General features: G+C 39.8%; 2 protein-coding genes across 2 annotated transcripts; both read left to right on the top strand.

Moving 5' to 3' along the window:
• Positions 1 to 2,252: 2,252 nt before the first annotated feature.
• On the top strand, positions 2,253 to 8,098 carry CUNH2orf66 (chromosome unknown C2orf66 homolog). Its single transcript, XM_069995844.1, has 3 exons — positions 2,253 to 2,496; positions 3,612 to 3,810; positions 7,308 to 8,098. The coding sequence occupies exons 1-2, from the start codon at positions 2,374 to 2,376 to the stop codon at positions 3,789 to 3,791; spliced, it is 303 nt and encodes a 100-aa protein (XP_069851945.1). The 5' UTR covers positions 2,253 to 2,373; the 3' UTR covers positions 3,792 to 3,810; positions 7,308 to 8,098.
• Positions 8,099 to 11,478: 3,380 nt separating this feature from the next.
• Gtf3c3 (general transcription factor IIIC subunit 3) lies at positions 11,479 to 50,747 on the top strand. The gene is made up of 18 exons (XM_069995710.1): positions 11,479 to 11,665; positions 14,050 to 14,152; positions 15,967 to 16,154; positions 17,063 to 17,186; positions 19,694 to 19,885; positions 20,332 to 20,497; positions 22,196 to 22,343; positions 23,986 to 24,058; positions 27,394 to 27,497; positions 28,658 to 28,829; positions 31,442 to 31,644; positions 32,151 to 32,252; positions 32,868 to 33,003; positions 34,343 to 34,580; positions 35,118 to 35,308; positions 37,978 to 38,102; positions 38,491 to 38,643; positions 49,337 to 50,747. Exons 1-18 carry the CDS (start codon positions 11,564 to 11,566, stop codon positions 49,457 to 49,459), a joined length of 2,643 nt encoding a protein of 880 aa, XP_069851811.1. The 5' UTR covers positions 11,479 to 11,563; the 3' UTR covers positions 49,460 to 50,747.
• Positions 50,748 to 60,948: the final 10,201 nt, after the last annotated feature.

The raw sequence follows: 60,948 nt of genomic DNA, 5'->3' as shown, positions 1-60,948 counted from the left end.
CTGGTCCATTTCTACATCAACAATTCTCTTTCCTATTTCTATTTCCTTCTCAGACCTCTCCTGGGAGCTTCAGCTCTGCTTATCCAGTTGCACAGTCCCTGTCGCTGCTAGGAGATCTCACGAACTGCAGCTAGAGGATTTTTTTTTAAATGCCAGTCCAATCAGCCCATCTAGATCCTTTCAGATATTTTAATCATGTAGCATTGCTTGCGTAGAAGGATCATCATCTGACCACCTCTGCAACCCAACTCTCCTCAGGCTCCTTGGTCTCATCATCTCCTGAACACAAACTGATTTGCAGTTGCTTTAGTGTGTCAGGCTCCATTTCTGAATCACATAACTCATTCTCCACTTTCTCTTAGTACAAAAGATCATTTGTATCTGTGCAATGTATGTTAAGTGATTCAATTAAAATTTGTGTGCCATTACTCTTTGATCAGTGAGGGAAAAGGCTCATTTATCATCTTTCTAATTTGTCCTCAAAGCTTAGTTCAACACCTGGCACCTAATAAGCAGTTGGTCAAAGATTTCTTGTAAAAAAGTTCATTTCAGTAAAACACACACACACACACACACACACACACACACACACACACACACACACACACACACACACACACACACACACACACACACACACACACACACACACACACACACACACACACACACACACACACACACCTATAAATCCAGTATTCCAGTATGTGGGAGGCTAAGGCAGGAGATCATCAATTTGAAACCAGCCTCAGCTACTTAAGCCTCAGTTGAAAAAGAAAAGAAAAAATTATTGGAATACAGTGTAAATATACATGGAGAAAAGAAAAGATAGGGGAGAGGAGAGGCAAGGAGATTGTGTCTGTAAAATCAAAGGAAATGAAGTAATGAAGGTTGGAATCACTTGTCCAAGGTCAAGACAGCAAGTCTGATACCATAAGCAGACATTCTATTTCTAGCCCCCATTACCAGCCTTCTCTTCAAGGAGCTTGTCCTGAATTTTGTTCTGAATCATTGGAACCAAAGCAACTATACAACTAATCAAGTCCAATTTCTGGACCCTACCATTTTCTGCAGATGGCATTTATTCAGCACAGGGATACTGTAGGCATAGCAATTCTTTTTTTCCATGAAGCCCATGATATCTTATTGCTCCTTTCTGAATGGGACATTGTGGTAAACTGTGTCACTGTTTCAAACTTAGAACGCTTCTAGAGATTCTCAGAAGAAATATAACATGGAAGTTTTTTTGAAAAGCAATTTTTTTATCTCTTGCAATAGAATTACCTGTTCAAAAAATAATGCTGTCATTTTGAAAACTCATATCTCCAGAAGAACATTCTATTAGGTGGGCTAATCATCATCATAGTCCCAGCTGCTCTGTACAAAACTTTTCTTACATGTGAAAAAGGAAAAAGCCACTTTGCTATGTGGAAATGTCTTGTGGGTTTTATTTAAAGACATGTACACACACACACACACAATGCCCAATGGTTCAGAAGTGGCTGCTGCACTTACAAGATACCTAGTTTACCCCTGTAGAAGCCTCAGCACCTGACACAAGGGTCTTTGTGCCATGGAAGGAAATGGAATCATTATTTCTGAACTCCCTCTGCTCACATCAGTGACTCCCACCTGCAGCCCATCCCCTGGTATAAGTACCTGTAAATCTTCCTGCAGACCGTAGGCAGGCTGACCTACAAGGGCCAGCCAAAACCCAGCTCCTGGTAAGCCTTACTGTGTGTGCTTTGGGTTTCTGTCTGTCTTTTGGCTTAGGGATAGAAGACTGTCCCTATCTGCATTGGGGTGGATGTCTGTTTGTTTGATTGACTGACTCGGTGTGTGTGTGTGTGTGTGTGTGTGTGTGTGTGTGTGTGTGTGTGTGTGTGTGTGTGTGTGTGTGTGTGTGTGTGTGTGTGTGTGTGTGTGTGTGTTTCTCACTTTAGGATATCTGAAGTCTTTTTTTCTCCCACTTTTTATTTTTCTCTTTTAAAAGACTGTAAAGACTGTTAATGGAAGGTTTTGATTTTTCTGGTTTTGTTTTAAAATTTGCACTTTCCTTGGAGATAATAAAGTGTGCATTTTTTCATGGATAAAAAAACATACCCCAAATTTTCTAGGTCATATTCAGAATTTCTTTGCTCCTCACTATCATCTTCTCATCATCATAAAAACAAAATGCCTCAAGCTAACCAGTTGAATTTGGAGAGCCTCAGTGAATCTGGAAAGAAGATGGTTGTAAAATTTGTGACCTGATACATGATTTCTCTTTCTTGTCTGACTTTACACGTGGTTCCTCTTTCTCTTCTCTGACGATGTCTCTTAATGACCATTGTCAGTCCTCTGGTCTCTCCTTTTATTCAGCTTCCTTGAATCATGGCCAATGTATACCTCCTGCTGCTGTGTGCTGCCCTGGTGTTTACTAGCCATGTGCATGGAACCACACTGAGAAATGAAGACAAATGGAAGCCACTCAGCAACCCCAGGAACAGAGAACTGGTAAGAACACTGCTGGGGCATGTAGGTGGGTGCAGGGGGAACTGGAAGTATAGGTTCTGTATTCTAGAGCATGGTGGAGAGGAGAAAATGGGGGTGGAGAAGATTCCCAATAGAACGGGACCAGAGAGAGAGAGAAGAAAGAAGAGAGGGGAGAGAGAGAGAGAGAGAGAGAGAGAGAGAGAGAGAGAGAGAGAGAGAGAGAGAGAGAGAGAGAGAGAGAGAGAGAGAGAGAAATTTATGGTATTTCTAATACTTTACAGAATCAATGGTAATTACTAGGGGATATAACACAGTGGTAAACACTTGCCAAATGTGTGTAAGGCCTTGAGATTGATCTCTAGTATGAGAGACAGGCAGTTGATGGGAGAAAGACACACAGAGAGAGACAGAGAGACAGAGACAGAATGAAACTGAGGAATTTCTATTTGTTCAATGAGATAACCTTGTTTACAAACCACAATTGCAAGAAATTGAAAGTTGATCCTGCATCATTACTGTTTATTTTCAACATGCAGTTTCCTAAAAAATAGAAAATAAATCAGTCCAAATCTTTAGAACATATAACAAATACAATAAGCATACAAATACAAACATAACTGTAAGATTAAAAAACAAACTGAGCTATGCTCTGTGCACAGCTTCTTTGTGTTCATTTCCTAAAATGAATCTGGAAAGCTCTTCTCAGAAAAGAAACCACTACAGCAGGCAGGGACTGGGACAAACCTTTCATCAAAGGAGACCCGATCTGATCACTGTGGCATTTAGCTACTTCTCTGGCTTGAGTATTCAGAGATGCTTTACCCTGAATTCTGTGCCTACAGTGTTGTTGAATAATGGATATCCACTCTTGATTTTCACCAAGAGTGATGGATCATCTGTCTTTTTGAGGGTTTAAATATCAGAAAGAAGAAGGTAAGGACGGAGGTGGGGGAGGAAAAAAGCTAAACCTTGTACTTTTCTCTTTTTTCCTTTTTTTAAAAAATTTCAACTATAAGCTACCTAGACCAGACTTAAATTCAATTCTAGAAGGAAAAGAGAAAGGGAAAACATTCAACTTTGAATATTTTGAGGTTTCATTTTCTACATGATGTTGACCATTTTCTTTCTCTCTTTAGTTTTTCAGAAGCCTTCAGGCATATTTTAAGGGCAGAGGTCTTGATCTAGGGAAGTTTCCAAATATTTTCTCCATGAGTGAGAATCCCAGGCCCCTGTCCTTCCAATCAGAGCGTATTGCTGCTGCATTTGCAGATTATGAAGAGCAGAAAAACTCCTTCCCTAAACATCTTGAAGGCTGAAAGTTTCCTCTGAGATCAGGTAAAAGCTGCTACTTTAACCCCAGGATCTGTGCAAACATACAACTGTTAAGTAGTTGGATATTCCAATAAACACTGGATCTGGAAGTTTTTCTTTGGGAAATGGTTTTATTTCATTATAGAAATGGATGTTTATTTCTCATTATATGCATTATTGTTATATACATGGCTTTGGGTCAGATATTTTATAGTCGTGTGTGTGTGTGTGTGTGTGTGTGTGTGTGTGTGTGTGTGTGTGTGTGTGTGTGTGTGTGTGGTGTGGTGTGTGTGCCAGTCCTGCTTGAACTCAGGGCTGTCTCTGAGCTTTTGTGCTCAAGGCTAGTGCTCTACCACTTGAGCCACAGCCTCACCTCTTGCTTTTTTGGTAGTTTAGTGGAGATAAGAGTCTCACAGACTTTCCTGTCCAAACTGGCTTTGAATCATAATCCTCAGATCAACATCCTGAGAGGCTAGAATTGCAGGTGCCTAACATGTCTATTGTTGTTGTTTTGTTTTTTAAAGAAATTATAATTATGATTTCAGAGAAACAAAAGGTTCATTTTTTTCTCTCATATGTGGAGTTAGATCTAAATTATAACCATGTGTGAATATGCAGGGTCATAAGAATATATACATAAACAAATCAACTAAAGTATGGTATACTCAGGGGAGGATACCAATGTATAAGTCCTCTAAACAAAAGATTAACAGCTTAACAAAATGAATATCAGGAAGCTGAAACACATTTTGGGGGGTTTGAGGAAAAGTCAAGGGGAAGTAGACAAATGGGGAAAGAAAAAGTGGAAGAAAAGTCATTGTATTTGATGTACATATGTGGACATGGAACCAACAAAATGAGTGTGGGTAGGGTTGGGAAAGACAGGGCCGATGGAGGATTGACATTTATCAAGTTATATTGTACTTATATACTCATTTGTTGAATTGAAACCCCTTTGTCCAACTACTTAAAGATAATTTTAGTTTTTCATTGTGCTGGGGCTTAAACTCAGGGCCTGAGTGCTGTTCTTGAGCTTTTTTATTTTTTATTTTTACATTTTATTTTGCTTAAGGCTAGGGCTCTACTGCTTCAGCCACACCTCCAATTTTGGCTTTCTGGTGGCTAATTAAAGATTAGAGTCTCATAGACTTTCCTGCACAGGCTGGCTTTGAACCAAGATCCTCAGATCTCAGCCTCCTAAGTAGCTTTGATTACAGGTATGAGCCATCAGAGCCTGGCCTTAAAGATAACTTTTTAAAAAGAAATGCTACTTATGGTTTTTAAAGCATATTTTCTAGAGGAAGTATATTAAAATGGTAAAATTGTCACTCTCAATACGATTATTAAATTAATGAACTAGTGTATACTCTCACCTATATCCAAAATTTAATATGAATACAACAACTGAAACAATTGGATTAAATAGGGAATAAAAGTTAAAAGAATGTTTCTTTTTTTTCTTTTCACTGATTGCACATGTATTTTAAATACATTTTATTGCTAGATGCTTATGGCTCATGCCTGAGGCTGAGATCTGAGGATCAAGATTCAAAGCCAACCGTGGCTGGAAAGTCCTTGAGATGCTTATATCTACTTAACCATCAAAAAGCTGTAAATGGAACTGTGGAAATAAAGAACAAGAGCTTCAACCAAAAACTTAGGACAGTGTCCAGGCCCTGAGTTCAAGTCCCAGAACTGGCACAAAGCAAAATAAAATAATAGGGCTGAGAATGTGGTTTAGTGGTAGAGTGCTTGCCTTGCACCATGAAGCCCTGAGTTTGATTCTTCAGTACCACATAAACAGAAAAAGCCAGAAGTGGTGCTGTGGCTCAAGTAGTAGAATGCTAGCCTTGAGCAAAAGGAGCTCAGGGACTGTGCCCAAGCCCTGAGTTCAAGCCCCAGGACTGGCAAAAAATAAATAAAATAAATAAATTGTATTTTTCAAAGAAGTTATAGTATGAAAAAACTTGAGAAGAACACAGTATGAAGAAAGTCCATGTATCCTACCCTTTCACCCCTTCAGTTTTCCCATTTATTATTACCATCTTTATTATCTTGGTACAGTTGTTATAAATGATGAGTCCGTATAGATACATGAATATTAACAAAAGTTCATAGTTTACCTCGTTAGGGTTCATGCTTGCCTAACACAAGTAATGCAGTTCTGTGCATTTGTCAAATGCATAATGTATGCACCCATCTGTACAGTATGCATGGAACAATTTCATCGCCCCCCAAGTCCCTTGTGCTGCTCACTTCCACAGAGCCTCTGGGCCACATAAATCTTTTTAGTGACTCTTATTTTCCAAGTGTCACATGGTTGGAATTCTATAGTCTAGTCTTTCATATTTGTTTTTTCTCTCCTTTTCACTCCCTTTTGGCTATAAAGAATACAATATCCACAAAGGAGTGATTCTTTTAGAAAGTACTGTATGTTTATATATATATAAACAAGTTTGAATATATATACATATATATATATATTCAAACTTGAATTTCCTTGTTTAGAGAAAAAGTTAAAATGCATATATATGTTAAAGTGTGAACTTTATGATTATTTTATAATTCTTACCAAATTTATTTGTTTACTTATGACAGTAATAGGGCTTGAACTCAGAACCTCACACTCTCACTTGGCTAAAAAGCATATGTCTGGCACACTACCACTTGAGCCACACTTCTTCTGGTTAATACTGGTTAATAGACTTCTCTCTGGGTTGGCTTCAAACTTAGGTCCTCAGATCTCAGCCACCTGAATAGCACCCAGCTAGTATATACTATTTTTTAAAGTAGGTTTATGGGGGTATTCCAAGCAAACATGTTATGATTCTAGTGCTTCTGCTGTTTGTTTGAGTAACAAAAGGAGATAAATCACAATTGGAATCTTTTATTCTCCCACCATTAGACAGATGAATTGTGATAAAGCATGCGCCGAACATTATTACACTTGTGAGCTAGTTTTCATTAGTAGTTCTCTTAACTACTAATGATTTATAAGTAATTATTATCCTAAAATAAAGATGTGACTTACCAAGTGGAGTATGAAGTTGAATAGTGACTTAACATGAAAAGATAGATGGAATCAACATAATGGTGTTAATGGTTCCCCATGATTATTTTTACTTTCAGGCCCTTGGTTATCCGATGCTAAATAAAGAACTAATCTCACAATCCCTTAGTGTAAAGCAGATAAGTTACTTGTCAGCATCAGTTTGTCCACCTATAAATCATCTCTTCTAATTTCTACTTCCTAGGAGGTGTCAGACAAATACTTTTGTGTAAGCAGAGATGGGCTAATGGTTAAGGGCAGGACACTGAGAAGGTATCTAGTATACAATACTATAATACTTGAGGTATTTGATTTAGAAAGAAGCAAAAGTCTGATTTGGAGTAGGTTTCATAATTACATAATTACGTCCTTAACATCTCTGAGTTTGAAATCAGACTTGGTGGTCTTAGCTTTGATCATAGGTAGACTCTCTTTCCTATTTCATTGTAACAGTTGCTTTCTTTTCTTCCAGGTGTCTGGCCATTTTGAACTGTAGCAGAAGCTTCTCAGTAGAAAAACTCCACCATGGTTAAGGCTAAACTTGTGTGTGTGTGTGTGTGTGTGTGTGTGTGTGTGTGTGTGTGTGTGTGTGTGTGTGTGTGTGTGTCTGTGTCTGTGTGTCTGTGTGTCTGTGTGTGTATTCTGTGTTTGCCAATTTGTAATGATTTAATTCTACATTTATGTATTGATATATAAATTGCCAAAACTTTGAGACATATGTATGCATATATTTTGGAGAGGTTGGCCTGATTTTGAAGAGCCTTTTCATTCTATAACCATACACCAGTATGTATTCCCACTTTTTAGTATATGCTATTGAGAAACTTCATTGTGTTCATTTCATACAAATGAGGGTGGTAAATATCCACAACGGAATTGAAACAAAGCACAGAATAGGATTCTTGGAGCTGTCAAGATCTCTTGGGAGATACTCTCAGTCTATGATGCTCAGAGTTGGACACGGTCTATGCTAAATATCCTAGCCACGCCCCAGACCTCAGTCCTCAACACACTATCCTCAAAAATAAAAAGAAAGTGGAGAATTATCTACTTTTTCCAGCCATTCTCTTCTCCATGCCATTACTCATGATGAATTATTCTGATTCGCATGTTTATTTGACATAGCTACTTTTTCCACATCATGGAAATATTGAAATCGTTTCTGTGATTCAAGCAAAGGGAAGATGGCACTGAACACAACTGCCAGTGTCCTAATGTGACTAGCCTGCATTTCAAAGTAGTTTACTGAGTCTTTTTTGTGGATTATTGATATGGAATCTCAACAATAAAATATTTATGCAAGAACAAATTTTGTGTCTGGTTTAGTACATTCTGTGATAGTGAGTCTGCTTTTCCTGTGTCTGCTTTTCCTGGAGGTTGTGAGATCTTTGTAAGGAAGACCTCATGTAATTCACCTTTACTTCCCCAGCATTGAGAGAAATGTAGCATGCAGCAAGTATTCAGTAAACACTTGGCAACATGAAGTAGATATGTGCTAGTCTGCCATCCTTCACATGATAGGAGAAGCTGCTTTTAGTTGATATATTCTCACACCATTTTAAAGTAATTACTGACAATCATAAAAGCATAGGTTATTCAAATTTATGTCAGAGTCATAAGGAGTGCCTTATCATTGCAGAGTTCCATTCAAGACTAACAACTGGTTTTCCCTGTCTAATCACCACCCCTTTTCTGGTGTCAAGGTTTTCACAAATGGAATGCTCATCAGTTCAGAGAGGCAATGGGATAATGTATGCTTGCAGAATCTTAGGACAGGGCCATGCACCTGCATATTCGCCATGGTTGCTCATTGTGAATGGCATTATAGCAATGCTGCCATTGGAAGTTGAAGGCTTTTATGGTCAACATATGTGACTATGTGATACTCACTTCTTAGACACCGTGTTAGTAATGTCCTGGTCTGCCCCATCATTCTGGCATTCAAATCCTCTCTGCACACATTCCTAAACCCGTGAGGAAGACAAGTATAGCTAAGAAAACAAAAGGATTGTAGCGTTTCTTTGAATAGAAAAAAATCAGCAATCTTGCAGGCTGTCAGGGGGCTTGTGGAACCTTTCTATTCAGGACCTTGGATGCCTTTTAGACTGACTCTGCTCCTCTCCAACGAGGACCCCATTCCCAGATCATAGCCTTTTGTTCTCTGCCCTAGACCCAGTGTTCTCAAGAAGTGTTAAGAGTGTGAGGTTCTAGCCTTCCTTCAAGCTACAAACTAGTTTTCTGCATTCTATTGATCCTGGCAAAGAATGAGACTACTGTCAGAGAGGATTGATTTTTGGCTCAGGTGCAGAAGGCATCATGGGTTGTTTATTTTATGTGGGTTCTCCTTATTCCCTAGGTCTGGAAGAGGCATGTGAGTGTGGGTTCAAGGCTCTGCTGGAAACAAGTGTGTTTGTGCCAAAGTTGAAGAACTGCAAACACAGAGACCCCAGTCTTATAATAGGACTCTTAACAAACATGCCCTGGAAGAAAACATTATTTTTATTATACTGGTCAAAAAACAAATCTGCTCCTGGAAGGAGACAATACCTTCACTTTCAAGGATGTTTGGTCTATAATGATGAAGCCCAGGAGACAGCTGCCACTAACTTTTTCAGTAAAGACAAAAGCCTACAGGAAAGCAAAATACCATAACTTCGCCAGGCCCCCTCCTTTAGGCAAGGAGAAAGAACAGAATAATTTCTTCTCTTTGTGCATGTTCTTTAATACTGTTGTTATGACCTGCGTTCCGTGTTCTGCTTCCTTCAGATTTGCCATTTTTGTTCTCAAAAATCAGTCTGAAAGACCAAAATGTTTCTTCTTGCTATTTTTAAGACTGCTTTAACAATGTGGATACCTCTGACTCATCAAGGGACAAATCACTACCAGGAAGTGAAGAAAAAAGGAAAACAAGAAGATTAAAAATTTTAAGATATTCTGTTACACTTTTTTTTTGTTGGTTGTGGGGCTTGAACTCTGGGTTTGGGCGTTGTCCCTGCGCTCTTCAGCTCAAGGTGAGTGCTCTACCACTTGAACCACAGTCCCACTTCCATTTTTCTCGTGGTTTATTGGAGATAAGAAGAATTTCACAGACTTTCCTGCCCAGGCTGGCTTTGAACCGTGATCCTCAGATCTCAGCCTCTTGAGTAGCTAGGATTACAGGCGTGAACCATCAGTGCCCGGCTTCTGCTACACTTTTAACTACTCAAAAATATTTTCATGTCATGAAGATATTCCTGGTCAGTTCAACTTCTTTTCTACCCCCATTCATTACTCCCATTTTCTTAACATGAATCTGTATCTCCAGACTTGTTATTCTCATATGCCAGATGGTCAACAATAAAACAAATTAAGCCATTTGGGTCTTAGAGATATTTTCTTCTTTCCAGGTAACCACCCTTACTAATTTTGATTCTTTTCTTTTCTTTGTGAGAGTTAGGGCTGCAGAAATCTTGACTTCTTAGATATAGTTTCCCTAATTGCCTAGAAAACCTCAGGAGACAATTCCTATGAGTGTTTTCTATAGAATGCCATAACACATACCAGGTAAGCTTCCGAAGCTCCTTTCTCTTGAGAAAAGGAATGACTCCTAGCTGTGGGATATTTTTTATTTCATCTGGCAGTGCTGCTTTGCAGGTCATAGCTCCTCATTTAGCCATTCTTGGGTTACTTCACCTGGAATATTATAAAGATGGCCAAATGATAACCTCTCTATAATTTGTCTCTAACTTCTGCTGAGTATTAACTCAATTCCCCAGCTCCAGATTCCAAAGGCACCTACATTTCTATATAATATGATTTTAAAATGTGTTTTTAGCTCATTTATTTTTATTGTTATTATAAAAGTTATGTACAGAGGATTCATAGTTATATAAATCAGATAAAGAGTACATTTCTTTTTGGACAGTGTCACCACTTCGTTCACTCTCAACCAGTTTTTCCCTCCTATCTCCACCCACAAGTTCATTTTCAACATAATGAGTAGTGAGTACTACTGCTGCATTTGTTCACCCCACAGATGTGTTTTGAGTACAAATTTCCAAGCTGGCATAGAACAACTAAAGCTGTTCTCAATATGTTTATTGTTAGTGTTTCTAGAATAGGACAAGCAAAAACATGCAACCCAGAAAAGTGTGTAGGACTTAAAAATAGTTCCACTGAGGGAAAAGTGCATCATCATAATTAACACACATGGCTTTGAAGTCAGAGAGGAGATTTCAAATCCTGATTGTTAGAAGTATGGTCGTAGATCAGTGGTAGAGTTGGTGCTTAAACCGAAAATAAAACAAAATAATTTTAGTATTTATCCTACACAGGATTGTAGCGTTCGAAGTAACGTCCACTCCTAAGGATTGTCTTGAGAGAAGTATGCAATATGCCCAAGATGGCCTAGGTGGGTAACAATGTCTGACTCCAACTGCTTGATTCTTTTTAAAACTGGAGGTGTGCTACACCTCCACCCATACGTCTTGACGCACGCTTCCCACCTGCTTAATGAAGGTGGATGGGGAGCCGAGGGAGGCAGGCCCGCCCCGCCCCCGGAAGGCCCAGGCGCAAAAGGCGCCCGGAACCCGAGCGCGGCGACCGCAGAGCCGGCCGGGCGTGTTTCCTAGGCGGACGTCAGGTCTGTCCCTCCGTCCGTCTTCTTAGCGTTCCGGGTGCGCCAGTTCAAGTCGTGGCTGCTGCCCTTTGCTTGTCTGTCTCGGGGCCGCCTGAGCCGAGTCTGCAGCTATGTCGGGGTTCAGTCCAGAACTCATCGACTACCTGGAAGGGAAAATCTCCTTTGAAGAGTTCGAGAGGCGGAGGGAAGAGAGGAAGACCCGGGAGAAGAAAGTGAGACGCTAGGCCCGGCCGGGGCGCCCTCGGGCGTGCGGCCCCACGGGGGGAGGGGGGGGATGGGACGGGAGGCGAGACGGGGGGGGGGGAGGCGGGACGGGCGGGGAGGCGGGACGGCGGGGCCCGCAGCTTCCCCCTCGCGCTCGGAAACCCCCGCCGTGGCTCCCCCGCAGACGTTTTCCCCGCCGAAGTCTCGGGTCTTGGCGCCCGCTCCTCTCCCAGGCTCTTACGCCCGCGCGGCTGCGGCTGCGGCTTTAAGGGAGCGGCGGGGAGAGTGGAGCGCAGGAGTCTTACTAGTTCGAATCCTAGCTTCGATATTAAGTGCTTTGTAACCGTGGGCCGGCTACTCGCCTCTCTTCATCAGGGCTCCGTTTCTCTTCTTTTCCTTGCTTCCTTTTTTTTTTCTTTCTTTCTTTTGTGCCGGTCCTGGGGCTTGAACTGAGGGCCTGAGCGCTGTCTCTGATCTTTTTGCTCATCATTCCCCAAGCAAATTAAGGATTTTCATTAACTGAGTACACCGATGTGAGAACCACGCGATGTAGAAACACGTCAGTTGAATTACATTTTACTCTACACTGATTTATTTGTTTGTTTGCCAGTCCTGGGGCTTGAACTCAGGAGCTCAGTGCTGTCCCTGAACTTTTTGCTCTGAGCTACAGCATCACTTCCGGTTTTCTGGTGGTTAATAAGAGTCTCAACGACTTTCCTGCCCCGGCTGGCTTTGAACCGCTATCCCCAGATCTCAGCCTCCTCAGTAGCTAGGATTACAGGCATGAGCCACCAACCCCTGGTAGGTTCCGCAGTTTTTCCATTTCTAAACGGAAGGGTTGAGCTCCTCCCACTCCCATCCCAGAGCTACCACTGAGAGCTGCATAGCTGCAACCTGAACCCCTAGCTCCTGTAATAGCTGAGGAGCCTTCCATTGATGTGATGGAATCTTCACACACAAAAAATGTGATTGTAGGGGCTGGGAAGGTGGCTCAGTGGTAGAGCGCTTGCCTTGCATTCATGAGGCCCTGGGTTCGATTCCTTAGCACCACATAAGCAAAAAGAAAAAAGCCGGAAGTGGTGCTGTGGCTCAAGTGGTAGAGAGCTAGCCTTGAGCTGAAGAGCTGAGGGACAGCGCCCAGGCCCAGAGTTCAGGCCCCACAACCGGACCCCCCCCCCCCCAAAATGTGAATGTACTTGTCTGATGAGAAGAGTATTTTTAATTATATCTTTTTTCATTATTACTATTATTACTATTATTTTGGCAGTGCTGGAGTTTGGATTCAGGGCTTCCAGACCGTCACCGTTTGAGTCATACTCTCACCCCTTTTGGCTTTGGTTATTATTATTTTGCCAGTCCTGGGGCTTGATCTCAGGGCTGACCTGGCCTGGCCTGAGCTGCTTTTGCTCAAGGCTAACACTTTACCACTTGAGCTGCAGTGTCACTTCCGGCCTTTACTGTTTATGTGGTACTGAGGGATCGAACCCAAGGTTTCATGCATGGTTGGCAAGCACTCCACCACTAAGCCACATTCCCAGCTGGCTTTGGTTATTTTTGAGATGCTAGCTATGCTTCCCTCAATAGCAGGGAAGATAGGCCATGCCATTACACAGTAGCTTTTTCTGTTGAGATGGGGTCTTTTTCTGTTGTGAACTTTTGCCAGAGCTGACCTTGAGCTGCTGTCCTCTGGATCTAAACCTCTGGGAGTAGCTAGGATTAGGGGCATGCACTATCATGACTGTACTTTATGCCTTATTTTTCATGTTTATCAAGAAAAGGGAAAAAATGGACTATCCACACATCTTACTTTTCTGAAGTCCATGGGAAAATAAACATAATCGAACTTCTTGAAGTTAACTGATGATTTCTTATTTTGACTATTAAGTGCCTCTCATGTCTTTTTTTTTTTTGGGGTCCAGTCGTGGGGCCTGAACTCTGGGCCTGGACACTGCCCCTCAGTTCTTCAGCTCAAGGCTAGCGCTCTACCATTTGAGCCACAGCGTCACTTCTGGCTTTTTTCTTTTTGCTTATGTGGTGCTGAGGAATCGAACCCAGGGCCTCATGCATAGAAGGCAAGTGTTCTACCACTGAGCCAACTTCCCACCCCCCCCCCATGTCTTAAAAGTGTTAGATTTAGAAAAGTCATCATGATCCTTTTTTGTTTTTAAACACATGACTTATTTAGACCAAAAGATAAGATCTAAGTACTAGAAAATGTATGGCAATTGCAGAAATATTGCCAGATATTCATTGTGAAATTTAGACTTGACATATTATGTGTGTGGAGACTTGTTTTATTAGTAGAAATTAGGCACAGGTTCTATTCTCAACTGGAAAGAGTCAGTCACTAGTTTTTGGGATCAGTTAACTAATTTTCAATTCAAATCTTCAGGAAAAAGGAAAATTATCAGCTGAAGAGAATCCAGATGATTCTGAAGTTCCGTCATCATCAGGGATCAGCTCTACCAAATCCCAGGACAAAGATGGCAATGAAGGTATGTTAAGATCATTTGCTACCCAAGTTAAATGTTGAGTATCTGAGTAATTTAGTGAAAACATTTTCTTTTTCGTTGCCCTGATACTGTGTTATGGTTTATCAGAAGAATAATGGTTTATCAGAAGAATAGTGTTTGATACATAGTAGCTGCTCAAATATTTTCAGCCATTATATATATAATAATGGTTATTTTGGCAAATTTTATTGGTAGAACAGTATTTCAAATAGATATACTCATCTGGGGACTTTTTTTTTTTTTAAACTGGGGGTAATTTGGTGTTATGATGTTTTAAATTAGCCCTCTCAGTTACAGAATACTTCCAGACTATCCTTTCCCAAATTATACTTCTATACAAACTAACTTACTTTTACCAAGAACTTTTCTTTTTTGAACTGGGGGTAATTTGGTGTTACGATGGTTTAAATTAGCCCTCTCAATTACAGAATACTTCCACACTATCCTCTCCCAAATTTTACTTCTTTACAAACTAACTTCCTTCTACCCTTGTCATAACAGAAGGCTGATCAAATACACATACATACTGTGTAGACATAGGACATGCTGCCTTGGTTTAGGATTTAGTCCTTCCTTCATTTTTCATGTCCAGATACTAGGTTTGGTTAGTGCATTCAGACTAAAGCCTACTTTATCAACCTATATGCAAATTTATTCATTTCCAGTGATTGATAAACTTTTCTAATGATGAGAATGCTGATAGTATCCATAGTATCATGGTATCCATTTGCCCTTGCCAAGTTTTACCTAAGATGCTGAACTGTCAGCTAGGATGTAGATTTGTGTGTAGGGCCTGATCAGAGAGCTGAACTAGGCTAGTTTTGGTTGGTAGTAGTAAGCCTTTATTACAAGATACAGAAGCCTTTGGAAGAAGACAAGCTTTATGCCTACCTGCCTAAACCATGTAGGAAAGAAGGAAAAAAGAGGAAAGAGAATTGAGGCTACAGTTTCTTAGTTTTCCAGACTAGTGTGGTGGGAAAAGGGGCCGAAGTTGTTCTAACAGCCAGTACATCCTTCCTTATCTGTGCAGTTGAGTCCACTTCTCACCATGAGCAGTTAAGTACTTAAGAACTAGCTACCTCTGCCAGAATAATCCTATCACATTTAAAGAGATAAGAGGCTGCATATATCCTTGGAAAGAATTGTCACTTTTTTTTTCCTTAAAAAAATTGTCACATTGTTGCCAGGACTCTTGGTGAGTGTGAGTATGTATATGGAACAGACAAAGGGGTCAGTTTTGAAGGAGCTTTGACAAAACTTAATAGGAATATATGGTCTCCAGGATGTTTCCTTTTTTCTCCTGGACATTGCTTTAATACCACTTCCAAATTCTTGCTCTTGAGCTCCTTTTGTACACATTATGCAGATAGGGTTTTGTGTGTGTGTGTGTGTGTGTGTGTGTGTGTGTGTGTGTGTGTGTGTGTGTGAGAGAGAGAGAGAGAGAGAGAGAGAGAGAGAGAGAGAGAGAGAGAGAGAGAGAGAATGAGTGTGAGTCTTGGAACTTGAACTCAGGGCTTGGATACTGTATTTGAGCTTTTGTACTTCTGTTACCTCAATAGTTTGCCTATATGTCTGAATGAGGCCTAAAGGATGATAGCCATTCTTATAGAGTCATAAAAAATGAGGCTTTTGACAGTTTCTCTTTGTATTTTTGGGGGAGAGTTCATTTACTAAATTTCACTTTAAAGCTGGATGATGTTTGATATTGTCTTTTATATTTGGGAAACTAGAGTACTGTTTTCTTTTGACTGCTGAGTATTCTAAAGATTTTTTTCAACCTCACATGTCTTCCTTAGGAGAAACATCAGATGGCGTGAGTAAGTCTGTTCATAAGGTCTTTGCTTCCATGCTTGGAGAGACTGAAGATGATGAGGAGGAAGAGGAAGAAGAGGAGGAAGAGGAGGAAACACCAGAGCAGCCCACTGCTGGGGATGTCTTTGTACTGGAGATGGTTCTCAATCGTGAGACCAAGAAAATGATGAAAGTAAATTGTTCCTTTTTTGGTGTTTATGAACAGTGTAAGATGACATAGTCATTGAAAAGGAAGCTTTAAGTTGTACTGGGAAAATAGTACAAAGAAAGAAAGGGAACATACTCCTTGATGTTTTTTTTCAGTTTTTACAAGAACCATAGTTATTCATGTGTCAGTATGTATTGTAGTTCTTCTGTTGAAAGGTTAGCCAGGTGCTGTAATCATGCCTGTAAACCTAGCTACTCAGGATGCTAAGATCTAAGGATCACTGGTTTAAACTCAGCCAGGGCATGAAAGTCCATGAGACGCTTTCTTACCTCCAGTTAACTACCAGCAGACTGGGAATGGAGCTGTGGCTCAAAGTGGTAGATAGCTCACCTTTACAGCGCCCAGGTTCTGAGTTCAAGTACCATGACTGACCAAAAAAAGAAAAGTCCATAGTAAGGTATTTTTTTTAACCAAGTTCATTCTGAGTTCGTAAATTTGAAAGAAGTTTCTTTAGTAGAGCATCTCATACAAGATTCCTAGCATGTAAGTCAATTCATTCTCTTAATCAGTCATTTAGCAATTGCTTACCATTGGAATTTTGCTTTGCTTATATATTTTACTGTGTTTTGAACTTTCTCCAAAGGAGTGAGTTTTGTTTTTACCTTCTTAGATGCTCCTTTCTCCTTAGAATATCATATGATCACCTGTTCTTTTCTGCATTGGACTTTTACTTTTTATTCGCCTTACAATTATACTTTAATGTTAAAGAATCAATCACAATTGTCACTTTAGTACTTAGTTCTGGGTTTAGAAGATTTAAGGTTGAGAGGGAAATTTCAGTTACATTATTTCCGATATGAATATAGTTAGAATTGAAGTTTAAGCTTGTACTACTGTATTTTAGCATAACTCCATGTCTTTTTTATACACAGGAGAAAAGACCTCGGAGTAAACTTCCCAGAGCTCTGAGAGGTCTCATGGGAGAAGCCAATATTCGCTTTGCTCGAGGAGAACGTGAAGAGGCAATATTGATGTGCATGGAAATCATAAGACAAGGTGTTTTCTGTGGGGATTCTATTGATAATAGCATTTATTACTCAGTAACTCTATTGAGGGAGCTCTTCATTGCATTATTTGCAAAATATATTCAGAAGTTGGAGGTAATAGCATCTGGTAACAGTTAGCTTCTTTTCACATTCAATAGGAGTTATTACCAAACAAGTGAGAACTACAGGCTATGACTCAGGGAAATACCATCAATATTTATTGCACTTTTACCTGCTCTTAGTTTCTGTTTCTTTTCATTTTAGGGATTTTAGATTTTTGTACTGTTAATTTAATTAATCAGTTTATTTTTTGGCAATGGTGCTGGGGCTTTAACTCCGGGCTTCATGCTCTCACTTGGTTTTTTCACTCAAGGCTGGCTCTTTACAACTTGAGCCACAGTTCTACTTCAGGCTTTTTGCTGATTGATTAGTGATAGAGTCTCATGGACTCTTCTGTCAGTGCTGATTTTGAACCAGCATCCCGACATTTTAACTTCCTGATTAGCTATGTTTACAGGAGTGAGCCACCAGCACCTGGCTTGTTAAATGTTTTTTATTTCTTGTGTGTGTGTGCGTGCGTGTGTGCGTGCGTGCGTGCGTGCGTGCGTGTGTGTGGTTTTTTTGGGGGGGTCCGGTCGTGGGGCCTGAACTCTGGGCCTGGGTGCTGTCTCTCAGCTCTTCAGCTCAAGGCTAGCGCTATACCACTTGAGCCACGGAACCACTTCCGGCTTTTTTTTTTTTTGCTTATGTGGTGCTGAGGAATCAAACCCAAGGCCTAAATTCATGCAAGGCAAGCGCTCTACCACTGAGCCACCTTCCCAGCCCTAAATATATTTTTTATTTATTGTGGTGCAGGGATTTGAGCCTGGGTTACACCCTCAGCCTTGGTCATGTTTGTTAAAATGGAGAGCATGAAGTGGTAGAGTGCTCTCCTTGAGCTGAAGAGCTCAGAGACAGCGCCCAGGCCCAGAGTTCAAGCCCCATGACCAACAAAAATAAAAAATAAAATAAAAAGTAAAACTATATCTGTTTAAAAAAAAATGGAGAGCATGTTATGTTAAAATCACTCGAGGAGTGCTCTTTTAAATTCCTTTCATTTTCCAGATTTGGCAGTGTTAAAATACTGTAATCTATTTTTGGTAAAGATATACTTAAATTTGTCATTTTATCTCTTAATTAAATGACCCATCTTTGACATATTGATGAACATCTCTGAAAATTGTTTTTTGATTAAATCACATTGTTTCCTGATCATTGTCGGTTTGACACTCTAGCGTTAATTATAATACAGAAAACTTTAAATTTACCTTTCTGTGTTTTGGTATTTAGTTAGACTAGAGTACTTTTAGAAGTCTTATTTTAATTCTTGGATTATTCATTAGGGTAATTTGTGACCACTGTTTTTTCTCCTTTCTTCCTCTTTTTAAAAAAAAATTATTTTTCTCATGGTTTTGCTATATGGCCCAGGGTAGCCACTGGTCCCTGAGTGATGGGATTTCAGGTGTGAACCACCACTCGTGTTCTGCTTTTTTTTTTTTTTTTTAAAGTTCTTCTATCAGAATAGGATTAACTGAACTTTTTTCTTCAGGGTATTTTGCTTCCTGTTTCTCATTTCAGTTTATAATCTTTTGAGAACTGATCTTTGACTTTGATTTTTAGTAATCTCTGAATTTTGTTATGTCAGTATTTCAGAAATGCAAATTAAGTACTCAGTTTGCTATCCTGAGTTTAGGTGTTGCTAAGGCATTCTTTTTAACCCATACTTTCAGTTGTGTGAGTTGGATCATGAAAACTCAATCCCATTGATGTGGCTGATGTGTATTGGGGTAAACTTGCCAAGTTAGTAAACCAGGTTAACCTTAGTGAAGAGATTTTTTTAAAAGGAAGATTAGAATTTAGAGGTTTCATGAAATTATATGTTGTTAAAAGAAGCATAATGCTTTAAAAAATGCTACAGGGGCTGGGAAGGTGGCTCAGTGGTAGAGTGCTTGCTTTGCATGCATGAGGCCCTGGGTTCGATTCCTCAGCACCACATAAGCAAAAAAAGAAAAAAAGCTGGAAGTGGCACTGTGGCTCAAGTTGTAGAGTACTAGCCTTGAGCTGAAGAGCTAAGGGACAGCGCCCAAGCCCAGAGTTCAGGCCCCACGACCGGACACCCCCCCCCAAAAAAAAAAAAACAACTACATAATAATGCTAAAAATAACAACTATGTTATCCCAGTTCTTAGGCTGAGCCAGGAGGACTAGAAGTTTGAGCTACATAGCATGTTTGAAGCCAGCCCAAGCATTATAGCAAGACTTTGTCTAAATAACAACCTAAAAGTATAAGAAAATAAGTAGAACACATATAATCTAATATTTATTATAAGTTCTATGAAAATAGTTCGTATAATTCTGATAGAGTGAGTTAAAGAGTTTAAATATTAGAAAACTGATCCACAGTTTGAATCATAGGATTGACATCACTTTAAATCTCTTAGTGGTGGAATTCATTTTTATTTTCTTTCATTTATTTTAGCTCCTCTGGCTTATGAGCCATTCTCTACTCTTGCCATGATCTATGAGGATCAAGGTGACATGGAGAAATCATTGCAGTTTGAGTTGATTGCTGCCCACTTAAATCCCAGTGACACAGAAGAGTGGGTTAGACTGGCAGAAATGTCTCTGGAACAAGACAATATCAAGCAGGCTATTTTTTGCTATACAAAAGGTAATTGAAATATTTTTCTCACTTTGAGTATATGTTTCATAGTATATGCACTTGCTCTTCTGGGTTGTAATGCTAGCTGAAATGTATTTTGGGGTAATAAACTTGGTACTTGGGATATCTGAGGTCCCTGTTTATCAGCAACTTTATAATGTGAGCTAATGCAGCACAAAGGTGGTAGATGAACAATGCTTTAAATTTCCAAGCAAGGTAAAGCTGTTACTTGAGAGTTAACATCAGACTGGAGTGACCAAATCAAGATGATTACTTTGGAGACTCAGGGTCTATTTGGTCTTAAAACTAGTCAAGAGTTATTGTGAAGATAAATTTATTCCAGAATAATTTCCTTCTTTCCCTCGGAGAATTAAAGTTGTATCTGAGATGATGAGTCACCTCTAGTTACCATGCACCTTTGTTTTGATAATGTAATTTTTATTCTTTCATTCTAGCTCTTAAATATGAACCTACTAATGTCCGTTTTCTTTGGGAACGATCAAGCCTTTATGAGCAGATGGGTGATCATAAGATGGCAATGGATGGTTACAGGCGAATTTTAAATCTCTTGTCTCCATCTGATGGAGAACGTTTTATGCAATTGGCTAGAGACATGGCAAAGTAAGTTTGGGGTTATACATACATATATATTTTTTTCAGTCATTGTATTTTGTAAATCAAAGCATGTATTTAAAATAGAGTATATGTTTTATTGAGGTTGGAAGTGTTTTGCCTTCTATTTTGCCTAGGTGATGAGGTGTTTTTCTTCCTCAGTACTTTTCTGTTTTTAAGTCAACTGTGATGCCTTAGACATTTTTACATAAAACGTTACATTTCTGTTGCTCAAAAGCTAACAATTGGAACATGTTCTTTTAAGTTGGCCCTGTGGATTATTATGAGGACTTTGTCTTTTATTTTGAGTATGTTTGGAAGCAACTGGAGTGTTTTGAATAGAAAAGTGACCTAATCTGACTTCAATGTTATCAATTCTGCCTTTTGTTTTGGTTCCAGATTAAAGAGTGTTAGGAGACCAGTGGGAAATAGTATGTCATGGTGAAAATAGTAAATTGGGCTAGAATACCAACAGCAGGAGGCATTGAGAAATAATCAGATTGTGGATGGGTAAAGGCATAGAGTTTTAAGGTGTGAACCCTGAGATAGTACTGCAGTGCTTAGAAGTCAGGGAGAAGAGGAAGAAACAGTAGGGAAATTAAAAGGAAGTGGCCAGTGAAAGAGGAAGAGACTCAGAGAACATGCTGTTACAGAATTTTGTGGAAGAAGGAACTCCAGGAGGTGAGATAACCATCCATGTGCAGTGTAGCAAAGAGGTCACTACATAAACATTGAAAACTGATGATGAGAGTTGTTTTGGCAAGAGGCAAAGATGATTGGATTAGGTTAAAAAGAATGGAGGCGGGGCACTGGAAACTGGGTGAGGGATGGGCAACTCATTGGAGGAACTTTCCAGTGGAATAGAGGAATGAGGTATAGAGGTAAGATTTTTAAGCTGGGAAAAGTTGTATTTATGTTTAGAAGGGAACAATAGAAATTGGGAGACATATTGAAGTTTTATGAGAGAAGGGACAATTTCTTAAGCAATATCCTTGAGAAGATTAGAAGGAATGGGATCCAGAGGCAGTTGGACTTATATATACTGATGGAGAAGACCAGTACACATGTATACTGACGGCCATGCTGGTCAGCATGTAGACATGTTGGGAGTGTGTGGGACATTTGATCAGATTCTCTTGATAATATACAAACGACATGAGAATAAAGAGGTCTGAAGAGAGAAGTTGTGAGATTACTGTCTAGAACCTTACTAGCTCACAAACTGGCAGCATTTACACTACTCAGGAGGTGTCGGAAATGCAAGATCTGAGCCCAACTCTATTGGATCTGAATGTGTCCTTTTACAGATACATAGTTGATTTTACATGCAGGTTCAAATTTGAGAAGTACTCAGATAGATACAGTGAGCCCCCTTGAGGCTAGTGGTTATTAATTAGAGCAAAATCCATTGGCAAGCACTTTAACCACTGGCCATACCCTCAGCACTGATTCTTTACAGTACATGTAGCATGTACTTTCACTTCATATAAAGCCTTCTTAGCAAATGAGTTGACCACTGTCCTCGTGGCCTCCTTTTACCACCTTTGCTAAATGTTTTCTTTTTCGGCCATCATAGTGCTGCCCAGAAAGCCAAAGTGCATATTGTGATTTAAAAGAAATTTTTTTTTCTTTCAGTTTTCAGAAAATGAAAATAGTTAATTGTTAGATGGCCTAAGGAATTAAGTATTCATCCACTTACTCTTTTAGGAGTTATTATGAAGCCAATGACAGTACTTCAGCTATTAACATCATTGAAGAAGCTTTCTCAAAGCACCAGGGCCTAGTCTCCATGGAAGATGTTAACATAGCAGCTGAACTATACATTTCTAATAAGCAGTTTGACAAAGCTTTGGAGGTAGGAATGTTCATGTGTTTTTCTCTTAGATTTTTGAACATATTTTGTGTTCCAGAAATGCTTAAAAATTGGCAATTTCTCTTTTTTTTTGTTGGTCATGGGGCTTGAACTCTGGGACTGGGTGCTGTCCCTCAGCTCTTCAGCTCAAGGCTAGTGCTCTACCACTTGAGCCACAGCACCACTTCCGATTTTCTGAGTGGTTTATTGGAGATCAGAGTCTCATGGAGTTTTCTGCCCGGCCTGGCTTTGGATGGTGATCCTCAGATCTCAGCCTCCTGATTAGTTAGGATTACAGGCGTGAGCCACCAGCACCCGGTGAATTTCTTGTTTTAATTATGCTTTAAATTATATTCTTAAGGATTATACATTCATAATAGATTTCTTGATTCTGTTGTAATTGTGTTTGAAACATGAAATGGAGTTATCAAATGATAGAGAATATTGCCATTACCACGGGTGCCAGTGTGTCTACACTTCATGGTAGCAAGACCCAACAGAGGAGTGATGCCCTTGTCTGAATTCTCATGGTTCCTTTGGGAAAATTAGGTTATTTTTTATCTTTAATATTAATGTGATATAAAATGTTTATCAGTGAGGATTTCTTATTTTAAAAAGACCTACTCTTCTTTTTTTTTTTTTTTTTTTTTTGGTTGGTTGTGGGGCTTGAATTCTGGGCTTGGGCGCTGTCCCTGCACTCTTCAACACAAGGCGAGTGCTCTACTACTTGAGCCACAGCGCCACTTCTGGTTTTCTAGTGGTTTATTGGAGATAAGAGTCTCATGGACTTTCCTGCCTGGGCTGGCTTTGAACCACGATCCTCAGATCTCAGCCTCCTGAGTAGCTAGGATTACAGGTGTGAGCCACCAGCACCCGGCTATACTGTTCTTTTTATACTCCATTTTTTTTTTGTTGGTTGTGGAGCTTGAACTCTGGACCTGGGCGCTGTCCCTGCGCTCTTCAGCTCAAGGCTAGCGCTCTACTGCTTGAGCCACAGAGCCACTTCCAGTTTTCTAGTAGAGGTTTTTTTTTTTTAATTTATTTTTTTTTATTGTGAGAATACCGTACAGAGGAGTTACAATTTCGTACAGAGGAGTTACAATTACATGGACAAGATGACGAGTACATTTCTTATCAAGCATTTTTGCCTTCTCTTTGTTTCTCCTTCCCATCCCTTCCCATTCTCCCCCCTCCCCCAACCCCTCACCAAAGTTGTAAAGTTCGTTTTTCGACATAAGGACTTGTACATCTCATTGTTGCAATGGGTCCACCTGTATCCCTAAACGATTTGTTTTTTTCCCTTCCCCTCCACAAATTATACCAACATCAAATACAGTAAAAGCATGGGTTATACAGTGGGGGAGAGACATACAAAGCAACAAAGAAATCATCTTATAAATATGTTAGAAACAATTGCATGAAAGGATAGTGGAGACTCTTATTGGAGAAAGAGTCTCATGGACTTAACTGCCCAGACTGGCTTTGATCCGCGATCCTCAGATCTCAGCCTCCTGAGTAGGTAGGATTACAGGCGTGAGCCACCGGCACCTGGCTATCCTCCATTTTTATAAGTATTACTTGAATTAATTGTACAAATCTTTGCTTTATGAAAAGATTCCTAAATCTTTCTTTCCTATTTTTTTAGGTTATTACAGATTTTTCTGGAATAGCACTAGAAAAGAAAATGTCAGAAGAAAGCACCTCCGAAGAGAATGAAGGTTATAGTTTCCTTTTTATAGGAAGGCATACAGAGCCTGCTTTTGCTCATAATGGGGTATTTTGAATTGGTAATGTTCCTACAGTAAATAGTTCCAATATCCTTAGAGAGATTTTGGTACTTTTCTTGTGAGTATTGGTTTACTAAGTTTTAAAAAATGTTTTGTGTTTCTTTTCTTAGTATATCTGTTTGAACTTGCTGTTTCTCCTGACCAACAAGTCTTTTTTGTTAATTTGTATAGGAAAAATAATAAGTTATTATCAGCTTATCAAAACTTTCAGATTGTTAGGTGCCAGTGTTTCACTTCTAGCTAACTTAGAAGACTGAGATCAGAGAATTGTGGTTCAAAGCCAGCCAAAATATAAATGCCTTTGAGAATGTTATCTCTAGATAACTGGAGGTGTAGCTCAAGTGGTTGAGCATCAGCCATGAATAAGCAAGCAGAGTGATGGGCTCTGAATTTAAGTCCCTGTACTGGCACCAACAACAGTTATAATAACAATAAAAAATTATTTTATATCTATATCAATTTGCTTTTCAAAAAAGACTTAAAGGGACTTAAAATGCTGTACTATTTTGTGTGTATGTTTGATACTTGATTGGAGACAGGGCTTTGGCTTGCTAAGCAAGTACTCTTTAACACTTGAGCCATTTGCTCATCCTGTTTGCTTTTAGTCTTTCTGATAGAGTCTCATGGTTTTGTGTGAGTTAGCTTTGGAACTCAGTCCTTATAATTCTGCCTCCCTAGTAGCTAGGGTTAAAGGCACATACCATCATGCCTTCCCCAAGATGGTCTACTATTAAAAATTCTACTTAATATTGCACTTTGATAATCCCAGTATTCAGGAAGTAGAGGCCGAAGGATCATGAGTTCCAGCTCAACCTGGTCTATATAGCAAAATCCTGTCTCAAAAAAAATAAAAAAATAAAGGGCTAGGGGTGTAGCTCAGTGCTGGATTGTTTGCCTGGCATGTCTGAGACCTGAGATCATTCTCCAGTACTGAGAAAAGTAAAAAAATACATTTTCTTTTTGTGTTTAAAACTTACAGAATCACATATATAGTTAGCAATCTGGTTAGAAAATTATACCTGAAGTATGGCCAGCAGTGTTTCTTAAAACTCTTCTTTCAAATATCAATATAGAATATCCTATCTGAGCTTGTGAAAAATTGATCATCTTAAGGCAGAGTAGGTATCTGTTCTTGTAAGAGATTTCCTGGAGAGTGCCTTTTACCCTGTTATGTCCTGTGAGGGTTTTGATGGGAGATGATGAAATAACTTTCTTAATAAAGTATGTATGTGTATGTGTGTGTGTGTATATGTATGTGTGCATGTGCTAGTATTAGAACTCAAATTCAGGGCCTGGATGCTGTCTCTTAGCTTTTGCGCTCAAGGCTGGAGTTGAAGCAGCACTTCTTTCTTTTTGGTGGTTAATTGGAGATAAGAGTCTCATGGACTTTACTGCCTGGGCTGGCTTTGTATTGTGATCCTCAGATCTCAGCCTCCTGAGTAGCTAGAATTACAGGTGTGAGCCACTGGCATCCGGCTAAAATAACTAAAGAAAAAGATGTGTGGAAGATTGGAGATTGAAATATTTACAAAGGTTGTTTCCCATATGCATTTTTGAAATGAATGTTTGTTGGTGATTAAGTATTGCTGTTGAGGGTCAAGTTTCTTAATTCTTCTAAATGTGAAACATCTAGTGGGAGTTCAACCAAGACAAGTTTATTAAGATAGCGACTCATGTATCCTAGGCTAACCTTGAACTCTTGATTCTCTTCCTTCAATCTCTGAGTCCTAGAATTAGATGTGCCTGACAGGTTTTCTAAAGGTGAGGTTAAATGTTAGTTCATGATATATAAGCTGTGTGATTATACATACACCTTAACATTGGCAAAGTAATAACATCTAAATACTAGCTCTGAAGCTGTGTACTTAGCTGCCTAGTGATGGGTTTGGATTGGCATGGCTCTTAGATTCCAACTTGAGTAGCAGTGCCCTGTAGTTTATGAAATGCTCTTCTGTATAATTAGAGTAGAGCTGAACTTTCCCTTTTCTGAAAATTGACCTTTATGATTTGATCTAAAAAGCAAGGCTTTTCATTTATACATCTTTAGTGCATTTGGCTACTGAGATGAAATACTTTAGATCTAGTGTTACTAAAAATGGCAGAAATATATTCAGTTCTGGCGACTAGGAAGTCCAAGGTGAAGGCAACAGAGATTTTGGTATCTACCAGGGCCCCTTTCCTCTTACTTGGCTCTATCTTGCTGTGACTTTACCTGGCAGAAAGGGCCACACTGCTTTAGGTCCTCAGGCCCCAGTCACCTCCCAAAGATCCCATCTCCTAATACCATCACATTATACAATTTGGGTAGGGTTCAGTGTAAGAATTTTAAGGGGACACACATGCTAGCATTTAGAAATAGAACCCATATATAATGTAAGTAGATGCTCATTTAAATGACTGCATTGTAGTCCTTGTTCAGAAAGGCAGCCATAACTACTATCTACAGAAGTATACTAGATAGAGCTTGAGTTAAACAGACCTGGTCCTTGTCCTATTGGATCTCATGGCCTAGGGTAAATAAATTTCCATGTTAGGTAATTCTACTTTCACACTTAACAGAATATGTATATAAGCTGAATTTTGGTTATCAGTTATTTTGGTGTTCACTAATAAATCAGTCTTAATTGACTAAGTCCTCCTCTGACTTGGTAACTTTGTGAAGTACTACAATTGGTGACAAGCTCTGTAAAACAGATAAAACTAATTTTTAAGGCATTTTAATATTTCATTCTGCTTTTGCTATGTCACCAGTAGTCCTGTGCTTTAGGATTAGCTGAAATGCAAACATAGGAACATAATTGGAATTGACTGTACAAAATATACTTTAAATGTGTATCAAAGTCTTTTAATCTACTAGGGTTTTAAAACTTGTCTTGCTGCAATGAAGTTTTAGAAAACAACAGTGTTCTTTACCCCTTTTCCTAGTCTCTGTAAAGACTAAAAAGAGCCTTTTGAATTCAAGAAGAAAAAGATTTCATACATAGTAGACATTTTTGTCTTTTAGTTTTCTGTAGTTTTGATTGGAGGCATGGGAGTTTATGTTTTTGGGCAAGTACATGAGACCTTAGGAAAAGAGCAGGAGGTCTAAGTGCAAATGAAGTACAGACTTGAGGCCAAAGGATCTAGTAGTAGAATTGAATGACAGTTATAATTAGAACAGAGTGTTTTGAGTGATGTGTTTGTAGAAGGAAGATAGCTTGCCATATTTGCCCCACAGTTGAAACATGCTTATAGGATGTTTTCCTGTCCGCTTGATGATTCTGCAGCTGTAGAGTGTGTTACCTGCACAATACCTGATGGTGTTCCAATAGATATCACAGTCAAGTTGATGGTCTGCCTTGTACATCTTAACATCCTTGAGCCACTTAATGTAAGTGACATTAAGTTCTACATGTAATGTAAGTAATATTAAGATAATTCAGATCAAATCCACAGTCTGTTTTCTCCAGATGACAAAAAAATGTAAATTGACAGTAAATTTTCACATTCCTAAATAACTGAGGGTTATAATAAGCATCAAATTTCTTTTGAGTGAACACCTAATAAAAGCTAAAACAATTTATATTTTTTACATGAAAACTATCAGGAACTAAGATTGTTCCTGTAGACAACTAATAATAATAGTTACACCTGTTCTCTTTTGCCTCCTTTAAAGCAAATATTTCACTGAACATAAAAAATGTATTGGGCCCCATATAGGGCTGCATGCCTATAATCACAGCACATGGAAGGTGGAGTTAAGAGGATCATAAGTTAGAGGCTAGCCTGGGCTACGTAGTGAGTTTCAGGTCAACGTTGACTATTTAGCATGATCCCACCTCTGGGAAAAAAAAAGAAAAAATAGTACTAGGCATTTACATTGTTGACCTTAGGATTAGGTACAGGGTAATATACACAAACCTCTACTTCATGTATCTTTGTTTTAATGACATCAAATAGTAAAAATTTATACAGCATAGGATATTGTTAAACGATGAGTATTTTGGAGAAAAACAAGAAAGACAGAATATCGGGCAGGAGAAAGCTGGTTTTTAATAGGGAAGTTAGGAAAGAGATTCCCTAAAAAAGTGACATTTGATTAAGAACTGAAAGAAATAAGTAAGTAAACCAACCATGGCACTGTGTGAGGGAAGAGCTTTACTAAATACCAGATCCCCCACAGTCCCTGAAGTTGGGGACATGATGGGCGTGATGGAGAAGGACACTGCAGTGCAGTGGTCGTGGTTCTGCAGTGCCTGTTTTTTCAACAGATGATGAGTGAGTGATGGAAGTGTGAGTTCTTTTAAATTGAGATCTGGAAATAAATAGAAAATTATCTCTTAAGCTATTTTTATTAGGCCTTGCTCCTTTTCAGCTTACCTGATGTGATTGATACATATTATCAAATGAGAGCTGTTAGACTAGGAGTATAGCTTGTTAAATAGCAGAACAAACCTCTGGGTTCAGTTCCCACTATTGAGGAAACATAAAAAGAATTAGATATACACATTTGTAATGAATTCTGACTTTAGTCTTTTATTTGGGGTCTAGCCTCTTTTGACAACACTGGTGGAACAGAATCCTGAAGATATGGGGGATCTTTACCTCGATGTTGCTGAAGCATTTCTGGATGTTGGTGAATATAATTCTGCACTCCCCCTCCTCAGTGCACTAGTTTGCTCTGAAAGATACAACCTAGCAGTAGTCTGGCTTCGGCATGCAGGTAATACTTTTTCTAGGGGGGAGAGAAGGGTGTTTGAGGGAAAAGTTTTAATCACATAAAAAAAGAACTTTCCAAGATGACAATATAAAACATTAGATTCGTTCTGATTTCAGGCAGTTTTTTTTAAAGGTCACTGTTTTAAATTATACTGATAGAGTATTGAGTGATTACACTTGTGCTGTGGGTAATGATAATGTGCTTAATGGTAACACACTACCTGTAAATGCCTGTCTTTTTTTTTGGTGTTGATTTGAGTATTTGAACTCTGAGCCTGGCATCATTCTGAGCTTTTTCACTGAAGGCTAGCTAGCACTCTACTGCTTGAACCATAGCTCCACTTCTGGCTTTTTGCTGGTTACTTAGAGATCAGAGTCTTAGACTTTTCTGGCCTGGCTTTGATCTTCAAATCTCAGCCTCCTGTAGCTAGGATTACAGGTATGAAGCACCACCACCCAGCAATGCCTGTTTCATACCTGGATTTACTGTACATGTTGGTTTCTAGTAATATATTATCAGAGTTGGGACTAAATTTGATTTTTCAAATAGACTTACAGATTTTAGTATGTATTTGGAGAAAAAAATACTTAATGTAATTTTCAGTGCCCTTTGAGCCACACATACTCAAGATTAGATTATTATTAGTCATTTTATTTTACTGTGCCTAAGTTCACAGTAACTGAAAAGCATTCATTTTGAGTGGAATAGTTTAAGATCACTACTAAATCTCCTAGAGAAATAAATACATGAAAACAAAAAAGAAAAACAATAGTTTTGGTTTAAGATATCACATGATGTTAGAAAGTTCTAATAGCCCTTGAATACTACATGAGAGAAAATTCTTTAAACTAGACAACTGATTGATACTTCAGGGCCATAGCTCTCAGAGGAAGAAGGAAAGAGAGCACTTGATTGAAATAATACTTTTCTGTTTAGATGAGTGAACATGAGTTGAAATATCATACTGTCATAAAAAGCTATCTTTGTAGAATTAGAATTTTGAAGGCAGGAACAGAGTGTGAGTTACTGCCTGTGTAAGGTTGATACTGAAACTGCTTCCAACTTACTAATACCAGATGCTTTATGATCTTGTTTAGTTATGGTCACTATTCTGTCATTTATATTTGAACCCAGATGGCTTGAGATGAAGTCAAACCTCAGAACTCATCTAAAAATCAAGAAAGATCTTAAGAGAAATTTGGTGTTTGTAGCTCAACATAAAATAAAATATCTGTAAAACTAAAACATGGAAAAAAAAGAAATCTCATTATTAGATCCATTTATATTAGTATGCTAATTTATTTTCAAGATTTTTACATAAAGATGGTGGTCAGAAGAGGTGTAAAAACAATTGGAGGAAATACTGTTTAGGAGATCATTGAGGTGGTAAAGGGATGAAGAGAGGGCCTAGATTAGTGTATTAGGATTGAAAAAAAGAAAAGGTTACAAGGATTCATTTTGTAGTTCAAATGATGAGATTTAGTGATTGATTGGATATCAAGTTTGAAGAATAGAGTCCAGTAGTCTTATTTTGAAGAACTTGAGGAAATAAAAGGGGGAATTGAAAAGGGTACAGGGAGGTAGTTTATATTGAGGAAGGGAGTCTCAAAACTTGGGAGCCTGGCAGGTAGGAAAAACGAGTAGACTGAGGAAGAGGTGACAGCCAGAGAATCCCGTTGAAAGGTCTGCTGCTCAGCCTGGGCTGTGTGCTGTATGGACATAGGGGGACTTGTCAAAGTCAAGTTTATCAAACATTTTATAGATATTATAATTTTAAGCCTGTCACTTGTTGGCTCATGCCTATAATACTATTTACTCAGGAGGCTAGGGTCTGAGGATTAATAGTTTTGAGAAACTCTTACCTCCAATTAGCTAGCAAAAAGCTAGAAGTAGAGGCATGGCTCAGGTAGTAGAGCCAGCCATGAGTGGAAAAAACAGGCTAAGTTCAAGTTTCATTACCACCCCTCCCCCACACACACACATGCAAAAAAAAATTTTTTTTTCAAGTGTAGCCAAGTAATCTTTTTTTTTTAAACCACTGTGTCCTAAAAAATACTGGATTACATTGATCTGCCAGTTATAAACTTCAGCTTTAAATGTAGAATAACTAGAGTAAAAATTTGGAACCAACTTTTATGTCAGTATAGGTAAATAACCAACTTGATTATTATCTTATTGAAAATGCCAAATACAGTGCTAAGTGAACAAAGCAAAACACTAAATTGTATACTCTAATTATTTGCTTTAAACAGTTTGAATTTGCAGGCCAATTGGATGATCCATCAAGAGAGATCAGAAAAGACAGTTGTTTTGAAGTATTAAGTATATACATTCATTATTTTGAAATATTGTTGCCATTATATATATATATATATATATATATATATATACACACATGTATATGTGCATATATGTATATATAAATGGAAAAATACAGCTAGTTGTGATGACATATGTCTATAATCCCAGCACTTGGGAGGCAGGAAGATCAAGATATTAAGGTCACCTTAACTTTATAGGTTAGGCCATGTTGCAAAAACAAAAGAATAAATATAAAAATTATTTTGGCCAGTTTACAAAGCTGTAATTTAATGCTCACTTTCCCATCACTGTAGAGTGCTTAAAGGCCTTAGGCTATATGGAACGAGCTGCTGAAAGCTACGGCAAAGTGGTTGATCTGGCCCCACTCCATTTGGACGCAAGAATTTCACTTTCTACCCTTCAGCAGCAGCTGGGCCGTCCTGAGAAAGCTCTGGAAGCTCTGGAACCAATGTATGATCCTGATACTCTAGCGCAGGATGCCAATGCTGCTCAGCAGGTGGGCTTGTAACATAAATGTTTCTTCTTGGTTCATTGTAGTTTAGAATGTTCTCAGAGAAGTTACAGGTGTTAACTAAGGTATTATTGTAGTATATTAAATTCATTTTTTATTTTTTTTGGGGGGTCTGGTTGTGAGGCCTGAACTCTGGGCCTGGGCGCTGTCCCTCAGCTCTTCAGCTCCAGGCTAGCACTCTACCACTTGAGACACAGCGCCACTTCTGGCTTTTTCTTTTTTGCTTATGTGGTGCTGAGGAATCGAACCCAGGGCCTCATGTATGCAAGGCAAGCGCTCTACCACTGAGCCACCTTCCCAGCCCTAAACTCAATATTTTTGAAAAATAGTTCTCAGTCTTAAGTGTCAGTCATTTTTAAATAACTTCTAAAATACTGGATCTTAGTTATTGTAAAAAAAAAAAAAAACCATAAAAGAGACACAACTCTCCTATGCAGATAAACAGGTATTGCAAAGGAACTTGTCATACTCATTGTCCTGTGTTTATTTAGGAACTGAAGTTACTGCTTCATCGTTCTACTCTCTTGTTTTCACAAGGCAAAATGTACGGTTACATGGATACCTTGCTGACCATGCTAGCCATGCTTCTAAAAGTGAGTAACGATCTCTCTCTCTGTCAGCCTGGTCCCTTCATTATTTGGCTTTTTTTTTTTTAACAGATTATACTACTCTGTAATTATTTTACTCTATTAAGCTAAAGGAAAGTCAGATAAAGGTGAAAGACTTAGAAATTAGTGATATATAGCTGGAAGGTTGTATATGCTAATATAAACAACTGTAAAGTAAATGACATCAAATATTTCAAAATATTTTACAGATGTAAGAACCACAATATTACTCGTTATTGGCTCTGTAAGTCAGTTCTGTATGCCAAGATTATTCATTTTGTAAAAATGTTTTCCAAATCTGATATCCTTTTGAACTTGGCTTTTTTATAAGGAGGTAACACCCTCAACCCTAAATGTATATATGTAGTATATGTTGTAAGATACTATAAAGTTTATGTGAATTACCTTCATTTTTCTTTGTAAGCTGAATAATGTGACCCAAAATTTCCTTGGTAAGAAAAAAGCAGCTTATTCAATTTTTAATCTTTTTAAAGTATAAGCTGACCTCTTTTATTAGAGGAGTTCTTTTTTGTGGTACTTATAGTTCATTATTTATATTTATTGATTAAAATATCTCTGTAATTATCATTTTTATTTCAGGTAGCTATGAATAGAGCCCAGGTTTGTCTGATTTCCAGCTCCAAATCAGGAGAGAGGCATCTTTACCTTATTAAAGTATCACGAGACAAAATATCAGACAACAATGACCAAGAGACAGCAAATTATGATGCAAAAGGTAAGTTACTTTATTTTATAAAACGTTGCTAAACTGAAAACTTATGAAGTAACATCTGACAGTAATCTAATTGAAAATTTTCAAATAAAATAACTTTCTAACCTAAATCAGTATAATTAACTTATTTGATGATAAAAGGCTAATTTTTTGTTTTGTTTTGTTTTTTTGGTGCTAGTCCTGAGGCTTGAACTTGGGGACTAGTGTTGTCCCTGAGCTTTCGTGCTCAAGGCTATCACTGTACCACTTGAGCCACAGCTCTACTTCTGGCTTTCTTTGGTGGTTAATTGGGGATAAGAACCTCTTGTTCTTTCCTGCTGGCTTCGAATGGGGACCTTTAGACCTTAGCTTCTTGAATACCTAAGATTACAGAAATGAGCCACCAGCAATCAGATAAACCTAAATAGTTTGAAAAATTAAAAGGAAAACATCTGTCTGGATCTTTCATTGAAATCGTACGCTAAGTCTTAATTTTGACCCTTGAAGCAGAAAATGTATTTTAAGAAGTTTTTGATTAGATGATACAGTACAGAGTATTTTGAATCACTTCAATTATATGTATTCCATTTTCTATCAAGTTAACTTTTGAAAAATGGTAGTAATACTCATAGAAACTCTGAAAATAAATTGCTGTGACCCAGTCTTGTAGGACTTTAACAGAGTCTACTTTTAGCTGGAAAAAGTGTCCAATATGTTTGGGTGAGGCTATTCCTTAGAGAAAGCACTTTGGTAATGACTTGGTTATAAACTGGACATATTAATCTAGTAGAAAATGACTTCATTGTCAATTAATTCAATTCAACAAATGTTTATTAAATCACCATTACAGGAGCTGGAGTTTTAGGAAGGACAGAGGACTTGGCTGTTAGCTAGAGTACTGCCATTTCTCCATTCATTCTGGGTTTAATCTCAATAGCTTCTACCTCTGTCACATATATTTTAGGTCATGTTTCCTAAGTATATATTATATATAGAGAGAGATTAGACAAAGATCAAGAATACTGAATTTAAAAAACATATTTGAAGTAATTGTTGAAGCCAGCATTTGAATATTTTATTTATACAGAATCCTCTTTAACTGATCAGAGTAGGGGGAGGCACATTTGTCAGAGAGAATTAACTAGGCTTGAAGATTGTCCAGCAGCCAGAGCAGAAGGGGATCCTATTGAAAGAGTGCAATCAGACCACTGCTCTACTTTTGTTTTCCTCAGGAGAGCTGAGAGCAGGAATTCAAGCCCTTGGGGTCATGTTTATTAAATTTATAATTGGTCATGTGAGTTCTTCTTTCTAATACTGCTATTTCTGGAAATATCCTAACTGGTTTCTGTTGATCTCATTTTAGCAATATTTGCTGTACTCACAAGTGTCTTGCCAAAAGATGACTGGTGGAACCTTCTTTTGAAGGCCATATACACTTTGTGTGACCTGTCTCGGTATGAAGAAGCTGAATTACTTGTAGATTCATCATTGGAGTATTATTCATTTTATGATGACAGACAAAAACGCAAAGAACTAGAATATTTTGGTCTGTCTGCTGCAATTCTGGACAGAAATTTCAGAAAGGCATACAACTATATCAGGTGACTTTCTAATAATGTAATTTGATACTTTTACTAGAGTATGTGTATTTACTTTGGCTTAGCCTCTCAAAAAAAATTTGTAGCTCTCCTGTTATTAACTGGTTCAGTTCATTTATGATTCTTGTGATAGTTTTTGAGAGCATGCTTTGAGAGCTACATCGCCAGGGTTCACACCCCAAACCTGAAACTTACTGATTGGTCGTTCAACTTCTCATGCCTCAGTCTCCCATATATAAAAGGGAGACATATAGTATTATTATGAGGGTTAAGTCTTTAAACAATTTCTAACATGATTCTCATTTTGGGTTTCCGAGTTTGGTTAAAAATCAGAGGAATAATGTAGAAATATTGACTTAGGCAGCATTTTCTGGGAAATGTTATCTTGTGTAAAGGATTTGCAAAAGTAGATCGAAGCAGTGGCTTTTCCTTGTTGAGGAGGTGCATTTCAGTGTGAAAGGACAGCACTGAAGGCATGCTCTTGGAATTCAGGGAGTTCTATTATCTTATTTCCTCCCCACCAACTTTCTTCAATTGTAGGATAATGGTGATGGAAAATGTCAATAAAGCCCAGCTATGGAATATTTTCAATCAAGTTACCATGCACTCCCAAGATGTACGACATCACCGCTTCTGTCTCCGTCTAATGCTGAAATACCCAGACAATCATGCCCTGTGTGTTTTAAATGGGCACAATGCATTTGTATCTGGTAGCTTTAAGCATGCACTTGGTAAGTGCCCTGATACCTATCCTTGCCAAGCATACTGTAATAAGTCTTAACTCAGTAGGCTGCCTCTAGATGGCAAATTATTCTATTTCCTTCTGCTCAGTTCTTTTTTTAATTTTTTTAAATCGGTCATGGGTCTTAAACTCTGGGCTTGGGCACTGTCCCTGAGCTCTTCAGCTCAAGGCTAGTGCTCTACCACTTGAGTCACAGCTCCACTTCCAGTTTTCTGGTGGTTAATTGGAGATAAGAATCTCACAGACTTTCCTGCCCTGGCTGGTTTTGAACCATGATCCTCAGATCTCAGCCTCCTGAGTAGCTAGGATTATAGGCGTGAGCCACTGGCACCTGGCTCTGCTCAGTTCTTTTATTTCTAAGATGAGATAATAATTGGGCCCTTCTTATAGGCCATTGTGAAAAGTAAGTCAGTTAATAAAGGGTTTAAAACAATGATATTCATATAGTAGGTAGTTCTAAGTATTAGCAATAATGTAATGTTAATATTTGTTATTAAAGTTTGATTTTAAAAGTGGAAGTAGAGGGCTGGGAAGGTGGCTTAGTGGTAGAGCTCTTGCCTTGCATACCTGAGGCCCTGGGTTCAATTCCTCAGCACCACATAAACAAACAAACAAACAAAAAAGCCAGAAGTGGCGCTGTGGCTCAAGTGGTAGAGCGTTAGCCTTGAGCTGAAGAGCTGAGGGACAGAGCCCAGGCCCAGAGTTCAGGCCCCACGACCAGACCCCAAAAAAAAAAAAGTGGAAGTAGATTTTATAATTCATTTTAAAGGTCAACAGTTGTCGTGCTTAGCCTTGTTTGTTTGTTTTTCGGGTCCGGTCGTGGGGCCTGAACTTTGGGCCTGGGCGCTGTCCTTCAGCTCTTGAGCTCAAGGCTAGTGCTCTACCACTTGAGCCACAGCGCCACTTCTGGCTTTTTTTTTTTGTTTTTTCTTATGTGGTGCTGAGGAATCGAATCCAGGGCCTCATGCATGCAAGGCAAGCGCTCTACCGCTGAGCCACCTTCCCAGCCTCAGCCTTGTTTGTTTGTAAAATATGTTTTTATTAATTGTGGACATTTTGCCACCAGATTGTTCTTTGTTGTAGTACAAAAGGATTCAGTTTACTGAGAATTGTTTCTTTAGGAGTCAGGCTTTTTTGTTTTTTGTTTTTTGGTTTTTTGGGTTTTTTTTGGGTCCAGTTGTGGTGCCTGAACTCTGGGCCTGGGCACTGTCCCTCAGCTCTTCAGCTCAAGGCTAGCGCTCTACCACTTGAGCCACAGCGCCACTTCCGACTTTTTTCTTTTTGCTTATGTGGTGCTGAGGAATCTAACCCAGGGCCTCATTCATGCAAGGCAAGCGCTCTACCACTGAGCCACCTTCCCAGCCCAGGAGTCAGGTTTTGATATCAAAGTTTACTTATACAATAAGTACAATTCTAATTTAAGGAAGTACATTAATCATTTGCAGTGAGAGAGTTCTGACATAATCAGAACAAGAATACCTAACTAAATGTTTAAACTGAGAATCAGGCCTGTGTCTTCTGCTACCTGAAAGCTAGTTCACTTCCGAATTACCTGTGATTTTGAATTTTAATACTTTTCTGTCTTTGTCTGTGTGGCTGATGTTTTTGCTAGTTTAATATTTTGAAAATATAAAGTCAAGATTTTTTTTTAAAGTTTCTAGATTGAACCTTTTACACAAGGTAAAAATGGAAAAATCTAAATGGCTATCTACCATCTCTGCTTCTAAAGGAACCCTTTCGTACCATTGCTTTTAAAATAGATTTTTTTTAAATCTATGCATAACAGATGACAAATTATTCTTTTACGTGAATAATTTGCTTGTATTCTCCTACCTTATTTGGTGGGGTATGTTCATTTATCTTGGCTTAGCTCTTGTACTCAGGAATTAATGAGCTATTTATTTTTAGCTCTCCTACTTACTGGTTTAATTCATTGATGATTCTCATTTGATTGGCTTTTAATATGAAGTAATTTTCATGGAATATGTAGAATTCATAAAGCCCTAAATTGTTAGGTACATTTAATTTTTCTAAGGGAAAGCAAGTTAGTTACTGTATTTATGAAAACATTACCCACCCTGGTCTAAAACACAAAAACTGCTTTTCCTTTTTTCACGTCATAATTTTAAGATCAGTTAATTTTGCAAAAGTATTCACCAAATCCAGGCATGGTGGCACACATTTGAAATCCTAGCACTCAGGAGGTAGAGGCTGGAAAGTAAGTCATGGGTTTAAGGCAAACTTCAACTACTTAGATCCTGTTTCTAAAAACCAAGGACTGGGGACATAGCTCAGTGGTAGAGTACGTGCCTAACATGTCCTGGGTTTGTTCCTCAGCACTTGAAAAGAAAAAATTGCCAAAAGACACATTCTCATTGCTTGTAAACTATCTTAAGAAAATAGGTTATGATCACATAGATAGGTCTAGTTGTGTGTAAAAGAAAGCTAAAGTTACTTTTAGTTACTGATATTAATCTTTATGATCAAAATATATTTATGAGAACATCTGATAGCGTTTGCTTTCAAGTTAAAATTAAGATGGAATTTAATTTTAATTTGTTAAATTAAAATTAAGATTTTAAAACTAGTAATGTTTGGCCCTAAATGCATAAGGACCTGCTTTTGTCACACCCTCTGACTAGTCTGCTCATTTTCCAGGTCAGTATGTGCAAGCCTTCCGCACCCATCCTAATGAACCTCTCTACAACCTCTGTGTGGGCCTGACCTTCATTCACATGGCATCTCAGAAGTATGTGTTAAAGAGACATGCTCTTATTGTGCAGGTAATTCACTTGGATTTCTCATTGTATTTTTTGTCCTTTAAAAGTGAATATATTTAATGCTTTTAAAATTGGTTTCAAAAGTAATACCTGCTTGGAATATGTGCTGGAATGTGTTCAGCACTCACGGAATTCAGCATAGAGCTTAGCTCATGCTTGACTTACTGCAGCAGGGCAGTAGGGAGAAGGGGAGGCAAGTTCTGTGGGAATTTACGTGTAGGCTCCCTAATGCTCTGTAGCCCTGAAGTCTGTAGCTGTCCTATGTTCTAAAGATCTATGTAATTTAAATTAGGTTTTGAGAAGATGTAATTATGTGTATACATGTTATATATTATATATTATGATTTATATGGTAGTATCAAATATACATATTTCTTTTTCTGTTTGGTAGGGTTTTTCCTTCCTTAATCGATACCTCACTATACGTGGGCCTTGCCAGGAATCCTTCTACAATTTGGGCCGAGCCCTCCACCAGCTAGGGTTGACACATCTTGCCATCCACTATTACCAAAAGGCCCTGGAGCTCCCTCCACTTGTGCTTGAGGTATTGTACAATTTACTTAAACTGAAGAGTCACTTCATCTTTAAACAAATGCAGGCTGGGAAGGTGGCTCAGTGGTAGAGTGCTTGCCTCTCATGCATGAGGCCCTGGGTTTGATTCCTCAGCACCACATAAGCAGAAAAAGCCAGAAGTGGTGCTGTGACTCTAATAGTAGAGCGCTAGCCTTGAGCTGAAGAGCTGAGGGACAGCACCCAGGCCCAGAGTTCAGGCCCCATGACCAACAAATAGACAAAAACAAATGCAACTAGCTAATGGAGTAAGTTAAGTAAGTTATATGTGTGTTTTTTTGGTGCAGATGTGGTGGCATATTCCTATAATTCTAGCACTTAGGAGACTGAGGGAGTAGGATGTGCTATATAGTGAGAACTCGAAAAAACTTAACTGTTTTTTGATTATGTTCAGCAATAGGGAGATCTTTGATGTCCTGATCTCTTATGAGGTCTTCAGCAACTATGCGAGTATGTACAATTTACAATAACGATCCTCTTCCAGTTATCCTAAGTGTTCCTGTGCTTTTCAGATAGGTACTGATAGACATAAAGCCTGAGTACTGAGCAATGTGGCCACACTTCATTTCCAATTTAAGTATATTTAAGCTGTCATAATTATTTGTGAAGTCAAAAGACTAGTATTAATGTGGTTTCTTATTTCAAGATAAAGCCTTACCACTACTATGATGATCTTTATTTAAAGTCCATTTTCTTCAATTCTTGAAGAAAAATATGACTGTCTTCATTGTTAATTTTTAAGTAAATACATACACACACATACACACACGTATATATTGGCGGGGGCAGCGCTGGAGTGTAAATTCAGGGCCTTGGGCTTGCTCAACAGGTCCTCTTATCACTTGAATCCATCCCAACCCTTTTTTTTTTTTTTGTCAGTTATGGGGCTTGAACTCTGGGCCTGAGCGCCGTCCTTCAGTTCTTCAGCTCAAGACCAGCGCTTGGGCCACTTGAGTCACAGCGCCACTTCCAGTTTTCTGAGTGTTTATTGGAGATAAGAGTTTCACGGGCTTTCCTGCCCGGGCTGGCTTTGAACCTCAATCCTCAGATCTCAGCCACCTGAGTAGCTAGGATTACAGGCAGGAGGCACAGCGCCCAGCAGTCCCAACCCTTTTTGCATTGGTTATTTTCAAGATAGGATCTTGCTTTATTCCCAGGCAGGCCTGGACTGTGATCCTCCTGTTTGTTCTTCCTCACCTTACTAGGATAATAACTGAGCCAAGCCATTATGCTTCCTCCATAGGTGTGATAATAGTGCCCAGCTACTGGTTAAGATACAATGTTGTGAATTCTTATGCCAGGTTGATTTTGAACTGTGATTCTTTAATCTCTGCCTCCTAAGTATGATTATAGACTCTAGCTACCACACAACTATTTCCTGCCCTCCAAAAAAATGTTCAGTTTTACTCAAAATCCCCATATTATTATCCTTGGTTGCTATTTTTGGTCTTTAAGCAAATTAGACATATACTTCTGTAGTTATGCTAATAAGTTTACTTCTGTGCTTTAAATTTATAAATAGCTTTATGTATTGCTCTGCAAACTTTTTTTATAAGTAGCATTTTCATTTGTTTTAGGTGTTTTGTTTTTTTCTCTCTTTTGATTCTAAAATTCTCTGTTGGGGAAGATTAGAAACAATGATCGTGTGTGTGTGTGTGTGTGTGTGTGTGTGTGTGTGTGTGTGTGTGTGTGTGTGTGTGTGTGTGTGTGTGTGTGTGTGTGTGTGTGTGTGTGTGTGTGTGTACACAACAGAACTGTGGCTTGAACTCAGAGCTTCACACTCTTGGCTTTTTACCTTAAATCTAATACACTACATCTTGATCCAAATCTCCACTTTTAGTTTTTGGTGGTTACTTTGGGATAAGAGTTTCTCAGGGGAGGGGGAAATTGAAGGAGAATGAAGGAAAGGGTGATATTGACAAGAAGCACTGTACTCATAACCTGACTGACAGAATTGTAAACCCGTTATAAAACTATTTAACAACAACAATAATAATTTTTTTAAAAAACTTTAAAAAAAAACTTCTCAGATCTGTCTGCCTGAGCTGGCAAGATCTCAGTCTCCTGAGGAGCCTGGAGGGAACATTGGTATAATTGATTTTGTTAAGTTTGATGATTGTGATATCTAAAAATTTTAACACAAAATGGTATAGTACCATGTGATGTATTGGTATGTAATTATACTGCATAGTGTTCAGATCAGGGTAAACATATCTGTCTCCTTAAACATTCATTATTTCTGTATAGCAAAGGCATTCACAATCCTTTCTCCTAGTCCAGAAAAGTTTGAGACTCCCCTCCCCCCTTTTCAGCCCACAGCAGGTTTCATGGTGGGTGTTTGTCATCCTGGCTGAAGGATGACAGGAAGCCTAGAATAGATAGACTGTGGTCTAGCTGAATTCCTGGGCAGTGCATGTAAAACTCTTATCTCAAAAATAAATAGCGCCAAAAAGGGCTGAGGTGTGCCTTAGCTGTAGAGCCAGCTGCCTAGAAAACACAGGTCCTTTGATAAGAAATGTACTCATTATCTTGCCCATGTAATTGTAACCCCTCTGTACAGTATTTTCACAATAAAAAAAAGAAAAGAAAAGAAAACACAGGTCCTTGAGTGAAATCCCAGTACAACACTCCTCTTACCCCAAAGATCTAGTTTTTGGTGAATAGTACTCATGTGTACAGTAGTAATTTTTGTGATAGTAATGAAGCTTGCTGTATGCATTCTCAAGTTTTAGATGTTTGATGAGTTCAGGAAGGAGGCTACAGACTTGAACCCTCCACCCTAGAACTCTCAGTCCTTCATGACTCACAGAGGGACACACAAATTCAAGCCATCCACTACTCATGGGCTCTTAGATCTCAGTCTCATAGTAACCTAGCAGCCTTGGGGCTTGCTCCTGGTCACCCACCACAGCCACTGTGCCCTCTGCAGCTGGAGCTTCCCTTGGTGGCTCTGCACTAACCCTCCCCTTCACACACTGCCTCTCGAGACTCTTCCACCCTGGCCCTGTGGCACGCATCCCCAGGCTTTGTGACTTGTGATTGTTCTCATTTTCAGATCCCCAGAGTGGCTCAGAGTCAGACAGGGCCCTCTGATAGCCCCCAGCTGTAGCACGCTTGTGGGTTTAATGTAACCGATTTATTTTCCAGTAATAGCTGCCATACAGTAAGAGTTTGTAGGGACTGTGGTTTCATGTGTGAGTGGGACTATCAGCCTGTTGTCACCAAAGCTGCTGACCTTACCTTCTGGTTTGTGCTTGTAGCTTTCCTCCCCTGGAGAGACAGTGTCAAGAGTGTGTACTGCTTCCCACTGTGCTCTGTGTTGCTTTCCTGTTTCTGTGTGTTTTTATTTTATTTTATTCATAAGTTCGTTTTATTGTGAAAATACCATACAGAGGGGTTACAAATTACATGGGCAAGATAATGAGTACATTTCTTATCATTGTTGCCTCCTCCTCTGTTTCCCCTTCCCATCCCTTCCCACCACCCCCTACCCGATCCTCCTCCCTTTCCCCTCCCCCCTCCCAAAATTGTAAAGTTCATTTCTTGACATAACGACTTGTACTTCTCATTGTTGGCAGTGGGTCCACCTGTATCCCTATTTAAACGATTTGTTTTTTCCCTTCCCCGCCACAAATTATACCAACATCAAATACAGTGAAAGCAGGGGTTATACCATGGGGGAGGAACATACAAAGCAACAAAGAAATCATCTTATAAATATGTTAGAAACAATCGCATGAAAGAAAAAAACATTTGAATGCTTATCTTGGGGTTCATTTTCCTAACATCAACTTATCTGACCTTTTCTGCTTGTTATATATATACTAGTTATTGTAAATAGGGAAACTATGGGACCTATGTTTCTTTGGGCCTGGCTTACTTCACTTAATATAATTTTTTCCAAGCCTTTCCATTTCCTAACAAATGGGGCAATGTCATTCTTTCTGATGGAGGCATAGAATTCCATTGTGTATATATACCACATTTTCTTGATCCATTCATATACTGAGGGGCATCTGGGTTGGTTCCATATCTTAGCTATGGTAAATAATGCTGCAATAAATACAGTTGTGCTGGTAGCTTTAGTGTGGTCTCATATCTAAAATATGGAACTCAAAAAATTAAATCCCCCAACAACAAATCTTCAAAGAAACAACTGCCCAATAAATAAGTGGGCTAAAGACTTAAAGAGAAACTTCTCTGAAGAAGAAAGAAGGATGGCCAATAGACACATGAAGAAATGCTCAACATCCCTAGCCATAAAAGAAATGCAAATCAAAACAACATTGAGATATCACCTCACTCCAGTTAGAATGGCAAAAATCAAGAACTCTAATAACAACAGATGCTGGAGGGGATGTGGACAGAAGGGAACCTTACTTCATTGTTGGTGGGAGTGTAAACTTGTTCAACCACTTTGGGAAGTAGTATGGAGGTTCCTCAAAAGACTCCACATAGAGCTCCCCTATGACCCAGCAATCCCACTTTTGGGCATTTACCCAAATGATCACAAACAAGGTCACTTTTTTCTTGACTGTCACTGTTCTTCTTCTTTCTCTGCTTGGAATACAGTCTCCCCTAGGTTACCTGGACTCCTCTCATTTACAGAGTCTCACAGAAGAAGCATCTAGTCTGCCACCTTACCCAGAACCCCAGGATATCTTTGTTGAGTAATATGTTCTGGTTTGGGAGATTTTTTTTTCCCTTCAGTTTTTTGAGTAGCTGACCCTTTCCCCAGCTGGCCTGTGAGATTTCTGATGAGAAGTCTGCTGACAGTTATGTCCGAACTCCCTCAGGTATCATTTCTTTCCTTTTGCTGTGTTGCAAATTTCTCTTAGCAGCTTCTGATTCCCTGGGGGTAGACTTGGTTGAGCAGGATCTGGTGGGCTTTGATCATTCTGTGCTGAGATAATTATTTGTATTCTGCCATAGATTTGGGCAGGTTTTTTTTAAAAATTATTTTTCTTTGAATAAACTTTCTATATGTTTAGCATTCTTAAGTCCATCTTGAGCCACAATAACCTAGATATTTCTAGTTTTAATATTATCCCAAACTTTTACTGTTTCTTCATTCTTCATTGCTTTTTCTTTTTTTCTTTTCTTTTCTCTTTTTTTTTGGTAGTGGGGCTTGAGCTCTGGGCCTGAGCGCTGTCCCTCAGCTCTTCAGCTCAAGGCGAGTGCTCTACCACTTGAGCTACAGCGCCGCTTCCAGTTTTCTGGTGGTTTATTGGAGATAAGAGTCTCACAGACTTTCTTGCCCGGGCTGGCTTTGAACTGTCTTCCTCAGATCTCAGCCTCCTGAGTAGCTAGGATTACAGGCGTGAGCCACCAGCGCCCGGCTTCTTTTTTTCTTTTCTATTTGCATCTTTTGTTGTTTGATTTTTGCCATACATTGTTCAGGAAGTGCCAAAACAGTTGTCTGTTCCCACAGACTCTGCCCAAGGCTAGTGTGCATTTCCAGATCTTATTACCAGGGGTTCTTGTCCAGGCACCTTGGAATTCTGCATGGCACTAAGCTTCACTTTGGAGGGGCCGTTTTAGGCTTCTAAGCTGAAACTTTGCACCCACCTCAATCTTCCTCTTTCAGCTACACAGGTAGCTCATTTCATGATGCGCTATATAAGGTTGGAGATGCAAAGGGGTAGATCCTCCTTCACCAGTGCTGAAACCCTGCATCCTACCCAGGGCCCACAGCTTGCAGAAACCAGTGTAGTGCTAAGAAAGAACTCGTCTATATATTGCTTTGGCCTGCCTGCTCCTGGGGTGTTCCATGTCCTGAGAGTACTGCAGCCAGCCAGAGATGACCCTGGCCAGAATCCAGCTTCAGTTCACCACAGCACCAGAGGCTCTGTCATGAGCACTAGCCTGGAGATAGGGGCTTCCGGGATCTTCCGAGTGGCAGTTTTACCAGCTTCCTATTGAGACAGAAGGAAAAGTACTGTGCCTAGCTCCCTGTCTCCTCACTCTCAGCATATGGAGCTTTTCTTCATACTGGGTAGTGCAAGGTTGGAAGGGAGAGGTAAAGGAAGTCCCTTGTTACCAGGTTCACGTATATCCAGAGGCCGTGTGACCCCACCCATAGACTGTGGCGTAGGGCTCTGCCAGGCACTGGGCTGTTCTAAAGCCGCACCTTCATTCCTTCTTCCTGCTATGTGGTTTGAAGTTGGTGGAGGGGTAGCTCAGGGAACTCTCTGCCTTCTTCAAAACATCTTTTCTTGCTATGCTGAAACCAGTTACTATGATATCTCATCATAGCTTTACCTGCCTTTTCAGGTACTTCCCCCCCCCCCCACTTTGGCTAGTTGCATATTTTTAAAAAGGGAGTGCTTCATATTGGTGTTTTCCTTTATAGTTGCTTTTTTTTTGGTCAGCCGTGGTCTTGAACTGTGGACCTGGGTGCTGTCCCTCAGCTCTTCAGCTCAAGGCAAGCACCCTACCACTTGAGCCACAGAGCCACATCTGGTTTTTTGGTGGTTAATTGGAGATAAGAGTCTAGTGGATATTCCTTCCCAGGCTGGCTTTGAACTGTGATCCTCAGATCTCAGCCTCCAGAGTAGCTAGGATTATAGACATGAGTCACTGGCACCTGGCTTTATAGTTGCTATCTTTTTTAAAAATAGCAATTGGCTTTGTTTTCTATTCTGGAATTGGACAATACTTTATTCCATTAAAATAGATTAAGTGAGCTAGGTGCTGATAGCTCACACCTGTAATCCTAGCTACTTAGGAGTCTGAGATCTGAGAATAGTGGTTCCAGGGCAGCCCAGGCAGGAAAGTCCCTAAGACTCCTATCTCCAATAAATTACTCAGAAAAAAGCTGGAAGTGGGGCTAGGCTCAAGTGGTAGAGTGCTAGCCTTGAGCAAAAGAAGCTCAGGGAAAGTGCCCAGACCCTGAGTTTTAGACCTAGGACTAGCAAAAGTAAATAAACAGATAGATAGATAGATAGATAGATAGATAGATAGATAGATAGATAGATAGATAGATAGAGTATTCTGATGAATCAAACAGAGGAGGTACTATTAACAGAAAAGGACTTAAAAAGAGAAGAAATGAAAGTAGACTGGTCATTTCAAAGTCACTTTGTAAGGTAAGGGGAGGAGGCAGTAATACACTGCCTGTTACTTTAAGTCATCTTTTTTGAGAGGGGTACTGATACTGGGGCTTGAACCCAGGACCTTCTCCTCTTAATTAGCTTTTTCTGCTCAAGGTTAGTGCTCTAATACTTGAACCACACCTCCACTTCAGGCTTTTTTGCTGATTAGCTAGAGATAAGAGTCTCTCAGGTATATTTACTTGGGCTGGCTTTGAACCATGATCCTCAGACCTTAGCCTTTTTGAGTAGCTTAGGAGTGAGCTATCAGCTTTTGAATCATGATTAGGTTGGAGATTATTTCATTGATCATGCATTTGAAACTAGCCTGTTCAAGAAACTTGGCCTGTTAGTCCTGATTTTCTACAAGATGAGCTAGGAAACTTCAGCTTGGTGATGTGGAACATGAAGCTGCCCAGCTTCACGGGGATTTTTAGCACGGTCTGTTGGAGCCTAGCACAAGAGTTTCATTAAAAAGATGGCCTCTTAGAACTTAATAACTGCCTTCTTTTGATCACCTATGAGAGCATAACCAAAAGTTAAACCATTACTGCTCTCACTTAGCATCTTTTTGGGGTTTATAGATTGTTGTTCTCATGATCATGCATTTCTTGTTTTTTTTTGGGGGGGGTAAGGGGGGTCCGGTCCTGGGGCCTGAGCTCTGTCCCTCAGCTCTTCAGCTCAAGGCTAGCGCTCTACCACTTGAGCCACAGCACCACTTTGGCTTTTTTTCTTTTTGCTTATGTGGTGCTGAGGAATCGAACCCAGGGCCTCATGCATGCAAGGCAAGCGCTCTACCACTGAGCCACCTTCCCAGCCCCATAGCATGCATTCTTTTGAGATTTCCTGTTCCATCCAGAGAAAGCCATGTGACATCAACAGATAGCTGCATATGATTTCTTGAGTGGATACGAAGTACCACGAAGACAACCATGGTTATCTGGGATGATAATAATTATCAAGGAATAGTTCCAAAGGAGCCAAGAATACCACTCCTATCAGCCAGACAAGCTAAAATCAAATAGATCAAAGAGCCACACCTGTAGTTGACTCTTTGAGTCGCTCATTAAAACACAGCCACCGTGTCCTGATACATTTGTCAGCACTGTTAAAAGTGTTCACACTGTTCAAATTCTTCCCTGTTCAGACTGTAGGTGGCAATTCCTTCATTAAGCATCCCAGGAATGGGTCAGAGAGAGGGATTATTAGTGCAATTTGAACAAAGAATTGCATTAGGGGTATTTTTAAAATTTAGCCATTGGGTAGACTGAGAGGTTTGTCTGGGTCTGTGGATGTGTTTGATATGATGGAAAATATAACTGTGTTACCAACTGACAGTTAATTTCTAACTACAACATTATGCTGCCAAATGAAAGACAAACGAGTCTTGCTAGAACTGGGCATCTTGTTCCAGTGTTTACTAGTGGAGGCCACACTTACTGTCCTGATTTGCAGCCTGAGTGCCTCTGGTGGTGGCACAGGTGCCCTGGTGAACTCCGTCGTACATACATCAGGCGCCAAAGTTGTTCCCTGAAGTTTATACAACACTTTAGGAACCAAGCTAAAACTTACCAGATATTGGAGAATTCTGGAATTCAGAATTAGTCCCATCTACGATATCTCATGAAAACTTACAGTGAATGATAATGAGTGCATCTTATAGTTTGTTCCTGAAGCATAACTTTTCTCTCTACAGTCATCCTTCTTTACCAATGATAGTCACAGTAAGGTCAGTTTGTTTGCAAACTAGGTATAGATCTTGTTAGTATGTGCAGAGGTCTATCAGGATAACCCTGTAGGCTCCTTTTAAATTTTTTGTGTTTGAGATCTGACTAGGAATTTCCATTGGACTTTTAAAAGCCAATTGGCTGGGATGCCAAACCAAGACCAGCTGCAGACTTTATCTGTTTATGTAATATCTGGAAGTTCCAGGACCTGCTAGGAAGTGATAGATTGATCCTGTAACTCCCTATAAAACACAGAATCCCTAAAACCAGACTTCCATGTAAACCCTTAAATATATGTAACAGCCAAAGCTGAAATTTCTGATTGTATCCTTTCATAAAGATTTTTGTGTACAAAAGTATATTTTACTCAATTCACTGCAAACAATAGATAGCTAAACAGAAAACTGTTTCCTTTGTAAAACAAAACAAAAAGGAATCAGCGGTGTTTGAAAGGAGGAAGAGTCATCATACCTACCTGTAATTCCTTCATCCACTAATTCCTTCAAGCCCCTGCCAGATACTCCTGGGCAACAGCCTTGCCCAACATTAGGTGTTCTCCAGCCCACCCTCACTCTGCTGGTCAGATCGTGCATTCCGAGAATGTCAGTTTACCTTGCACCTCCCAATCCTTGTGCTCCCCAGCATTGCAAATCAGTGCTGGAACTCCAAAACCATTAATGCTTGGGGTGGAGCTGAATGCAAAAACAGTCTGTCCAAGCCGGGCGCCGGTGGCTCACACCTGTAATCCTAGCTACTCAGGAGGCTGAGATCTGAGGATCGTGGTTCAAAGCCAGCCCAGGCATGAAAGTCCGTGAAACTCTTATCTCCAGTAAACCACCAGAAAACTGAAGTGGCGTTGTAGCTCAAGTGGTAGAGCGCTAGCCTTGAACTGAAGAGCTGAGGGACAGCGCTCAGGCCCAGAGTTCAAGCCCCATGACTGACAAAAAACAAAGAACAAAAACAGTCTGGCCGAGAGGGAGTTAACCTGAAGCCCTAGGGCCTTCCAATAGTGAAAGAGCAGCATGATTGCCTGCAGTCCTAGCCTCTCAGTACCTGACAGCATCTTCTTGTCCCTTCATTCTGAACTGTAACTGCTTACTTTAACAGTCTTCTTTAATTTTTGTTCTAAAATAGAGGTGATTCTGTAAAATAGAATTCTTAGTGTTTTGTTTGAAAGGTCTTGCCGTGTTGTCCAGGCTGGCCCTGGAACTTGATTCTTCCTGCCTCCGCCTCCCTAATGGGATTGGGGCATATCAAGCCCACATGTAGTTTGAAACACTGCTGTTATGGATAGGAGGACTTTTCCCAAGATTATGTTACTCCTCTGTATTTTTTCCCTTTTAATTTTTTTTTGACTCAAATCCTTAGCAGCTGAAGTTTATTATGCCACAGTTTACTAGCAATAACTTTTTTCTGTGACTTACTGGTTAGACATTTAAAGTATTTGGTTAAACTCTTTAGTATAATGATTAACTGTATCAGCATTTGTCCAAGGCATAATTATTATATATATTAGAAAATTTACATATTTTATACAAATTTTAAAACTTGGCAGCTCACACCTGTAATTCTAACTACTCAAGAGGCTGAGTTGAGGATTTCATTTAAAAGCCAGCTGGGGTAAGAAAGTCCGAGACTTTTATCTCCAATAAACTACTCAGAAAAAGCTGGAAGTGATGCTGTGGCTCCAATGGTAGAGCGCTAGCCTTGAGCACAAAGAGGCTCAGGGACAGCACCCAAGCCCTGAGTTCAAGCCCTAAGACCAGTAAAAACAAAACAAAACTGTTTGCCATAAAATTGTCTTGGTTGGCAGTTGGAAATATAAAAATACATTTTTTTTTCCTTCCAGGGTATAGAAGTTGACCAGATAGACTTACGAAGAGAGATCGCCTACAACCTGTCTCTCATTTATCAGGGCAGTGGGAACACTGCCATGGCCCAGAAGCTCCTCTACACCTATTGTTCTGTGTGAAGCAGCTGCTTGCTGTGTGCGGATCCACCTAAGGGTTTATTGCTCTTAACCTCCCAGTGGGAATAAACTAGTATTCTGGTGTATTTCAGCTTTGCCCTCTGCCCCTTCCCCTGAAAGCTACAGCTCTGGGCTGGGGATGTGGCTCTGTGGCTGAGCACTGGACTAGTGTGGGGTTCAGTTGTCAGCCTGTGAAAACCAAACCAAACCAAACACTTTTGATACATGTGAAAGATTATTGTTCCAGAAGAAATTGTATATTTCTTGTTTTCCTTAACTATCTATCCCTAGTACTGAAATGGATGGTATTAGTCTCTTATCCAGCTTGGAGTTGAACTTAACTGATTTTTCCTTTAGTTAATACTTCGTATTAAACAACTATATACCAGGTACATTGATGAGGTGCTGGGAGTGGGGTCGTAAGGCAGATGTGGTCATGTCCTGCGGCCTGTACGGAGTTCATCAGTGACAACTGAGAGGATCTCCACTAAACCCAAGTCTTTAAGTGCAAAACACCAGCATATGTTCATCTGAAAGGAGCGCTTGCTGTCTTCCAGCATGCAGCATCATTGACCCATTCCTTAGAGCCCTCTTTCTATTACATGAGGTGCTTTTTCTAATACATGGAAAAAGAGATTGCTTATTGAAGGAAAGAGAAAACTGGACTCTATGATGTTAAGACATTAATATAGATCAGTACCTGAAAAAATCATTTAAAATCGTTAAACAGTGGGCAGGCAAAGATTGATGTGAACTTTCACTTTTCACCCACTTGTGTCTTGTTATGTAGACTGACTGGAGACTTAGCCCTGGGCTTCATTCAAACCATCCTGCTCCATGGCAAGTAAAAGCTTTATCTATATGTGCAGCTCCCCAGCCAGAACTAGAATAGACTGCATCCCGTGACATGTCACATTTGCATTTCATATCACTAAGAATATAGGAAAGGTTTGTAAAGTTGATGTATACACAAAATAATAAAATATTAATGATTTTTTTAAGTTAAAAGACCTTTTTCTTACCTCAGTGTATGTTTTGGAATCTAAGGTAAAGATACATGCTGATATTCTAGCATGGCTTAGTGGGTTTTTTAGGGGGAAATAAACACTGTAATATGAAGTCCAGTTGTGAAAAGAAAACAAGCTTGAGACTTAGGTTGTGAGACTCACAACTGCTTATACTCTGTACCTGACTTTGTATGGAGAAACAGGGCTTATAAGTAATAAATAAGTGTATCATGTACTCTGTATGTGTGTACATGTAATTTAATAAATTCTATTTTTGTAATGGAGACATCATGTGTTCATACAATTATTTCTTGCCATCAGCAGGTGATGAGAAAGCTGAGTGGAGTAGTGAGTTAGATTCTATATTGTGATCCTGTGGGTCTGAGCTGTCTGTATTCAGAGTTTTCTTCAAACTACACTCCCTAGACTGAGCTGGTGGATCTAGAAAGTGGGACACTGATGTCAGCTGAACTCGTAGTGATCATATATATATATATATATATATTTTTTTTTTTTTTTGGTCGGTCATGGGGCTTGAACTCTGGCATGAGCGCTATCCCTCAGCTCTTGAGCTCAAGGCAAGCAAGCACTCTACCACTTGAGCCACAGTGCCACTTCTGGTTTTTCTGGTGGTTTATTGAAGATGAGTCTCACGGGCTTTTCTGCCTGGGCTCGCTTTGAACCATGATCCTCAGATCTCAAGCCTCCTAAGTAGGTAGGATTACAGCCATGAGCCATGGGCACCTGGCCTAGTGATCATTTCAAATGGCTATGTGGTGGGGAAACAGAATTGATTTCATCTTTTACTTTTCACCTGCATTAGTTTTAGCTACACAAGCTGAGAGCCAGGTATATATACAATAGCTGCTGAACTGATTTGGAGGAAACAAGTCTAAGGATTTTCTAAGAAAAAAGATTGGTTTTGAGAGTTTAACATTTAAGAACACACGTCCTGTTGGGAGAGAGCAAAAGAAGGGGAGAAATGTACTCTTTACCTGATTTAGTAACTGTAATGCCTCTGTACATCACCTTTATAATAACAATAAAAAAGCCAGCTCCCGTGTGCTGAGTACTTCACCCAGGGCTTAGTACATCATTGGTACGTGGGATATCTTATTTCTAGCTTTCTGACAGTCACTTGTAAGGGAGATGATATGGCTGTTATTCCCACTTTAAACTTAGGCTAACTGCCATGGTTAGGGTCGCTAGACAAGCTAGTCCTTACTTGGCGATTTTTTTGGAGGAGCATGCTTATGCCAGCTAAATTGAGTATGAGCCAGCTGTGGTGGTGCACTCCTGTAATCATGCATCATGGCACCAGTGCCTAGCAGAGGAATCTGGTCATGCATGATAGTCATGAAGCAAAAACAGGAAGAGGAGAGCCATTGTCTGATCTCCATGCCCCTTCATGCAGGTCCACCAACTTCAAGGTTGGTTGCAACAGTTGTGCCTCACAGTCAATATCCAAATGGCAACTGACGTGGGATGCTGAACAAGATAAAAGAGCAGTGGAAAGGGGGAAGGGATACCAAATCCGTGAGGATAGGCTAAGGGAGAACTACAAATGAATTTGCATGTCCACATTCCTTTGCTTGAGAAGGGTACTGGACAGATTGAAAGTTGATCTCTGGTAGCTCATGGCCTGGAGCTAGCTGGGGACCATGATCTTCCTCCCTCTTTCTCCTGTGTAGCTGGGGCCACAGATGTATAGTGCCACACTTGGTTTACTGGTCTAGGCTTGCCTCAAACCACAAACCTCGATTTTTGCCTCCTAAGTAACTGCAATTACAGATATGTGCCCCTATGTATGAATTTTGTGAGTTGCTGTGGATTAAGACACATATTAGTCAAGTATTCTTCTCAGCCACACCTTGGTACTCATATGAATTCTTGATCTAATTCTCCAAGAAAACTCTCCCCTCCCTCCCCCTCCACAATGTTTTTTGTTTGTTTGATGTAACTGGGTCTTGTACTTAACAAAGAGGTGTTCTACCACCTGAGCTATATTCTTAGCCCTTACTGCTTTAGTTACTTTTCAGATAGGATCTAAACATTTTTGTCCAGTGTCAACCTCAGACTGCCACCCTCCTACCTAATGCCTTCTATGTGGCTGACATTACTGGCATGTGCTACCATACCCAGTCCTTCCCTCTAACAGATTCTTGCCTAACCTCACATGCCATTTGGGTTCTGAAGGAGTACAGGAGGCATATTGTGGATAATACCTGAAAATAGAAAGTTGAGTCGGAACCATCCAGCTGGATGGGGAAGCTAGAGAAAGCTTTGCTTTGGGAAGGATGCATGAGGGTGGACGCGGTGAGTCCATCCTGGCCTTGTGCATCGGGGGCTAGAGCATCACTGATGAGAGCATGACCTCGGTTCAGAGGTCGAGGCATAAGTGCAAGTTTGTGCACTTAAGCCTTCAATATGGAGGAGAGGACAGTCAGTTAAGAACTTGGAGGGCCCTCCAGGTCACCCTGTGTACCCAGAACAAGTTAGCATTTATGCCCTGGGCCAGGAACACCACTCCCTCATTTCCTGAGCCACTGGCCCAGGCTTCTTCACTCGGGCATACCAGGCATGGATGAAGCCCAGCGTGTTGTTCTGAGAGCAGAGGACTAAGGGAAAGTCTCCGCACCACAGTGACATACCCCAGCTACTCCAGAAAATTGGCATCACATTGGTATCCTGTAAGGAGGGGATCGGTGGACACTCTGAGGACTGAAACTGCCAGTCCTGGCTCAGGAAGCCTGCCAGGTGGCGCGCCTTGCCCCTGAGTCTCAGCAACTTGTTGACACTTTGCTATCAGCAAGAATGAGTCGTTCATGATGGTATGCCTGAGGAAAGATTCCGAGTGAAAGCTGCATAAAAGCAAATGTATGGGGCTGGGAAGAACTGAAAAGCTACAGAACTAATGAGGAAGTAGAAATGAGATCTGTATATGTTATAAAAAGGAATGAATTTAAAAATTATACATATATATATATTTGTAATGATAGCCTTTTGGAAGCAAAGATAGGATTCAAGGCCAGCAAGACCTGATCTCCAAAATAAGTTAAGCATAGGATGTACATGCCTGTAATCCCAGCTATCCAGAACTAGAAGAGGAACATGGTTAGAAAGTGGCCTGGGCTAAAGAGCAAGACCTTATTTGGAAATAAACTAAAAGCAGAAGCAGTAAAGGTGTAGGTGACCCAAGTAATAGAATGCTTACCTAACAAGCTCAAGATCCCAAGTTCAATCCCCAGTACAGCTAAAAAATAAAAATTAAAAATAAAGAATGAGAGCCTTATGAATGCCAAAATGGATTCAATAAGGAAACAGATAATTTTAAAAGACAGAATGGAAAAGTAGAGAGATGAATAATCTCAGGTTGCTATCCATCTCTTCTATTTCAGTTATAATTTCAGATATTGGATTACTTGTTTAGTAGGAAGAAAATACTCCAGCAGGGATTTTTTTACATTCAGCAGATGGCAGTATTTCTATAAATTTACAACTTGTACTTCAATAATTTCATTGTCTTGATACAAATGAAGAACTTTAAGCTTTTTATTCTGATAGAAAAAAATGCTAGTCTTCCCTTTCTATATTTGAGCAACCATACCGAAAAAGCTTTGTTTATTTGTACTGCTCACAAGCATGGGAAAAAAAAATCTAGAACCTTAAGTCATATTTCCTGTTGCCCATTTTTACACCTTGACCAAAAAGAAAAAAAAAGAAGAGGGAAAGAAGGAAGAAAGGAAGAAAAAGAAGAAAAGGAAAGGAAAGAAAAAGGAAGAAAGGAAGAAGGAAGGAAAGAAGGAAGGAAGGAAGGAAGGAAGGAAGGAAGGAAGGAAGGAAGGAAGGAAGGAAGGTAGGTCAGGCAGATGTCAAGGTGATCACATCACAAATGAAAAGTCTCATCGTGGCTTTGCAGATCACATACCATCTTTATTCTGCTTACAGACTGAAAGGAAACAAATTTGTGTCAGAATGAGCACAGACATTATAGTAAAAACAGGTGCCCGTGGCCAAAGAAGGGACTTCAGGAAAGTGTAGAGGAGAGAGGAAATGGCACATACCTCTGGCGCTGTGATCTGCAGTGCCTTGAAAAAGGGCACGGGAGAGTCAACCGCTGGTTTAGTTCCAGATATGTCAGATACACTCCTCTTTTAAAAGCTACTCTGTATAGTAGTTGTTTCTTGGTGAAGAGGGTCTGGAATGCAACAAAATGAATGTTATTTAAGCATGCCTCAGACAATTGAAATATCTTCTAATAGCAGGGCTTACAGAATTCTGTCTAGTTTGTAAAGAGAAACGTAGAAGTTTGTGTTGTGTGTGAGGTGTGATACTGCATTTTCTCCACTCCAGGCGCTGGTTTGTCTCATGTGATCAAAGGAGGAGGGGAAGCTGATCACCAGAGAGATCATGGCTCATGGAATGGCCCAAAGGCCCAAAGGCTTTGTGCTGTGAGCAGCTGGCAATACCTGTCAGGCCTTGTGGAGGCCAGCAAATCCCAGAGCAGTATGTGCTGTTTACCCATGGGCCCTACAAATAGTGCTAGTTGTGACATGAAAAAGGTTGGAGCTGGGCGCCGGTGGCTCATGCCTGTCATCCTAGCTACTCAGGAGGCTGAGATCTGAGGATAGCAGTTCAAAGCCAGCACGGGCAGGAAAGTCCGTGAGACTCTTATCTCCAATAAACCACCAGAAAACTGGAAGTGGGGCTGTGGCTCAAGTGGTAGAGCGCTCACCTTGAGCTGAAGAGCGCAGCGACAGAGCACAAGCCCAGAGTTCAAGTCCCATGACTGACAGACAAAACAAAACAAAACAACAAAAAAGGTTGGAAACCATTACCTTCAGGTTGTAGATTACAGCCAGTTTCAGAATGAGAGAAGAACAATTCACATTGACAGTGTTTGCAGGAGATTATTAAAGTTTAAAAATATGCTAAGTTCAACAGCATTAAATGATAGGATTGGTTCTCCACTCCCCCTGCCCATACACACTTTAAATCCTTTAAAAAAATTTTTTTAATTGTAAAGGTACTATACAGAGGGGTTACAGTTACATGAGCAAGGTAATGAGTCCATTTCCTATCGAGCATTGTTACCACCTCTTTTGTTTTTCCCCTACCATCCCTTCCCTCCCCAACTCCTCCCCCCACCAAGTTGTAAAGTTCATTTTCAACATGTCTGTGTGTCTCATTGTTAAAATGGGTCAACCTGTATCCTTGTTTCAGCATTTTGTTAGTTCTCTTCCCCTCCCCAAATTAGAAAAATGTACATACAAGATACAGGGCACAAGAATCAAATACAGCAACAACAGGGATTATACCATAGGGAAAGAACATGCAAAAGAAGTTTAAAAATCATATAGTACATTAAAAGCAACAGTGACAAAGAAAAATACTCTTGTTTCCCTATTGTGGGGTTCATTTCTCTTAGCATCATCTTATATGATCATAAGTACATAGCTTTTGACCTTTTCTACTTGTCTGGGAAGATTATCCTAGGGTATACTAGTTATTGCAAATAAGGGAAACCGTGGGACCTATGTTTCTTTGGGCCTGGCCTACTTGACTTATATTCTTTTTCCAAGTCTTTCCATTTCCTAACAAATGGAATGGTGCCATTCTTTCTGATGAAGGAAGAGAATTCATATATATATATATATATATATATATATATATATGTATATACATATATATATATATATATATCACATTTTCTTGATCCATTCATCTACTGAGGGGCATCTGAGTTGGTTCCATATCTTAGCTATGGTGAATAATGCTGTGATAAATATAGTTATGCTAGTAGCTTTAGTATGGCCTTGTTTGTGATCGATTGGGTAAATGCCCAAAAGTGGGATTGCTGGGTCATAGAGGAGCTCTATGTGGAGTCTTTTGAGGGACCTCCATACTACTTTCCAAAGAGGTTGAATAAGTTTACACTCCCACCAACAATGCAGTAAGGTTCCCTTTTGGCCACATACACTCCAGCAGACGTGGGGCCTGAACTCTGGACCTGGGCACTGTCCCTCAGCTCTTCAGCTCAAGGCTAACACTCTACCACTTGAGTCAGAGCACCACTCCCAGTTTTTTTCTGCTTATGTGGTGCTGAGGAATCAAACCCAGGGCCTCATGCATGCAAGGCAAGCGCTCTACCACTGAGCCACCTTCCCACCCCCCAGATTTTTTTTTTATTATAACCATTCTAACTGGGATGACGTGGAATCTCAATGTTGTTTTGATTTGGATACACTTTACTTTCTATACTCTTCCCTTTTCCATTTCTTCCTAGAGGGTCTCTTTGGCAAGTAAAGAAAAAAGACATTGGAGTCTGCTAATATATACAGATGTGTGGGTCTTGGTTTGTATAAGAAGAGGCTTAAAGTTTTTTCCTTCTAAGGATATATAGAATTTGTAGGGCCATAGTTAGTTTTTCTAGAGAAGAAAGAAGAGAACCAATAATACCTGTGTCAGTAGCCAAAATTATGAGGTTATTGTGTGTGTGTGTGTGTGTGTGTGTGTGTGTGTGTGTGTGTGTGTGTTAATTGGCTTCTGCTTTTCTTATTGAAGGTGGACATTCCTTACTTGATGTGGTATCACATCTTGCCATTTGCCTTTTCGCTTGATCTATTTTGCTATTGGAACATGTACAAATCTGTTTTAAATTTTTTCATTATGCCCGGGATAAAACTGAAATAAAGTTGAATTGTGAGCCAAGATGGCAGATGAAAAGCAAGCAGCCCCTTTCTGCTTCTCAGTAGAGAGGAACTGGAGCCGCGGGCTTCCCACCGGGTGGGTGGCTGAGGGAAGGCACTGAGCTTAATATCGGAGAGAGACTGAGAGAGCTCCAGAAACTCTGATTATCAGAACAAAAAAAACGCGTGAAAGAATATGTTAGTGCTGAGCCCAGGGGAAGGACACCAGAAAGGGAAATGGGGGACAGATGCAGTGGTGAATCTTGGCACAGAAACCATTGTAGAACAGAAGAGAAGCCTGAACACAGGTGATCTGGCAGCTGCACAGCATGGTGCTTGCCAGCCCTAGTGGCTCACGCCTATAATCCTTGCTGCCCTGGAAGCTAAGATTGGAGAATGGCTTTCAGCCAGCCCTGAACAAGAAAGTCTGTGAGATGTGTGTGTGTGTGTGTGTGTGTGTGTGTGTGTGTGTGTGTGTGTGTGTGTGTGTGTGTGTGTGTGTGTGTCTGTCTGTCTGTCTGTGCGCACGCATGCGTGTGCATGTGTGCATGTGCACATGCAAACCTGTGTACACGCTGTCTTGGGGCTTGGACTCAAGGCCTAGGAGCTAACCCTAGCTTTTTGGCTCAAGCCTAACACTCTACCATTTGAGTCATAGCTTTGCTTCCAAACTTTTGCATAACTAATTGGAGTCTTATGGCCTTTCCTGCCCAGGTTGGCTTCAAACTGTGATCCTCAGATCTCAGCCTCCTGAGTGGCTAGGATTACAGGCATGAGCCACCAGCTTCCAGCTTGAATTATCATTATTTTAAAGTTTTTTGGCTTGTCTTGGGGCTTGAACTCAAGGCGTGGACGCTGTCCTTGAACCTCTTTGTGCTCAAGGCTAACACTCTACCACTTGAGTCACAGTGCTACTTTTGGCTTTTTCTGAGTAGTTTTTTTGGAGATAAGATTCTCATGGACTTTTTTGCCTAGGCTGGTTTTGAACTGCGATCCTCAGATCTCAGCCTCCTAAGGAGCTAGGATTATAGGTGAGCCACTGATGCCGGTGTGAGTTATTTTTTTAACAAGTAGCATATATTAATTAAAATGTTTTAAAATTTGACTTGTGTTTAAGAAAGTAAGCAAGATGCTAGAAATTTGTCTGCAATTCTTAGTAAAATCCCATTAGAAAGCAAAGCAATACCAACTACATCTAGAAAGAAGGGTCAAATGGGACTATTGGAAAGCGGAAACCTCAGGTTCTAGAAGCTGAAAACAGTTGCTGGTGGAAGAAGAGGCTTCTAAAGAAATATGGACAGACTTTTGTGAGACTAAGAGGCAACGTCTGAAGGATTTACAAGGCCCTTCTTGAAGGATATTCTAAGAATACTTAGATGGGCTAGGCAATGGTGGCTCATGCCTGCAATCCTAGCTATTCAGGTGGCTGAAATCTGAGGATAGTGGTGCAAAGCCAGCCTGGGCAGGAAAGTAGGTGAGACTCTTACCTCCAATTAACCACCAGAAAACCAGCAGTGGTGCTGTGGCTCAAAGAGGTAGAGTGCTGACCTTGAGCAAAAGAGCTCAGGGACAGTGCCCAGTCTCCGAGTTTAAGCTCCAGGACCACACACACAAAAGAAGAATAGTTAGCTGGGCTTCTACATTTACCTTACACAAAAAGGAGTCTAATTTCTTTCTTTCACTTTTTTTTATTGTGAAAATACCATACAGAGGGGTTACAATTACATGGGCAAGGTAATGAGTACATTTCTTATCAAGCATTGTTGCCTCTTCCCATCCCTTCCCATACTCCCCCTCCCTCTCCCCCTCCCCTGCCTCCAGCCAAAGTTGTAAAGTTCGTTTTCGACATAACGACTTGTACATCTCATTGTTGCAATGGGTCCACCTGTATCCTTAGTTAAACGATTTGTTTTTTCCCTACCCCTCCACAAATTATACCAACATCAAATACAGTGAAAGCAGGGGTTATACCGTGGGGAAGGGACATACAAAGCAACAAAGAAATCATCTTATAAATATGTTAGAAACAATCACAAGAAAGAAAAAAGGAGGCTAATTTCTTAATGAGGCCAGAAATCTCGTTCTGTGTCTGCAAAGAGGAGTCAAGAATTTAGTAATCTTCCAGATGTAGTATGTGCCTGTATTCCCAGCAATTGAAGAGGCTGAAGCAGGAGAATGAAGAGTTTGAGACAAACACCAACTTTAGGCATCTCAGGTATTTCTTGGTGCACATCTAGATTTCTTCTTTATATACTACATGTATATAATATATAATGCATGTATATTAATACAGAATATTATACTGAAAGATACGATGAGGTAGAAACTCATGTGGTTGTTTACAGGCTGACTGAGAGTCCGCTCCCTCAGTGAACTTGGCTGAATAATGACCACTGCTTTGCAACACTACCATAATGTCTGCCGTGTTCATTGACACAGTGATCTCAGGTCAGCAGGACTCATACAACCAACACAACTCATCTGGCCTCAACCTTGCTGTGTTTGGGGCAGGAATTCCAGTACATAAGAGCAGCATGTAATGTGGCATCAGAAAGGGTCTTTTTGGCAGTCCGGATGCTGACTTCTGGTCCTCAAGTAACATACAGATTTAAGGGAATAACTAGTTCACTCACTAAGGGGTATTTCTATTGGTAACACAGCTGACACTGCATCCTAGTGGGCTGCCTGGTAAATAATGTTTGGAGAAGCCGAACTCTTGGGCTTTTCCTCAGGAGAAGAAAGAAGACCTTTACCATAGTCCATTTTCTAATGATGACTGTTTATGGATTTTGTTTTATCTTTTCTTTGGATTCATAAACTATATGTGTTGAGTATTTACTGGTACCATGTCACCTACAAACAAGTTTGAATGGGAACTGATAAGAAATTGAAAAAATTACATACACACACTAACCATCACTAACTCTACCAGTTATACTTGATCAATTTTATTCCCTGCCATAAACAAAATAAGCTATATACTCCAACAAAAAAACATCTTTTAAAAAATGTGCTTAAAGAAAACTAAAAGTGGACCCCAGCCTATCACCATGCACCAACATCAACTCAAAATGGATTAAAGACCTTAACATTAAACCTGAATCTCTGAAACTACTGCAGGACAGAGTAGGAGAGACACTTGAACTAATAGGCACAGGAAGGAACTTCCTGAACAGAGTCCCAGGGTCACAACAAATTGGAGAGAGACTCGACAAATGGGACTACCTTAAAATAAAAAGCTTCTGCACAGCTAAATCTATTGCAACCAAGCTAGAAAGACAACCAACTAATTGGGAAAAAATATTTACCAGCAATATATCAGACAAGGGGTTAACATCCTGTATATACAGGGAACTCAAGAAACTAATCCCTCCAAACCTAACAAACAAATTACTAAATGGGCAAGGGAACTAAAGAGGGACTTCTCAAATGAAGAAATAAAAATGGCAAAGAAACACATGAGGAAATGTTCATCATCCCTGGTGGTGAAGGAAATGCAAATAAAGACAACCCTGAGATACCACCTTACCCCAGTCAGAATGTCCCACATTCACAAGTTAGCGAACGACAAATGCTGGAGGGGATGTGGAGAAAGAGGAACCCTATTACACTGCTGGTGGGAATGTATACTTATACAACCACTTTGGAAAGCAGTCTGGAGGGTCCTCAGAAAGCTAAAGATTGACCTCCCTTACGACCCAGTCATACCACTTCTAGGCATCTACCCTGAACAACAGAAACCAATATACAAGGACACGTGCACCTCCATGTTTATTGCAGCACTGTTCACAATAGC

The sequence above is a fragment of the Dipodomys merriami genome, unplaced genomic scaffold (assembly GCF_024711535.1).
Source record: "Dipodomys merriami isolate MVZ:Mamm:240054 unplaced genomic scaffold, mDipMer1.0.p SCAF_49, whole genome shotgun sequence".
Classification (NCBI taxonomy): domain Eukaryota; kingdom Metazoa; phylum Chordata; class Mammalia; order Rodentia; family Heteromyidae; genus Dipodomys; species Dipodomys merriami.
The sequence above is the reverse complement of the archived record's forward strand: the minus strand, read 5'-3'. Positions and strand labels throughout refer to the sequence as shown.

Coding starts and splice junctions, on each gene's coding strand:
- Gtf3c3 (XM_069995710.1), top strand. CDS start 11,564: ATGTCGGGGTTCAGTCCAGAACTCATCGACTACCTGGAAGGGAAAATC. Junction 17,187..19,693: donor CATGGAAATCATAAGACAAG/GTGTTTTCTGTG, acceptor CATTTATTTTAG/CTCCTCTGGCTTATGAGCCA. Junction 19,886..20,331: donor TATTTTTTGCTATACAAAAG/GTAATTGAAATA, acceptor CTTTCATTCTAG/CTCTTAAATATGAACCTACT.
- CUNH2orf66 (XM_069995844.1), top strand. CDS start 2,374: ATGGCCAATGTATACCTCCTGCTGCTGTGTGCTGCCCTGGTGTTTACT. Junction 2,497..3,611: donor ACCCCAGGAACAGAGAACTG/GTAAGAACACTG, acceptor TTCTCTCTTTAG/TTTTTCAGAAGCCTTCAGGC.